This window comes from Cololabis saira, chromosome 12, assembly GCF_033807715.1.
Source record: "Cololabis saira isolate AMF1-May2022 chromosome 12, fColSai1.1, whole genome shotgun sequence".
NCBI classification, from domain to species: Eukaryota; Metazoa; Chordata; class Actinopteri; order Beloniformes; family Belonidae; genus Cololabis; species Cololabis saira.
The window spans coordinates 36,181,848-36,248,414 of record NC_084598.1 but is presented as its reverse complement, the minus strand read 5'-3'; the positions used below and the strand labels follow the sequence as shown (position 1 = coordinate 36,248,414).

The following is a 66,567-nucleotide window of genomic DNA, read 5'->3' as shown; positions in this document are numbered from 1 at the left end:
TAGTAAATTATATTAAGATAGCTGGTTCTTTCTCCTTCACATGTGTTAGTTAGGTTCATGTTTCTTTTTGGTCAGATTTCTTTCAGCCATATTTCTCAGTTCTATTTCGTCCGTACTGACCGCCAGGCGGTGCTGTAAGCACTGGATATCTCCCCTCGCGCATGCGCATGTCGAGTACAATACCAACAATGTCACGTCAACCGTGACCTTTGCATGATATAACTTCGTATAACGTATAACTTCCGGCGTCAGCATGGATCTTCCCCTTTTTCTTCTCGCTCCGCGTGTCAGAAGTACAGGACGGAAATAGAAGCTTGGTTAAGCTTCTTCCTTTTCTCCCTAAACCGCCGGCCCGGTGCAGCTTCGTGCCATTCAGGTAGGAGTAACGATTTTTTTCGTCCTCAAGGAGCTGTGGCCGGCGCGATATTTGATTGTGTTAGGTTGCGGCGGCATCTCCCCGCCCCGCCCCCCAGCCCAGCTGGCAGAAGGTAAGTTGTCAGCTACGCCTGACACCTGAACAATCTGTGCAGGGAGACAGCATTTCGCTCCCTCTCCCACTTTATTAATGTGACAACATTATTTTTTCCTTGCAGATTATTTCTTCTTTTGAAAAAAAAAAAAAAAAAGACAGAAAAGGATTATTTTTTTCTTTTGAAAAAAACAACAACACCTTTTTTGGTCTTTCTTACAGCCGTGGTGAAGGCAGCGTGTCCGCTCCCCTCTCCCACCGGCACATTCGTGGTGACGGCAGCGTTTCACTCCCTCTCCCACTTTGTTGTTGTGACATTATTTTTTCCTTGCAGTTATTTTTTCTCTTTGAAAAAAAAACAAAAACAGAAAAGGATTATTTTTGTTTTTTCTTTTTGAGGAAAGACACCTTTCTTGGCCTTTTCTTTATAGCCGTGGTGACGGCAGCGTGGCCGCTCCCCTCTCCCACTGACACATCCATGCTGACGGTAGCGTGGCCGCTCCCCTCTCCCGCCGGCATATTGGCGGTGACAGCAGCGTGCTCGCCGTGGTGACGGCAGCGTTTCCGCTCCCCTCTCCCACTGACACACCCGTGTTGACGGTAGCGTGGCCGCTCCCCTCTCCCGCCGGCATATTGGTGGTGACGGCAGCGTGCTTGCTGTGGTGACGGCAGCGTTTCCGCTCCCTTCTCCCACTGACACATCCGTGCTGACTGTAGCGTGGCCGCTCCCCTCTCCAGCCGGCATATTGGTGGTGACGGCAGCGTTTCCACTCCCCTCTCCCACTGACACATCCGTGCTGACGGTAGCGTGGCCGCTCCCCTCTCCCGCCGGCATATTGGTGGTGACGGCAGCGTGCTCGCTGTGGTGGCGGCAGCGTTTCCACTCCCCTTTCCCACCGACACCTACGTGGTGACGGCAGCTCGTCTGCTCCCCTCTCCCACCGGCACATCCGTGGTGACGGCAGCGTGTCCGCTCCTCTCTCCTGCCAGCACATCCGTGGCGACGGCTGTGATGGAGCGTTCATGCCCAGGGTGCATGGCCGCCCTGGATCCTGCGGATGACCAGGACCTCTGCGTGTTGTGCCTGGGCCCTGAGCAGCCGGAGCCGTCGGCCAGCCTCCCCTCATCCCAGCCGGGGCCTTCTCTGAAGCGATCGGCGAAGAGAGTGAGGGGTGCCCCTAAACGACGGCGGATGACGAGCCAGCTCTCCTCCAAGGTAGATCGCTTGGCCGCCGACATGGAGCAGATGAAGGCGCTCCTCCTCAATCTGCAGCCTGGTACTGGCCAGGTGGAACCTGCCATGCCAGAGTTTGCTCTGGGGTCGCCACCGCCGCTGCCAGAGGACGTCATCTCCATTGCAGCCTCTGCAAGCCGCTCCAACGTGTCATCAGGGGACCCGGCCTCACAGCGCTCGGGGTTCTCCTCGCACTCATCTGCCCAGGGCTCTCGGGAGGGGACGGCTTGTTCCTGCGTGGAGAGCGTTATCTGCACTGCCCTGGCGCACTTGCAGCTGGATACACCGCGTGCGGAGGTGGCCTCTAGCGCCTTCCACAGGCGCAATCCTTCTCCGGTGGAATTCACCATTCCGCCTTTGTCGGATTTTTGAGGGAGCTGCACTCATGCTGGAGAGATGTCACAGCCCTCTCCAGGCTGACAGCTGATGACCGCACTCTGACGGCGATGGAGGACGCGGCAGTGGCTGGTCTCCACCACATGCCCCCCATCGAGCCCTCCATTGCAGCGCTGATAGTGGCTCCTGATGAGGCTCTGAAGCCAGATCCCAAGTGCCCCTCTACCCAGTGTAGGGTTACTGATGGGCATATTTGTAAGGCTTATAACGCAGCGGCCCGCATTGGACGGCTGGGGAACACCCTTTCCCATCTTCTGCTGGCTCTCTCAACCTCCCTGCAGGATGCACAGGTGGAGAATTCCACACGGGACATGTGTGACATATCCCTACAGGCTTTTGCCTCCCAGACGAGGGAGCTGGGGTGGCTGATGTCCACCCTGGTGCACATGCGCCGTCATGTCTGGCTGGCGCAGTCACCCCTGACGGAGACTGCTCGTAGGGTTCTTGTCAGGCACCTGCGGAACCGGGGGAGCTGTTTGGGGCAACCGCCCTGGAAGCTATGAACGCACCGCCCTGCCTGGTGAGACCAGGCAGCGGCAGGTGTACCTTCACAGGAGGCTCAGGTGTTGCCCGCCCTACTGGCCAAGAGTGCCATCATGCCGGTGGACCCCCCGCCGCGGCCTGGGGGTTCTACTTGAGCTACTTTCTTGTCAGCAAGAGAGACGACGGACGTCGTCCCATCTTGGACCTGAGGGACCTCAACGAATACGTGAAGGTCCTGCCCTTCCGGAGGCTTGACCACAGCGGATGCTCTGCGTTGGTCAGGAGGAAGTGGTTTGCAACTGTGGACCTACAGGGTGCTTGTTTCACGTGCCGGTCGCGGCACGTCACCGGTAGTTCCGGGGGTTCGCCTACCGGGGCCACCGTTGTTGGTTCAGGGTGCTTCTGTGCGGGCTCTCCCTGTCACCGAGGATTTTTTCACCAGGTGCGTGGTGGCAACCCTTGCCCCTCTTATACCTTTGGGCCTGCTGTCACTACGCCCCCTGCAAATGTGGCTGGACAGCCGTCGCCTGGATGCCAAAAGGCACAGGCGCAGGCTTGTCAGGGTTTCACGGGTGTGTGTCTATACCCTTGCACCCTGGAAAGATGGGACATTCCGGCTGAGGGGTGTGCCCTTAGGCGCTGTCCCCTCCCTGCCGGGAGGCTGTCATCAGTGGTCCTCCCTGGTCCGCATGCGCCACATCAACGTGCTGGAGCTCTGGGCTCTGCACTTCACACTCGAACAGTTTTTGCAAATCCTGTGGGGGAGGCACGTGCCGGTTCGGTCAGACAGTGTGTCCACTTTCCCTTGATCGACCACCAGGGGGGGCACCGACTCTGCACTGCTGCTGCAGGTGTCCCGGGGCCTCCTAGCGTGGGCCGCTCCTCGCCTGCCCGGCCTTCGGGCGATGTTCCTGCCTGGAGACAGGAACCGGGTGACGGACTTCCTCTCCCGGCGCAAGCCGACTTTGCAGAGGGTCCTCCAGAGGGCTCACGGGCTCCTCTTGGTGGCCCCCTTCCGACCGGGGAAACATGGTTTCCACTGCTGCGGAGGCTCTGCTGCGACACAACATGACGCCCCCCTAGAGGGACCGTCTTTCCCAGATTCAGCTCTGTGTCTGGCCGCTGTGGGGCCCGACCCATTGTTGTCAAGCTGTCCTGAACCCGTCAGGGCTAGCATCTCGAATGCCCATGTGCCTCCCACCCGCCTCTGGTATGAGTGCGAGTGGGGGAGATTCTCTGCCTGGTGTGCAGACGGGGCAGAGGACCCTGTTCTTCGCCCCGTGGCCACGATTCTGGGGTTCCTTTCGGTCCCTCCTGGATGGTGGCCGTGCTCAGTCCACTCTAAGGGTGTACGTGGCAGTCATTTCATCGCAACATGCCCTGGTTGAGAATGCCACCGTGGGGTGCCACCGGCTGGTTTCTCTTTCTCAGGGGGGCTCTGAGGCTGCACCCCCCCCGAGGAGCCCAAAGGCCCCAGTGTGGGACCTGTCCATGGTGCTAGGTGCCCTCTCTTCTCCACCCTTGGGCCCTTGGCCCAGGTGGGCCTGAAGTGGCTCTCTATGGAGATAGCTTTTCTCCTCGCTATGACATCGGCAAAGCGAATCGGTGAGTTACATGCCCCGTCAGTCAGCGGGTCCTGCCTGGGGCGGGACCCAGATGGCTCAGGGGCTACGTTGTGGCCGAACGTGGCGTTCCTGCCCAAGGTCCTGCCACGCACTCGTACTAATCGGCCTATCCAGCTTGGCCGGTTCAACCCCGAGCCTGCAGAGAGTGGGCCGAGCCCTTTGTGCCCCGTACGGGCCCTCGCTGCTTATGCTACCGCGCCTGTGCGACGGTCGGAGCAGCTTGTTCTGTGCCATGGTGGCACCAACAGGGGGTGTGCTGTTTCTGGACAGCGCCGCCGCACTGGGTGGTGGACACCGTCGAGCACGCTTACAGGGCCAGTGGCCGCCCCTTACCAGTGGGGGTGAGGTGCCACTCGACCAGAAGCGTCGCAGCTTCTTTGGCTGCCCTGAAGGGGGTGCCTCTGGAGGACATCTGCACAGCGGCTTCGTGGACGTCGCCCAACACGTTCTCCAGATTTTACCGGATCAATGTCGCCATGGTGGTTCTACTCCCGGGTCCTTCTGCCCCTGGTCAGTGAGGTAAGTGACCGGGATCCTACGTGACATTGTTGGTATTCGTCATCCAGTGCTTACAGTTCTATGAGTCCCGGATGACCGCCAGGCCTGCAGGTCACTCCGAATCCTCGTGCTCTCGCAAGAAGATTCTAGGAGAAGATCCATGCTGACGCCGGAAGTTATACCCCTTCCGGGGGTCATGCAGGGGTCACGGGTGACGTGACATTGTTGGTATTGTACTCGACATGCACGAGGGGAGATATCCAGTGCTTACAGCACCGCCTGGCGGTCATCCGGGACTCGTAGAACCGTAGTTACAGGCGTAACTTTCTATCTATTTTTTTGAGTTCTCCACCTTAATATAACATGGGGTTTTCTTTCATTTGATATTTACCTAGATTTTTTATCTAGATCAGCAGGTTGGGAAGGAGAAGAGTATGATTAAAAGAGTGGGTTCAGGTATTGTGATGGAATATGAAATTTAAATTTGATTTCCACGTGTGTGCTGTCAGTATTAAATGGCAAAGCTTTTATTTGCCATTGGAGCAATCTGACAGAAAGTGGGGCTCCAGGCTCTGCCCAGTAGAGCCAGTCCCCCTTTTCTGCTCTGTACCCCCTTTATCCACAAAACATGTGAAGTATGAAGGTGTTTGCACTCTCAAGGTGAACCAAATAAACAGCACAATAATTAGGGCCCGAGCACTGACAGTGCGAAGGCCCTATTGTATCTGTAGGAATTTTTTAATTTATTTTTTCTCATTTTTCTTCCGACGAAATGAGAGCCTTTTTGCCCCACTAAACGTGCCCCAAAAGTCACCAAATTTTGCACGCAAGCCAGGCCTGGTGATAAATTAGATATTTCATGGTTTGCATTAATGGGCGTGGCCTAATGGCTCAACAGCGCCCCCTAGAAAACTTTGTGCCTCAAGCCCCACAATACAGTTTGACGTACATGCACGAAAATCGGTACACACCTGTATCATGTCGCAATTTAAAGAAAAGTCTCTTGTTGCCATGGCTGAAACTGAACAGGACGTCGGCCATTTTGAATTAATCGTGTAATTTTGGCGCAATTTATGCCATTTTCTTCATCCGTTAATGTGGCCCGAACCGTAATGTACACCCAGGTGTGTTATACATCAAAATGTGCATCTCGATCCTGCGACGATGCGCATTACTTTTCTCAGTTTTTTTTATACATTTATGGAATTACACTGTGTCTATTTGTATTGATTTATTCTATTACTTAATACATATAAAATAACTACAAATGCATATCAGAACAACATGATGGATTTCACTAGGTATTATCTTTCCCAACACTTGTACCCCCTCATATCTTGAAATGTGATGTCCCAGTGTCCCTGAAGACAGTGGTCGCTATCAATCTCGTTTTTAGCGCGCTCTGCAGTGTTACTAACTTACAAAAATGAAAAGGAAGCAGACAATCACGCAATTTAAAAAAAACATACCAAACTTAGTGTGGACACCGATAAGCATAGTCCACTGCAGCTCAGAGCTCCTGAGCTCAAACCATCCACCAGTCTCAACCTCCTGGTAACTTGGATTACAGGTGCGCGCCACCACACCCGGCAGGGACATCACACACTTATCTGTCTTTTAACTTTTAATAAGGAGTTTTTATGGTTTTTCCTCAGACTTAGAAGTTATCTGAAAATGTGATTCCAACATACACATCTACAAATGAATCCAGTGAAAAGCTTTGAAAAGGAGCAAATGAAAAAACAAAGGAGAATTAATTGGAAAGAAAAGCAGTTTTATTCCACCCGTCAGTGGTAGTGTGGCCGAGCGGTCTAAGGCGCTGGATTAAGGCTCCAGTCTCAGAAGAGGCGTGGGTTCAAATCCCACCACTGCCATCAACACATGTTTAGAAGCTGATGACTGCAGTTTACATCAAATGAACCTTGTTTGTGATGAGCCTTGTTACAGGGACTTTTGTGAACCAATGTTGCAGGAATCCTTCTAAAACTATGTAAACCCTGTAATATCTTAATGCTGTTAACTTACTCTTCAATTTATAATGTTTGCTGTGACTTGATTGTTATCCTCTGATGTGATGTGGGTCACTTTGGATAAGAAGTTCTTCTAAATGTTCTGTAATAATAAAATAAAACCTTAAAGCTTGAGGCTTCTCTTCCATGTACCATGTAAACACCTGAAAAAAAAAACAGAAGATCACATCACTGACGTCCCGTTTCGGATCTGAACCTGGTAATTAGGGCCCGAGCACTTGCAGTGCGAAGGCCCTATTGTAATTGCAGGAATTATTCTTCTTCTTCTTCTTATTGTTCTGACAAAAGGAAGGCCTTTTTGCCCCCCTAAACGTGCCCAAAAAGTCACCAAATTCTGCATGCAAGTCAGGCCTGGCGAAAAATTTGATATTTCATGGTTTGCATTAATGGGCGTGGTAAAATGGCTCAACAGCGCCCCCTTGAAAACTTTGTGCCTCAAGCCCCACAATGCGGTTTGTCGTACATGCACGAAAATCGGTACACACCTGTATCATGGGACAACTTAAAGAAAAGTCTCTGGGCGTCATGTCGAGAAACCAAACAGGAAGTCGGCCATTTTGAATTAATCGTGTCACTTTGGCGCAATTTATGCCATTCCTTCGGCAGTTAATACGGCCCGAACCATAACGTGCCCCCAAGTGTGTTATACATCAAAATGTGCGTCTTCATCCTGCGACAACACGCATTACTTTTCTCTTTCAAAAGCGTTACCGTGGCGACGCTAGACGCCAAAAAGCGCGCCCACCCTTCATCTGGTTGGTTCAGACCGAAAAAACTTTGCGCCTCAAGCCCCAGAATACGGTGTGACGTACATGAACGAAAATCGGTACACACCTGTATCATGTCGCAACTTAAAGAAAAGTCTCTTGGCGCCATGGCCGAAACCGTACAGTGATTCGGCCATTTTGAACATTCTGAATTAATCACGTAATTTTGGAGCAATATATGCCATTCCTTCGAGAATTAATACGGCCCGAACCGTATCGTGAACCCAGATGTGTTATACATCAAAATGTGCGTCTCCATCCTGCGACTACACGCATTACTTTTCTCTTTCAAAAGTGTTACCGTGGCGACGCTAGACGCCAAAAAGCACGCCCCCCCATCATCTGATTGGTCCATATTTGATAGTTCCCCAAAAGGCACCAAAATTGGCACGCAAGCCAGGCCTGGCGATAAATTTGATATTTCATGGTTTGCATTAATGGGCGTGGCAAAATGGCTCAACAGCGCCCCCCGGAAAACTTTGTGCCTCAAGCCCTACAATACGGTTTGACGTACATGCACGAAAATCGCTACACACCTGTATCATGGCACAACTTAAAGAAAAGTCTCTTGGAGCCATGGCCGAAACCGAACAGGAAGTCGGCCATTTTGAAATCTGATTGGTCCATATTTGATAGTTCTCCAAAAGTCACCAAATTTTGCATGCAAGCCAGGCCTGGTGATAAATTTGATATTTCATGGTTTGCATTAATGGGCGTGGCCTAACGGCTCAACAGCGCCCCCTAGAATACTTTTCTCTGCCATAACTTTTGAATGGTTTGACATAGGAAGTTGTGGGTGGTGTCATGGGACTCTGTATGGAGTCTTTGAGCTTCGTTGGCCTTAATTAGCCCCGCCCCTTCTTCTGATTGGTTGTCCCGATTTTCTGCTATAACTTTTGAATGGTTTGACATAGAGAGTCGTGTCTGGTGTCATCAGATTCTTTATGGAGTCCATGACCTTCATTGGCCTGAATTAGCCCCGCCTCTTCTTCTGATTGGTTGTCCCTTTTTTCTGTTATAACTTTTTAATGGTTTGACATAAGAAGTCGTGGGTGGTGTCATGGGACTCTGTAATGAATTCTTAAGCTTCGTTGGCCTTAATTAGCCCCGCCCCTTTTTCTGATTGGTTGTCCCGATTTTCTGCTATAACTTTGGAATGGTTTGACATAGAGAGTCGTGGGTGGTGTCATCAGATTCTGTATGGAGTCCTTGACATTCATTGGCCTGAATTAGCCCCGCCCCTTCTTCTGATTGGTTGTCCCTTTTTTCTGCTATAACTTTTGAATGGTTTGACATAGGAAGTCGTGGGTGGTGTCATGTCTGATATGCTTATGGGGGGCGGTGGCCGTGAGTGCGAGGGCCCGTTCATCGCTGCTTGCAGCTTTAATTGTAACTACATCCTTACATCTTAAAGGTCTATGAATTATGGCCTTTAAACATTTTGGTTTTATCATCATGTCTTGAAATTTTGAGGAGCAATAAATAGTTAGATGTTCAGATCCAACCCTATCTCCTATGTAGGACCAAAACTGATGTAATAAAAAAAGCAGAAATATATACAGTATATATATATTTGTTGTTTTTCCTTTTCTTCTATGTGCATTTTTTTGTGTTTACATTTCCTTGTCTCCTCTTTTTACGTTACCTTATGCATTTATGCCTCATTATGCAAAGGAGGAGGTCTGCCATTTTTGGACCAGCTGCTCTACTATTGGTCAATAAACAGCAAGGAGCAGGATCGGACAGAGATTAAGTCTATAGCACAACCAGCGGTGACACACTGCATAAACAAACATACCCCTCTCATTCGTTGAAGTGTAGAATAATGCTGCTGTCGTGTCTTTTTGTTTTCACAATCAGCCCTCACTGAAGACTGAAAATTGTTTAATGGATGAATTCCTAAAATGATCTATTATGTTATGTATCATATGGTGTGCGGATGGTAAAAGGGACATTATCAAATTTCAACGGGTTTATTTAATTAGTGAAATAAAAAGAAGCAACAAGCGTGTGGAGCAAAATGGTGAAATATGAGGTAAGTTTGTGAAGCTGCAGTGAGTGCTGTGATTAATCATTTTCTCCAGGTAGAGGCGCTGTAGGAGCAAGAAATTGTAGTTGTTTTGAATGCAACAGAAGAGAGAAAAGCAGCAACAAGATGTGAAGAGCTGATGTGGGAGCTGGTGTGTCGTGACGGTAGTTATTCTAAGAGTAGAGGGAGTGTAAAAAGACTGGGTCTCGCTGTATTACTCAGGCTGCACTTCAGCATCTATTCACAGGTGCGACCCCACTACTTAGCGGCACGGGGGATTTGACCTGCTCCGTTTCCGACCTGGGCCGATGCTCCCCTCCTTAGACGACCTGGTGGTCCCGGACTCCCCCAGGATCACCATATCCATACCAAACTTGGTGTGGACACCGATCAGCATAGTCCACTGTAGCTCAGAGCTCCTGAGCTCAAACCATCCACCAGCCTCAACCTCCTGGTAACTTGGATTACAGGTGCGCGCCACCGCACCCGGCAGGGACATCACAAACTTATCTGTCTTTTAACTTTTAATAAGGAATTTTTATGGTTTTTCCTCAGACTTAGAAGTTATCTGAAAATGTGATTCCAACATACACATCTACAAATGAATCCAGTGAAAAGCTTTGAAAAAGGGCAAATGAAAAAGGGAAATGAAGGAGAATTAACTGGAAAGAAAAGCAGCTTTCTTCCACCCGTCAGTGGTAGTGTGGCCGAGCGGTCTGAGGCGCTGGATTAAGGCTCCAGTCTTAAAAGAGGCGTGGGTTCAAATCCCACCACTGACATCAACACATGTTTAGAAGCTGATGACTGCAGTTTACATCAAATGCTAAACCTTGTTTGTGATGAGCCTTGTTACAGGGACTTTTGTGAACCAATGTTGCAGGAATCCTTCTAAAACTATATAAACCGTATATAAAAAATATCTGAATGCTGTTAACTTACTCTTCAATTTATAATGTTTGCTGTGACTTGATTGTTGTCCTCTGATGTGGGTCACTTTGGATAAGAAGTTCTTCTAAATGTTCTGTAATCTTAAAATAAAACCTAAAAACTTGAGGCTTCTATTCCATGTACCATGTAAACACCTGAAAAAAAAGCAGAAGATCACATCACTGACGTCCCGTTTCCGATCTGAACCTGGTCATTGCAACAACATCCTTACATCTTAAAGGTCTATGAATTATGGCCTTTAAACATTTTGGTTTTATTGTCATGTCTTGAAATTTTGAGGAGCAATAAATAGTTAGATGTTCAGATCCAACCCTATCTCCTATCTGGACCAAAACTGATGTAATAAAAAAAGCAGAAATATATACAGTATATATATATTTGTTGTTTTTCCTTTTCTTCTATGTGCATTTTTTTGTGTTTACATTTCCTTGTCTCCTCTTTTTACGTTACCTTATGCATTTATGCCTCATTATGCAAAGGAGGAGGTCTGCCATTTTTGGACCAGCTGCTCTACTATTGGTCAATAAACAGCAAGGAGCAGGATCGGACAGAGATTAAGTCTATAGCACAACCAGCGGTGACACACTGCATAAACAAACATACCCCTCTCATTCGTTGAAGTGTAGAATAATGCTGCTGTCGTGTCTTTTTGTTTTCACAATCAGCCCTCACTGAAGACTGAAAATTGTTTAATGGATGAATTTCTAAAATGATCTATTATGTTATGTATCATGTGGTGTGCAGATGGTCAAAGGGTCATTATCAAATTTCAACGGGTTTATTTAATTAGTGAAATAAAAAGAAGCAACAAGTGTGTGGAGCAAGATGGTGAAATGAATATATGAGGTAAGTTTGTTAAGCTGCAGTGAGTGCTGTGATTAATCATTTTCTCCAGGTGGAGGCGCTGTAGGAGCAAGAAATTGTAGTTGTTTTGAATGCAACAGAAGAGAGAAAAGCAGCAACAAGATGTGAAGAGCTGAGGGGTATTCCAGGAAGCAAGTTCAACAAATTCAGAGTTTAAACCTGAGCTCCGAGTTGACTTATCCTGAGAAAGGAAACTCTGAGTTTTCGGTTCCAGAACAGCTGATATGAATTAGTTCAATCAACTCTGAGTTTGTTCAGCTTGAGCTAAGCGCGTGCGTGAGGGATATAAAAAGCCATCATGTGTAGAGTGCTGAAACAAGGATTCACCATGGCAACCGGCGAAAACAAACGAGCGACCTACTTCACGCCAATGGAATCGGAAGTTCTAATCCGTGCATATGGCGAATATGAGAGCACATTCAGGAAAAAAGGTAACACAGCTGCAGCAGCAAAGGAGAGACAATTGGCATGAGAGAAAATTGCTGCCCGAGTCAATGCGTAAGTTTGAATGCAGTATTCATTTAACATTTAAGCACACTTTCTTATAATATTACAGATGAAAACAGTGTTGGAATGGTATTGAATGAATTTTCTTTGTCATTTAGATGCAACCCCACAGGCGCAAAGCGCACTTGGCAGCAGCTGAAGATCAAACATAAAAATATAATTCAGACAGGTAAGGCATAATTTGGTTGGGCCTATACCTCACTTCAGTTTTAATCATATTTGATATATTCAGCATACATACATATTCAGTGGCCATTTCAATGTATAGTGGCTTTATCCCGATTAACAGTTGTGCTCAGCCAACAGAAAGAAGGCAGAGGCCCGCAAAACGGGTGGAGGGCCACCGGCCCCACCACTGACGGTTGCTGAACAGCTGGCCCTGAGCCAGAACACTGGAAGACCAGCGGCTGAAGGCATTCCTGGAGGGAGCTCATCTGAGCCACTCAGACGGCATCTAATTAAAACTATGGCAAAAACGGACAATGAAATGGCAAAAATGGACATGGAAATGTCATATTTGAACCAGAATATCAGAAAAACTACTCTGGAAATAGAAATACTCGAACACAGATTAGAGGTGGGTGTATATATATACACAGGTGAAATATGTTGATTGTTGGAATAATATAGGCCTATGAATACTGACTACACAGTTGAAGCTTAATGTGAGAAATGGTTCTGGCAGATTATGTCCCGGACCGCTCTTCCATCCTGGACATCTGCAGGGTGGATGGGCTGGTCTTCCTTAGGGTCATCCATTTGTATGGCAGGGTGTTGCTCTCCTCTAATAAGGGCAATATTATGGAGAACAACACATGCCACTATAATGTCACAAGCCCGCTCTGGGGATACCCTGAGTCTACGCAGGCACTGGAACCGGGATTTTAAAATGCCTAATGTCATTTCTACCCGGGCTCTAGTCCTGCAGTGGGCCACATTGAACCGCTGTTGGGGGGCCCGGCTCAGGGTCAGGGTAAGGGGTCAAAAGAGAGGGCATGCATGGGTACCCTCTGTCCCCAAGCAGGTAGCCATCAAACTCTCCTGTAATTATATAGTGAATACCTTTTGAGTGTGTTAAAAGAGGGAATCAAGGGAATGATATTTGGACAAAGCTTTACTTACCATGTGCAAATCTGTTGTTCAGGGTACACTCACGGTATATGCGTGAGTCATGTACAGAGCCGGGCCACTTGGCTTCAACATTAGTGATCATGTGTGCAGCATCACACATGATCTTGGCAGTGCAGAGAATGAGACGTTAGTCGCAGTATATTGTGATGTATAGTCTGTTATTGTAAGACAGTAGTCAATGTACCTGCACATTAATGCTGTGGAAGGACTTCCTATTAACATAGTCTCCTTCATTTATGGAAGGAGCAGTGATGGGAATGTGTGTCCCATCAATGCAGCCTATCACATTTGGAGGTCCTGCAAAATAAAACCTAATTATTGATCCCAGTCAGAGGTAGCAGCAAAACAGAATATCATTTGAAATATCACCTTCAACATATTAATTTCTATATCACTCACCTGAAATCCTGTGGAATTCCTCTTTAATGGCCCTAAGAGGTTTGTGCCCAGGGAAAACTACAAATGTGTGTAGTAGGCGTTTCAGTGCTAGGCAAACTTTTCTCACTGCTCTACAGGCAGTTGCTTTGCCAATATGCTCTGCGTCGCCAATATTGTAGAGGAAACTTCCATTTGCAAAAAAACGAAGTGCAACACAAAGAATTTGCTCAGGACTGAGAGCACGTCCGCGGTTTGTGATGTTTGAAATTTGTGGCCGGAGAATGTTGGTCAGGTAAATAATAAAGGGTGATGAAAAACGGTAACGTTCTATGAGGTACTCATCGGGGAAAGACAAAATATCCAGTCTGGGTCTTAACATTCTCTCCCGTCGTAAGGCATTGCGAATACATTCTGATTCAGTTTCAATCGGAGTCCGGAGGAAAGGACCCTCCATGTCGGCTATCTGCTTCTGACTCAGCAGGAGGGAGGAGTCAGAGAGACACTCAGCTCAGGCTTTATTGAAGTAAACCTGGTACCGAGCAGGTTAGGTTCAGAGGCTCAGTTGCCGCAGTAACTGACTCAGAGTTTGAGTTAACTCGCTTTCTGGAACTGAAAACTCCGGATTTCCCTCATCTCAGGCTTAACAAGCTCAGGATTTTCACTAAACCCTCTTCCTGGAATACCCCTCTGATGTGGGAGGTGGTGTGTTGTGACGATAGTTATTCTAAGAGTAGAGGGAGTGTAAAAAGACTGGGTCTCGCTGTATTACTCAGGCTGCACTTCAGCATCTATTCACAGGTGCGACCCCACTACTGAGCGGTACGGGGGATTTGACCTGCTCCGTTTCCGACCTGGGCCGATGCTCCCCTCCTTAGACGACCTGGTGGTACCGGACTCCCCCAGGATCACCATATCCATACCAAACTTAGTGCGGACACCGATCAGCATAGTCCACTGTAGCTCAGAGCTCCTGAGCTCAAACCATCCACCAGCCTCAACCTCCTGGTAACTTGGATTACAGGTGCGCGCCACCGCACCCGGCAGGGACATCACACACTTATCTGTCTTTTAACTTTTAATAAGGAGTTTTTATGGTTTTTCCTCAGACTTAGAAGTTATCTGAAAATGTGATTCCAACATCTTATTTTTCTGCAGTATAGTGGGTAGAACAAACAAAAGCTACACAAGTAAAAGTATAGTCACTTAATAGTAATATTACCTCAAGAGAAGTAAAAAATACAAAAAAAATAGAAAATAACTACAGTACTTAAGCAAGAATAAAATAGTATCTCGTAAAAAAAAAAAAAACTCACTACATGATTATTGAAGCCAAAGTAATTCACAATGGCCGGGTGTCCCAGATCCGACCCCTCTTAAGGATTTAAGAGAGGTTCAAAGAAGGTTTCAACTAAGAAGGTACCCAAAGATACGGGTGTTTCCCAGATGACTTCTTAACACCGTCCTTTAGTTTCGCTCTTTCAGAAGCTCTTTGGAGGAGCTGTCCGGTTCTGAAACCAAATCAATCGATGCCAGGCAAATCGATCACTATCAGCGCATTTTCACACGCAGCACTGCTACCTAACGCACTAATTCCCTGCTGCCTGTGCGTTATAATGGAAAAATAAGATGATAAATATAATTCAATGACCCTTTTTCATGATGAAAACAAGACTGCAACTAAATAAGAAGTAGTCTTGGTAAGAGAATAATGAGGAAATGTATTGTCTTTATTAAATGTGAAAGATGGACGAAAGGAGAGATTAACTTAACGATCAATCAGCATAGGACCACTTTGTATCCTCCTGACTAGTAAAACAGAATCATTCACCTCAAAAAAATATTCTGACGTTTATTTAGCTGCTTGACCGTTTTCACTATTGTGTGGAAACACGCAGCGGGTGTGGAGACCAGTGTTGGGACTAACGTTATTTAGTAGCGGGTTACAGTAATGCCGTTAGTTTTGCGGTAACTAATACTCTAACGCGTTACTTTTTAAATCCAGTCACGCAATTACCGTTACCAAACGGTGCATTACTCCGTTATTTCTGGCTACAGTGACGCTTTTTTTCCCCACACGCGGAGACCGGAGGAAATGTAGTGTGTGTGCTTTCAAAAACATGACGTCATGGCGAGCCAAAAGAAGGCGAGTTTCGCAACTTGGAATTACAGCAATCCCTGGTTTTTCGCAGGAGTTATGTTCCAAAAAGAACCCAATAAGTGAAATTCTTTTTACAATTATAGAGGGCTTCAAATTGTGAAGATCAGCACCGCCTCGCACGTATTCCACTACTCTTCTGATGCTGCTGCATTCCGACCCTGTAGCGTCTTTTTCTCCTAAAGCTGCGGTGCAGGTGTGTTTTTTCAAGAGAAGAAAATAGTTATGTGTCGTTGTCTTCGCTCTTTTTTCTTCTGGGCAAAAAGATTCTTATAAACCGACATGCCACCATTGGTTATATTTGAGACTGTAATGAACTATTCATCAAAGGCTCCCGTTCTTGAGCTGCTGCTGAAGCTCATTGGCCGTTCTCAGCTTGTTGCTAAGCAACCAACATTATTGATACAGGAAGTGAAGAAGCGGGGAGACTGTTTAGCCAATCAGAATGCAGAACACGATGCACAATGTAAATCCATACAGTACCTGCTGAAATGAAGGCTAGAGGGGCATGAAATGGGAGCATTTACAATAATGTTTTTATTTAAAGTAACTAAAAAGTTACTTTTCATAGTAACGCATTACTTTTTGGTCTAAGTAGCTGAGTTACTGAGTTACTTTTTAATGAGGTAACTAATAACGGTAACTAGTTACTATTTTTCAGTAACTAGCACAACACTGGTGGAGACACGCAGCGCTGCTCCTCAATGCACTAATTCCCCGTCATCACACATATAGGTGCTTGGGCATAGGAGGATCGGTGTCACTGCTGCTTGGACAGCCCGGTCCGACAGCACGTCCAGGGGATTGAAGTGCTGACGCACGAATGCGTTCATATAAACAGTTCTGCTTCGCGCACGGCGACGCGGTTGATTTGCAGCGAGAACATGCTGTATAGCAGCCAAATTATCAAATAAATGACATTCATGATGATCGTTTTATTTGTGGGTAATGCATAAAGCATTTACAGGAACACACTTGTTATTCCTTATTTTTCTTTTTTTTCCCTTTACTATCACCAATGAATGCTAAACAATATAAATCTAAAGTATAAAATAGATCAAAATTTGTGCAGGGTGCATTGTTTTAATATCTCATTGCTTGGTGTGATATTGATTTGCCTGACGCAGCTGGATCTGTGAGTCTTTGTTCACTAAGATGGTTGTAAAGACTGGGTCAGCAGCATCTTTCTTTTCCTTCTTAATGAAAGAGATTCTTAAGATAGGAGTAACTCTGGGAAACGCGATTTTCTTTCACAGGCTCCTTAAGAAGGTTTGAAAGAAGTCTTTCGCTGTTAAGAGCTACTTAACTGATCTGGGAAACCGGGCCATTATTTGTAATAAAACAAAGCTTGTTTTAGGGCATGTACAGTTATCTGCTTTCAAAAGCTCAAGGCAGCACCAAGAGTGAGCCTGCATTCAAAAAGGTAGATTCTTAGGTTTTTGAGCTTTGTTCACTGATACACCTCTATGCTTGTCCATGTACTCCCACTCCCCTTCTCCCAGGCTCTGGAAAGATTGCTTTGGTACCTTCTTCATCTTCAACTTTGGCATCTCCCTGTACCTCCTCAGACTCCAGCTTCTCATCATCCTCAGAAGAAGAGGAGAATAAGAAAAAGAAGAAGACCAAGAAGTCCAAGAAACACGTTGCCAAGAAGTCCAAGAAACGCCATGATTCACATAGCCGTTCAAGAAGTAAGTTAGTTAATAATAATAATCAGAAGGGACCTAAAAATTGCTGTTATCTCCATGTCCCACACCGAATGTTATAATTTAGTATTCACTCTAAAAATCAATGGTTCAGATATCTACAGCCATATATAGCTTATATAGTCTTTTCTGGTTTTCTTAGATATTTAGCCTCTGTAGCGGATAAGAAAAATAGAGTATTTACTGTACCATGCTGGTTCACAGTGCATCCTCTACCCAAGCTGGTTATGTTAGGTATAGCTTCTGAGGCAGGTAAGAAAGGACATCACTTGATGTGCATCCTCCATCCGGGCTGGTGATGGCAGATTATGCTAGCCACAGAGGCAGATAGGGAAAGAGCTAAATCTCATAACCAACCTGGAAAAAGGATGTACAATAAACCAGCAGGGTAAATACGATCCTTTTTCGTATCTGCTAGTACTACAGTACCGATAGGGTACCAAATCAACAATGCCACTGCATGCCTAAAAAAAGATGACTTTGTTAACTTTTTAAGCCGCTACAAGAATGTCCTGCGCAATGTCCTGCGCATATTCAACAAGTCTGGATCCATGAAAAAGTCCTTTGCCAAAATTTATGTTGATCGCAACACAATCGCGAGAACAGCTGTAATTGCTGAGCTAGCGATCACATTTCCAGACACCTTCAATGACCTGCTCCCAGGAAACGAAGATAACGAGAAGATGTCCACGTTTGCAGAGCGGTGCAGGGGGGCTATAACAAAGGAGATGGCTGAAACAATCACAGCAACCCTTTTTTTTTAGCCTTTTTTTGGTAATGTAACCCCACCCCCTCCCCATAATACATAATGTGCATCCTGCAGTATACTGTATGTTGGAACCCTCTGTTTGAGGAGAAGTTATACCAGTAATGCAAGTTTGTGTTTTTCGCAAATTGTTTTCTGTTCAAATACAATAAAGTAAAAACTCTCTTAACTTCTACAAGAAGTAAAACTGTCTTGACTTGTCTATTGCTTTTGTTAAGGCATTTAAATCATTTGACAGTGTAATTACACTTAATGACATCTTAATGAAATGTTCAAATTGTTCCATTTTACTTGAAGTCAAGGAAAACATTTATGACACTGTTATAAACTGATATGACCGTGTAATTACACTTAATGACATATTAATGACATGTTCAAATTGTTTCACTTTACTTGAAGTCAATCATCAGTTTATTGGTGTCCCTTGAAGGGCAATTTGGTTGCATAAGTTTAACGAAATAGAACAAACACATTACAAAAGTACAAAAGTGAGCAGCAAGATGGGGATAAAGTGCACAACAGTGTAGAAGTGTAGAAGCTAAGCCAACGCTGTAAGCCACTGAGGTGTATCTCGACGGAAAAACTTTTTGACGCGCTTACTTTTTATATGCCAGGTGCATGATGAATGAATCTCCACTTAAACTGTCTTAAGATGCACAATATGCATTTATTTGTCACTCACATAATCCAGTTCTTGCATGTTACAGACATACACCAGCCCGGCATGACATTCCGTGCGTACGTGCCTGCGTGCGGTCAAAAACTGTTTCCTCCTGCCAGTCGGAAAAACACCTGGTGAGCCAACAAAGGTTCCTAGATTAAATAGGTTTCAGCATCACACTGAAACCAATCAGCACCTTGTAATCTGCATTTACACACCAACCCCTAATTGGCATGGCCGGCAGACATGACAATTCAACAAAGACAATAATAAGAGCAAGCCGGAATTAGCCGGAAGACACCATCGTCACCACCATATTGCCGTTGTGTTTACTAGCAACGCACATCCTATTAGTGCAGCTGTAATGCACATTGTTTGAACTTAGTTCTTATTGATGCTACAAAAGCAGTTCTGGAGGTTGTTAACTTTTTTGCACTTCTGCAGCAGCTGTATAACTTTGTGTCTGGCTCTTATGTGCATCTGAAGTGGCTTGCGATTCAGAAAGAACTGTATCCATTGCAGCAGCCCAGGCAACTACAGACACTTAAAGACACAAGGTGGGCATGTAGATACACAGCATGCCGTAATCTGAGAAACAGACTTCCAGCAGTTCTGAGACTGTTGCAGGATCTTGCACTTGAAAGATGTGGTGAAAGATCAGTGGAGGCGAGGGGTCTTCTTTCTCAGATAGATTTACAGTACATAGGGCTTTTGGTTGCCTTTTGTAAAGTGCTTGGTGATGCCAAATGTCTGACACTTTCCAGGACTACAAAAATGATAATTACTTTGGTGAACTATGGAAAGAGGTTGAGGAGCTTGCTGAGCAGTGCAAAATTGGTGTACAAACACACTATAAAAGACATCCTAGAATAAGCTCAAGATTTCTTGACTCACTGATGATGAGCACTGTAGGACAGAGAAATTGTGATGATGAGGGCTTCCCCCGGATCACTCTTTTATCAGGTGATTGACTGTCTCATAACTGAGCTGAAGAGCCGTTTTTCAAAGAAAAGTTGTGAGATCATGCAAGGTGTGCCGTCTCTGAACCCAAAGAGTGCACCTTTCTTAAATGAGGAGCTTCTGTTTGCCTTTGCACAGACCTTTAAGTCAAATTTAGGTGACCTCCAACAAGAGGTTCAACAAACCAAGCGACTTCTTGACAGGAGAGTAAAAAGTGGATTAGACAGACCATCTACTTTGCTTAATTTTATTGTGTTTCTTGAACTTTACAAAGAAGTTTTCCGTGAGATGTTCAGACTTTGCAAGATTGCTGTTGTTACTCCAGTCAGCACTGCTTCCTGTGAGAGAAGCTTCTCTGCTTTAAAAATGATTAAAACTCAAGACAACAATGGCTGATGACAGGTTAAGTCACCTTGGAACGCTCAGTATCGAGTCAAGAAGGGCACGTGCCCTCAACATGCAACATTTGTGCAACATTTTGCAACTTCTCACCACAACCGAAGGATTAGGCTTTTCTGAACCTGCATAAGGTAGTTTGGCACTTTGTGTCTCTGGTCATGACTAAAATCTTCACTATGTTCTACTTAGATCAAGGATAGTTTGCCAGTCAGACAATCCCCCGGTCACCTGCACGATGTTCAAATGTTCAAAAGTGGTGTCAAATTGTTTGTTGATACATTGATGCCTTTTTTTGAGTGAGTGAGCAACTGTGTGTGTGTGTGCGCGAGTAACTGTGAATGAGTGAGTGAGTGAGCGAGCGAGTAACTTTGTGAGTGAGTACTGTGAATACAGTAAGTGTGTGTGTGTGTGTGTGTGTGTGTGTGTGTGTGTGTGTGTGTGAGAGAGAGAGTGCGTGCGTGCGAATAACTGAAATGTGTAGGTGTGTGTGTGCATTAACCATTTTTGTTAAAGAATTGTTGCAAAGTTGTTGTTTTTTTGTGAATAAACTTAAATTCATATATAAACAAATCTCATCTCCCGTGTTTGATATGTACATTTCAACATTTGGAGACTCAGATTGCAATTTATTGTTTGAGAAACTAATTCATTGTCATAGTCTGTGGACCCCCTGAAATAGCCTTGGTCACCCTCTGGCCACCCCAAGGTTAACAGTCTAGCTCCACCACTGAATGCGAATGAGAGAGATGTTCTTTTAAGATTGAAGGAATTCAAAAGGGGTGCACTATAACCGGCGTTCTGATGAGGTTTTTACTCTCATTCAGAGTGTGGAGCAGCTGTTCCATGTGAGGACAGGGGATTCCCTCATGGAGTCCACCAATGCCATGGCAATGCTCGAACAAGAAGCCATGGAAATTGATAGCAACTTTCCTTCACACCATGAGCTGAAGAAAAACATTCTCACCAGATACATCCGGCTGTGATTGAGGATTTCATCCAAGTGCATCTGAGCTGCGAAGAAGGACAAAAAAGGGAAAGGTAGTTTGGCAGCAAGATTCAGAGTAAAAGTGAAAAAAAAAAAAAACCTCTGCACCAAAGCTCACAACATCTAGACCCCTGCCAAACACCTTACTTGTTGCCATGGATGTATTTGGACTTTCCACCCCTTGTCCACCCCCAGCAGCCTCCAGTGATCCCTTATCCCAGCAGCTGCAGCCAGCAGCAGCCGTAGCTGCCAGCCACCACCAGCTGCATCCGCCACCAGCAGGAGCCACCATCACCTGCTCTTGGGAGCCAACACTACCAGCCAACACCAGCAGCAGTCGTCACAGGCAGCAGCAGCCAAATTCTGCCAAAAACATTATTCATGTTAGTTGTGTTAGTGGAGCAGGAAAATAAATTATATTTCCATTTCCAGATCAAGGATGACGGGGAGCAGGATCCTCGTCAACCCCAGCAGTATCTGCGGAAACTGACATTTAAATAATCTGTTGATTTTTGTCTGTTCAAATAAATTGAATTGAATTGAAATGACTGGAAATCTTGGGCCGGGGAACCTGGGACCTGTGAGGGAGACACACACATTCAAATACATCCACTGCACTGATGACATATGCTTTTAAATCAAAAATTGACTCAGCAAAGGCTGGTCACTTTGTTCCCATTCCTGGAGGTGGAAAAGGCATAGCTTTAGGAACAGCAAACCCTGCAAGAAGAAATCATGACTCACATACACAACTAAGAAAAGGAACAGCCACAAAATTATTTTGCTGCTCATGTAATTTATAGCTACCCCACTTGTGGAGTCTTTTGACAGCAGAAACTTCACAAGGCTCTTTCAGGATTACTTTTAAAATAATTAAACTCAACATCCCATATAAACATGTAATATATTTTTTTTAAATCAGATGTAAACAATATAATCAATTCAGTGGTAACAGGTGATCTACTCCCGCAGTGTTTAAACCACTGTGCAATGTTTTGGTCTATTAAATGTATGAATTTAAAAATTGAAAAAAATCATATCTAACATAAAAAGGGCCTCTGGTATATTAAAAACACATAATGACTTAAAATTGGTCAATTTTTCATTGCCATACCTCAGGAGTTTCTCAACGTGCGGCCACTGAAAACAAAGGGATCCAACGGGATCAACGCCACTTGTGGAACTATTGAGGGCTCCATAACCAGGAAGTGCTGTCCGCCCTGTTTTGCAACGGAGTCCTCTGGTTCCCGCGCTTCAACCCGCCCAGACACAAACTTGTAGTCAGAAAATCGGACAGACAGAAAATTGCAAAGAAAAAAAAAGAAAATGAAAAGATTTCTTTGCCCGCATGGCCCTGCTAGGACATCTCCAAGAGAAATGGAGAAACAGACACCAAAAAGGCAGAGAAAATACACCGAAAGTTTCCTTCAGTGAACGGGCACTGAAAGCATCTTTTGAGGTGAGCTATCTCGTAGCAAAGGCTATGAAGCCACATACCATTGCTGAGACATTAATATTGCCAGCTGCCATCGAAATGGTAAAAACGATGTGTGGGAAGGGAGAAGCTCAAAACCTGAAGACAATACCATTGTCTGATAACACAGTGAAAAGGAGGATCGATGCAATCTCTGATGACCAAGAGAGAACACTGACAAAGACTGCAAAATTCCCAAGCTTATGCTCTACAAATGGATGTTAGTAAAGAAGGAAAAAATGCCCAAGCTTTGACATTTGTTCATTACATGCAGGAGAATGCAATTCACGAGGATATTCTGTACTGTCTCCCTCTTCCAGAACATGAGACTGCAAAAGCAATGTATGATGTCCTTCACAATTATATGTAGAAAAGCAACATTCCGTGGGAGCCTACGGGCCCTAGAGGGATTTTGCACAGACGAGGCTCCGTCTATGGCGGGACGGCGAGCTTGCCTGCGGACACTGATCACGCAGCGGGCCTCATCTCCAATATGGAATCATTGCATGATTCACCATGAGCAGCTGGCATCTAAGGAACTGTGCCGTTGATGGTGGAAAGCTCACCACCAAACCTCCAAATGGAGTTGATTGACCTCCAATGCAATGATGCACTAAGGGCAAATACAGTATGTGGCAGTGGGTGCTGCAGAGTTTGCCCGTGTTCCAAACAATGCCCGAACTGCGCATCCAGGCTGCTCAAATGTTGTCTATGTTTGGCAGCACATAGCTGTGTGAAAAACTATTTTCTTAAGCCTTTCTTTTTTAAGCTGAACAAAACATCACACAGAAGTCGCCTTACTCCTGAACACCTTCACTCAATTGCTCAGAGCCTGATCCCGAATATTGATGAACTTGTAGAAAAGATGAGACACCACCAAGTATCCGCCTCAAACAAGTGAACATCACTGTGCAATCACATATTTAGAGTTTTTACTCAGTTCAAGTTTAAAAGTTGAATATTCGTTTTCAGTGCACGTTACTTCTCCTTGAAGAATGTGTTTTTGGTTAATAGATTTTTGCACCTTATTTTATTGTATTTCAATCCAAATATGTTTTAAAAATATTTTGGTTGAGTGAATGATAGAAAATTGTAAAAAGTCAATTTTGCCTACTTTTGCTAAAAGAGAAAATATAGGCTACTGATGGTGCCTTGAATAATACCGGCTTCTTTCATTTATGTTCATGTTATGGGGATTTTAATATAAAGGAAATTTGTCTTTTGTGCCGATTGAAAACTAAAGATTACTGACAGACCCATAAGAAAATATTGTTTTATTTATCTGATCATATTGGAATATATTTGTTTATAATAGGTTTTCAGTACACAAGTATATATAGTGTATACAGAGAACACACAAACCCACTGTTTATAAAATCACACACACTGAAATATATGGATCTGGTTAAAAACAAAACAGCGTAAACAATGTTCAAAGCAAGGAATAATCTACTACCAAAAAATATCAGAGGAATGTTCACAGAGAGAGAAAGGGGCTATAATCTAAGGGGAGAACTAAATTTTAGAAAACATACGACTGATGATGACTCATGATGACGTACTTCCGCTAGATTCTCAAACAGCGTAGCAACATCCGGTCACTCGTTTGCCTAGTAGTCAGCAGCACAGCAGCCATGGCGTTCTTCACTCGCTCGCTCCAGGATCTCCCCAAATTGACAATTAACGACGTAAATCGTTTCATTCAAGCATCGACTAAAGCGTCCTCAAGTAAAAAAAGCAAGGGATTCCAACTCTACGTTACCAGCTACATTCACAACTACGAAGGTAAGATCCGAGATTGTGTTATTAGCATTAGCATACGTTAGCATACGTCGGAGATATCACGTTTGAGTTGAAATTCAAGTTTTTATAGCTTATGGACATTGGATGCATTTTTAACATGATGTGCCTGTCATTGCTGTTTATAGCTTATGAACATCAGATGCATTTTTAACATGATGTGCCTGTCATTGTTATTCAAACATTATTTCCATTGTCAGTGTCAAACAAAGATCCTGATACAGGAGAGATAACTGTTAGGGCTGCATGCTACAGATCAATGAGGAAAAGCCAGAAGCCCCACACTTTGAGTGTAAGGAAAGGTTATCCTGCAAGTTCCAGGCAGGCTTGTTGTTCATGCATGAGACAGTTCTTGTCTGGGAAATCAAGTTTTGTAAGTAAACTGTATCCTGCAAGTTCCATGCAGGCTGGTCATGTACTGCACTCATGTAAAAAAGTAAATTAGTTTGACGTTTTAAAACAGTGGTTTTTGAAGTGGGATTCAGGGAGTTTTAAAACTTGTCTTAAAATTGTTAAAATGTATATATTGTAACATATGTGTCTATTTTCAGCATGTGCTGAGGGATTGCTGTCCTGTGCAGCTACCATGGTACAAGTGTTCCTGCACAGCAGGTGACGCTATGTCAAGTGATGCCATGTGCAACCATGTGGCAGCCCTTCTGTACCAGACTGCACACTATTGTCAACAGAATATCACTGCTGTTCCTCCAACTCACAGCTGCACAGAAACTGAACAGAAATGGCACAAACCAAGAACCATGGTAACTTAACCAGACTGCACACTATGTTTTTCATCTAATATTGTATTAATTCCATCTGTCACTTTATTTTTTCCACAGAATAAGGCCTTTCTACTACTACTGCTGTGTACTATTCCGAATTCTTTTTTTTTCTTTTTTTAAATCTGTGGTTCATTCTAACTTTTCTTTTTCATAGGAGCAACTTGTACAGGGGAGTCAGCTCACCTCTACCTGAGCTTTCCACACTCCGAGTAGATGAGGTCTACCACGATCTGCCCAGTGATATAGCGCCGTTGATAACAACTATGCCAATATCTAATGATGTACCTCTGGTTGACTCTCTGTTCGGGAAAGTGCAAGAAGGAAGTGTACTGTCCTATCACATGCCAGCAAAGAAAGTGCCAAAAACTTGTCCACACACAAATGCCCCTTCTCCTCCACAGCTGCCTCTTGCTAGTTATAGACTGGCACCCTCTCAGGTAGAGGCCTCTTTTGTCTTCACAGAGCATCAGAAATTGCACATGAGCACCTTGCAAACAAGCACACACCATAGAGAATTCAACAAAACAGCAGAGTTCCTGCCATGAGTGGCACGAACTGAGGCGGCCCCGTGTCACTTCCACCAAATTTAGAGAGGTCTGTCATTACAGGGGAGAGACATCTGCCAAAAATTTAGCCAAAAGGCTTCTAGGACCTTCTCATCAGACTGAAGACATGAAGCGGGGGCTGGACAAGGAACCAGTTGCAGTGGAGGAGTACTGCAGACTAATGGAGGTTAACCACTATCCATGTGGTTTCCTTATCCATCCCGATGCACCATGGATGGGCTCTTCACCTGATGGCATTGTGTATGATCCACGGGGGCAGCCAGTGTTTGGTCTTGTTGAGGTTAAATGCCCAAATGTAATGAGCTATGTAGATTGCCCATACATTAAGATCAGTGAAGGCACAGAAACTCTAAGAAAATCTCACCCATACTATTGGCAGATCCAGGGCCAGATGTTGATTTCTGGACTTGACTGGTGTGACTTTGTGGTCTATGTGCTGGAGGACCTGTTCGTTCAGAGGATTCCCAGAGATAAGCAGGTCACAGAAAAAATTAAAGAAAAAGTTGACCATTTCTTTTTCAACTTTTACCTCCCTGCTTTCCTAGAAAGACAGGGCTAGAGTTCCTCTGCAAACAAAAACACCCAACTCTCCTGCCAAACCTTCCAGAGTGATCCCATGGTTACAACCATATAGCACTTTCATTGTTTCCAATACATTTACGCCTCTATCAGTAATATTTCAAAAGTGAAAAAAATTATTTTATTATTAATTAATTACGACTTCATCAGGTTCTGTTAAATTATATTGTAGCTGTTTTATTTCACAAATTCTGTGCCTGTGAAATGTTACAATTTTATTGCACTGTGCACTTTTTTGTTTTGATGCACTTTCAGATTGGATTAAATGTTTTATATTTCAAAAGAATTGTCCTTCCATTATACTTACCGGCTGCTGAACATTTCTGGTCCTGCCTATGTTCTTAGTTTTGAAATGTGGCCCAAATTAATTTTGTAATTGAATAGCCTTGGCCTATCGTAATCTATTTGTACATACAGGTGAAACTCAGAAAATCGTGAAAAAATTCATTTATTTCAGTAATTCAACTTAAAAAGTGTAACTAATATATTATATAGACTCATTTACCGGTACATGGAATGCAAGATATTTCAAGCCTTTATTTGTTATAATTTCGATGATTTTTTGATTTCATGTAATAGTCTAATATTCTGAGATTTTTAATTGGGGTTTTCATAAGCTTTAAGCCATAACCACCAAAATTATAACAAATAAGGCTTGAAATATCTTAATTGGCATGTTATGAGATATAATGTATTCGCTTCACCTTTAAGTTGAATTACTAAAACCAATGAACTTTTGCATGATATTCTAATTTTACGAGTTTCACCTGTATCTAATGAGCTGATGCTGTTTTCCCTTATAAGTGTTGTATATAAGTTTTAGTACAATGTTAAGCTCAGTTTGCATGTTTAAGAGTGGCTTGAATCTCCAAATCTATTTTGATGTTACATGAAATAAAACAAAGCACTATCAATTCATTTTGAAGTAACAGATGATCATTGCTCCTGAATTGAATATAAGGTGTATGTGTGGGTATAGGCCTAATAAGTGACACAGGCTGTAAAAATCTTTTCAAAAATCTTACCTCAGTTAAACGTCAAAATAATACAGATGAATAATTAGCATATGAGTGTCACTGCTTTGTTAACTCAGATAAGTGTTACAGATAGGTGAGGGGGACAAAAAACATAGTGCAAGTCAGGTTGATCAGAGGAAATGTATTTCAATAAAGCAATATTCAATAAGTTGGAATTTTGAGGGTGCAGATCATTGTAATTTACAAGATTCATGTTTGCAAGACACAAAATTAACTATGTACAAACTATGTACAAAATAAGATCATTTTCATTTGAAACGAAACAGGTATAATAATGAGTTACAATCATGAGTAATACAGAAGTTATCTCATTGGTCATTTACAGCCAGCAAACGTACTGTCAGTTATTCATTAATTCATTCAGCAATTACTGGAATAAATAGACAATGTGATTCAAAAAACAAAACTTAAAATACATTAACATCTTAGTGCTTTCCAGCCACCTAACATCAGAGCTGGGTAGTAACTACACTGCTACTGTAACTGTGTCTATGGCTTCTTTGCCGAAGCCTTTACAAGAGGCCCATTTTCATAGTTGGTAAGGAGACAAGCTACAGTATACAGCTGATTGATGTTGCCAAATAGCCGAAGAGGAATCTCTGTGTCGAAGAGCTTGTGTTCCTTCACTCTGCGTATGAAGCGCTCCACATGCACCCTAAGGTGTGCGATTTCCTGTGTTTCCCTGACCTCAGGAGCAGACATCTGGGATCTGCCAAAAAGAAAGGGTGGCCTGTAGATCTTACACGGCACAAACTCATCAACAAGAAAACCTCGGTCAACCATGATGGCCATTCCGGGTCTCAACAGTAGATGATTCCAGACTCTCGCATGATCTGCTTGTCACTGATTGATCCTGCATACAGTGGAGAGATGAATGTGGTCGGCCCATGTGGAGCGATACCTATCAGCCCTTTGAGAGTGCAGTGCGACTTGTATGCAGAGAACACTTCACTCTGGAGGAGAGGAGATGTTGGGCACTGGCACCTCAACTCAGTGCAGTCCAGGATGACAGTAGTGTCTGCATAGTCTTTCTTAAACTCTGCTGGCATGTGCTCCTGTATTTTCTCTGCAGGGATCCATATCCTGATTGCGCCAAGGACAGTGTAGAGGAAGTTGCTCCAGGTTGTGATGATTCGGCTGACCGTGGACTGGTGAACTCCATAACGATCGGCTAGGTCACGTTGTTTGCAACCCAGGGCCAGGAAGTTGAGGAAGAGAAACAGCTCATTTATGGGTTGCAGGGATCGTGCCTGTTCAAAAGAAATTCAAAGTTACATGAAGTTTCTCCCAAAAAAGAAAGTGATTATGGAGATGAAAATCTAAGTCTTAACCGAGAGCTAACTGCAATTCATCTATCACCATAACACACATCTGCTAGGAAAATGTAGTAACACAGTTGGATTCCTGATCACTCATGTGCTCAGGCTGCTATTTGCTGTTATATTCTTATATGTAGCTGTAGTGATACTTTTTATATTGACCCTAGACTTTACTGAAGATGTTTGTCCTTCTCTGTAGTATTGCCACAGCCTGGTGGATGCATTTCTTTATCTTTATACAAGTGTGCAAGAAGTAAACAAATATAATGACATTTTAATCTATTTCTTAATTCCATTCATCCTGATCTTCATAATTTGTGTTATATAAATCATCATGGAAATTGTCATTTTTTGTAAATTGTGCTTACTGCTGTGGAGCTGGGCTCTGGGAAGGTTCCTTGGTGTGCATGTCTCACATGGACCATGGATGGCAACGCAGGCTCTATCAAGGCCCAGAAGCGCACGAGGCAGGAGTAAGATGCAAACCTTAAAAGTAAACATTTCATAACATTAGCATTTAAACTTATATTGATGTTGATTATACACTTAGAGGTATGTTAATCACACACACACCCGCTCAGCTACTACTACTGACGTCAATCAACAATCACGGTTACATATTTATAATATATTTATAATATAAATAATAATGACAATGAAAGTAACGTTGCAAGGATCATCACTACTTTAATGCTGTAGCTGCAGCAGGCTTAACATGTTTTAAATGAGTCTAGCTTGAAGATAGATTATTTACCTGGTGAAAAACCGAATGTCTCGGTCTGAGTGGGCAAAACGGTGGATGCCAAACCGCTGCCTCAATGACATCCTCTCCATCTCTTCCCTTAAGTGCTTGACCTCCTCTCTGAGTGATTGGTTTTCCTCAAGAGCACGGTCAACAACTGCAGGGAGGGAGGCATAGTCATGATCACTGGCAGGGTTTACGCTAACAGCAGCCGCCTCCTGTGGATCCTCCGGCTGCAAGTCCGCCGCTACCGCTGGTCGCTCTCTCCTTTGCCAAACCCCCGGTCTTTGTGGTGGAAGGGAAAATTAGTTCCATTCAAATAGTGAGGGCACGACTCCCTTCTTCAGTAGCCGCCGTCCTGCTGTTTCACGAAAATCTTCAGCGGTAAAATGCCGACTGCAAACCCGAGTGCGGTTGGTCATGGTGAAGCAGTCCCGGCGAATAGCCACTTTCCATTTTCTCGTAGTTTCAGGATCATCAGCCACAGAGTGAAAACTAATCACAGAGTTGTATCTGCTCGACGCCTGACACAGCGGAACACAGCAATGATCCGCTGTAGTACTACTAACCACTCGCTGCAGTTTGAATTTTTCCGGCTGAGCCATTTGCAAGATTCGTTCTTTAACTCACTGTAAAATATTCTGCGCGTTGTTACCGGAAGTAGTAACCGGATGTTGCTGCGCTGTTTGAGAATCTAGCGGAAATACGTCATCATGAGTCTGGCATATACCCTATTTATCCCTCTGTCCCAATGTCTGTCCCAGGTTGTCAAGGAGCTGTGCCTGTACTGCCAGCATCATGTACCCTTGCAATATTTGGACGTCCACTTGCTGTCATGTCAACATAGGTACTTGTAAACAGTTATTTATGTAATGTGCATTAATTTGTGCCATCAGTTGAATGTCTGTAAAAGTGGATAATCTTTCTTTTGTGTGTACAGCTCACTTGCACGCACAGCTGATTGTGAGGAGGTTCAAGAGACATCCTCTGCTGGCCTATCTCTGTAAGTATAGACTTAATGCAGTATGTGGTTGCATCCTAGCTTGAATCAAGTCTTCAGTCTCTAGACCAGTGGACCCCAACCATGGTCCTCAGTGAACCCCCGGTCTTGCATGTTTTAGATGTTTCCTTCCTCCAACACACCTGATTCAAATGATCAGCTCGTCATCGAGCTCTGCAGAACCCTGATAACGACCCTAATTTGAAACAGGTGTGTTGGAAGAAGGAAACATCTACAAAATGCAGGGTAGGGGATCCCTGAGGACCAGAGTTGAGAAACACTGCTTTAGATGCACTTGTGAAGGATGACCAGTGGCCATCCTGATAAAATGGACAAGTATGTCTTTCAACTTCACTGTTGTTTTTAGACTAACAATTACTAAATTGATGTTAACTTTTTGCCTTGAATGTTGTTGTTACCCAAGTCAAATGGTGATGAGGTTGGATAACTGAACCGAAGTAGTTGATGGTGCAAGTGATTTTTTTCTCTGGCAGACAAAAAATGTGGTGTTTTTGAACTATCCAATTAACTTGGAGTAAATTGAAAAGTCTGTCCAACATTTAGAACTATCATTTCTTGAATCTCAGCTTTGTTCTTCATTGTGGTAATTTTTCTGCAATTAGTGTTAGTGTAGTTAGTGCAAGAAAGTAAGTGGTTCTATGGCATATGGTTGTTTATTTATCACAATAACCATTATGTTTTAACAGCAACAAAGTCACACTTCGAGTGGGACTTATCTTGGACCCAGGGCTAAAGACGTACTCACATCGGCATGGTATTTTAATCTCTTTAAACCCCAATACCTCAAATAAATTCACTTTACACTAAAAAATAGACAGATCTATGATTTGACATGGAATTGATATACATTGTGATTATTGTTGTTTCGAAACAACTTTCAGCCTTGAGAGTCCAGAAAATAATGGTGAAGCTCAATCGAGATGAGACTGCACTCATCTCAGAGCTAAGAAGAGCTTTTCCCATCATCCAAGACAAGCCATTTAACCTGTGCACTGTTGATGGACACAAGAATATACATCTCATCCATCAGAAACCGTGGACATCACAAACCCTGTGGATGATTGACAAACGGTCAGCTGTGTATATTCAACCCAAGGTGCAGTATGTTAGATTCAAGCAATACGATTGTCGATTACAGGCTACAGTTGCCTCAATAATTTCACTTGAATGACAAGATAAAGTTGAGGTTTGTCCTTGTGTTCCACAGGAAAAAATAAGTAACCCAGATGAGTTGCAGGAATCTGAGGACACAAAGACAAGTTAAGTTTTAAGTGTCCAAACCAATTCATATGATGAGGGGTTGGAATATGAAGACGAAAGTGGGGCAATCTCAGTACACTCTGATTTGGTAAGATCTCCAAAACAACTGCAGCTTCTGTGTTTCACAGATGACTCATATTAGGTACAACTACACCTCAAGTTCTCCAGATCATTACATCTGCATGTCATTGATGCTGCATATTAAATCATTGCCTTGACTGTCTTGCTATTCTATTGAGTTTGACACAATCTGTGTGTGTGGAATTTGTAGGAGTCAGATGACAATGATCACGATGTTGACATGGATAGTTTGCCTGCTCCTGACCTCTTGGTAAGAGTTGAGTCTATACAGTTAGGCAATGGACATAATCTACAAGTGTTTCACTGAATACCAACATTGTGTTACTGGACATAACAGTAGACAGACATGACTATCATTACATTTGCATGTCAGTCTTACCGTATTATAACACATTTTTCTGAATTTCCTGCTATTTTATTCTAATACTGAATCTGTATGTTTTTGTAGGACATCACTGAGAGAGAGACAGACTGATAGAGATAATGACAGACGCCATACTGGAGGCCAAACGGTGACTATTTCATGCATTTTATGGGATTATGTCACAAAAGTTATCTCTTCCGCTCACCTTTTTATTATTGTAACTTCTTTTTGGTAACTGAACCTTTTTGTAACTACATTCATCTGGATGGTTATTTAATAATTTCAACACATGGTGGCACTGTTTGGATAAATGCTATGATTGTATGAAAGCATATTTAATCATGTCATATAACTTAACTTACGGTGTCTTATTGATTCTCTGATTTCAGGAAAGTCTAGAAGAGCGCCGAAACGTCATTGCAGAACAAGACGCAGAATACCACAGAAGCTTGGCGGTTGACAGAGAAAGGGTATTGGAACTCAAATTTTAAGAGTGTGTGTGTGTGTACATATATGAAATATGTTAATTAACTTATTTGCTGTGCCTGTAGACTCGTCTTCAGGAAGAGGCTCTCCGAAATGCCAGAATTGCAGAGGAGATAGAGAGAAGGCGTCTGGATGTAAGTGTAATGTCTAAAGCACTCCGATAATTTAAGAGCCATGAAGATGTTTTGTAACATCATAATTATATATTAACCCACCATTAATGTACTAATTTCATCACGGGATATCCATTTTGGATATGAGTATAAATCCCCAACATTCTTAAATGTCTTTGTCAGCTTCTGTATTGATAGAAATTCAAATATGTCCCAAACTTTATAGATTGTGGGGCAGAGAATAGCTGAGGCAGAAATGGCGACCCCATCCACTGACGGTACACTATTCCAGTTTCGCTATGCAGATGGCAGCCTTCGTAGAAGGGCATTTAGGCTTGATAGCCCTACCCAGGTAAGTCAAATGTGCTGTAAACAACATGACTGTACTGTGACTGTGGTAAAAGGAGCAGAAAATATCATGACATCTATTTGTATAAGATGTTTTACTCGACCTCACGTTTATTGACCTGCACCGAGTTCTCAGAAGCAATAAGCTTGTCTATTTAGTCATGTTCATTGGCCAACCTGTTGTTACAGGCCTCAGCATGAGTTACCTCTTTGAAGAAGATGTCCTGTTTTATACAGGGAAAAAGTGATTCGTTAGTTGTGTTCGTCCAAGCAGGCTGTTCCCTGACTAACAGAAGCCTGGCACATCCTAGTGCTCATTTATAGGAATCTCCCTCTTGTGGTGAAGTTAGAGAATCGCACCTTACCAAAAGCCATAATGAAAACACTCTTAAATCTGTTTTCCATTGGAAAAATGATTAAACACATCAAGTCCAGTGTTTCCTCTAGGAATTTTTTCAGCAGTAGGGGCATGCTTCCCAGGGGGGTGGCGGCGGCGGCGTAAATGTACGGCGTACACAAATGACCACGTGACAGCAAATGTAACTTTCAAAACCTATTTATTGGCTTTTATCCCTGAACAATAAATAAATGTTACTTCAACTTCAACTCTAACCAGTTGAAAATGTAAAAAATAAATAAAAACAATAACATTAAATAAATAACATGTAAACATCAGCTAGATGAGGCTGTGTAGACTCAATGACAAAGTTTGCACCCAGGCTCAGAGCACTTAATTTTCCTTGGCTTTTTAAAGAAGAGCTCTAAGGCTCTGTTGTAGGGAAATTCTCCCAGAGGTGGCCCATTGATGCTTAGCAGCATACATGCTGCAAGATGATCCCCCTGCAGCCTGTTTCTCAAGTCAGTCTTCACCTACAAATAGAAACAATAATGAGATTGTTTCTCTCAATTTCCTACACCCTAATCATATTAAATTAAATTAAATTAAAATACAATTTTTTTTTTAAAAATCCCAATATATATGTACCGTTTCTGATTGGGTGGGCACTGCGCATCATTTTTAGACACAACAAAGAACGCATACAGCAAAAGTTGTGTCTCGGCGGAGGGACCCGGCGTCCCAGCAAAATGAGAAGAGAAAAAAGAGAAGTGTTCCGAACAGCAGACAGCGCACACACTAAAGGCTGATTTATGGTTCCGCGTTACACCAACGCAGAGCCTACGGCGTAGGGTACGCCGTAAGGCTGATTTATGGTTCCGCGTTACACCAACGCAGAGCCTACGGCGTAGGGTACGCCATAAGGCTGATTTATGGTTCCGCGTTACACCAACGCAGAGCCTACGGCGTAGGGTATGCCGTAAGGCTGATTTATGGTTCCGCGTTACAACAACGCAGAGCCTATGGCGCAGGGTACGCGGCGACCCGCACCGTACGTGGAAATGCGGTCTTTTTTTTTGCTATTAAAACATGATTTGTAATGTGAATTTGCAACACTTAAACTACAAATAATAGTTTTTTGACGTGACATCAGAGATTGCGCATGCTCTCTGCGAAAGGATGAGGCAAATCGGGTCGTAGCTGCTTCAACTGTGCGATTCCTTCACGAGGAGAGACCAGGATTTCAAACACGCTTGATTTTCTTTCGACCTCACGATTTGTGATCGGGAGCTTGTCGTGAGCTGTTACCCCACGTAACAGCTCTCGTCGTTACCCCACGTACACTGCACGAGGCACGAGCAACGATTGGGTCAAAATTGGGCCCGATCAAAAAAAAGTCACACGACTGGAAAATCGGCTCAAAACGAGCCGATAATAGCACAGTATATGCCCGGCTTTAATGTTATCAATTCGTTTACCCACATTAGCGTCACTGAGTTGGCTAATAAGTCTACCTTTTCTTTTTTTTTTTTTTTTAAACATTTGTTTATTGGATTTTCACAGAAGTATACAAAGCAGAGGTAGTTTTGTAGTTACATGCAAACTTCCAGTACAACCCAGTAAATAGAAACTTTATAAAAGAAAAGACTGTGTTTTTCTTTTTCACCCCAAAAATAAAAAAAAAACAATACAAAAAAAAAAAACATCATCAGAGACCAAAACAAAAACATAACATATAGGACATACTGCAAGCCAAATTAAAAAAATAATAGTAATAACAAATAAAAAAGCAAACATCAAACAAACATAAAACATCAGTCCAGAAGTATTACATATAAGATTTACCGTGACCCGCGCCGCAGCGCCCCACCCCTAGTACAAGTTTATAAAGCCACTATTCCACCGGACCTCACCTGTCCGCCACTAGAGTAGGATCCAGACTTCGTACAAAGGTGAAGAATGGACCCCAGGCCCTCCGAAATTTGTCCACAGAGCCATTAAGGGAGAATCTGATCTTCTCCAGTTTAAGATTATACAAAATATCCCTTATCCAGTGGGTGTAGGAGGGGGGGAGCGACTCTTCCAATTTATCACTATCAACCTCCTAGCCAATAACGTAACAAAAGCCAAAACATCCCTCTCCGATTTGGAAAGAGAGGGCAATGAGGGGAAAACCCCAAACAAGGCTCCTAGAGGAGTAGGTTCCACTCTCTGCCCCACTATCTTTGATAGAGAGCGGAAAATCTCTGTCCAAAAGTTGTTTAATGAGGGGCAAAGCCAAAAGGTATGCATGAGGTCTGCTGGAGTTTGTCGGCATCTATAACAGTCAGGCGATACAGTATCGTATATTTTAGACAACCTTTCTTTGGTGTAATAGATGCGATGTAAAAGTTTGCATTGGATGAGAGCATGTCTCGCACATATAGAGGATTTGTGTACCCGACGCAGAATCTCGTTCCAAACCTCTCCAGCCAATTCTTCACCTATATCCCCCTCCCAACGGGTTTTCATAGCTTGAAGCGATTCAGGACGTAGACCACAGATCTGATTATATATAACCGAAATTGCCCCCTTAAAGGTAGGCAATGGACGTAGAAAGGTATCTATAGCAGACTCATTTGGGGAATTAGGGAAAGTGGGAAAAGTTTTCTGTAAAAAACTACGCACCTGTAGATATCTAAAAAAATGTTGTTTGGGAATTGTGTATTTATCTGAAAGCAGTTGAAATGAAGCACAAACATTATCGACATATAGATCATTGAAGGAATGAATACCATGTTTTGACCAAGTTGAGAAGGCACTATCTATTAGAGAGGGATGAAAAACGTGGTTCGATGCCAATGGCGCATGAATAGAAAAACATTGTAAACCAAAATGGCGTCTAAATTGGATCCAAATTCTAAGGGAGGTCTTGACCGTAATGTTTTTAGTGTATGGGGCGGTAGATGACTTAATGGGGGAGTGTGCTAAAGCAGCCAACGTCACCGGCCGTGTGGAACTCGCCTCCATAGCCAACCACGTTGGTGGAGGGTCAAAAGTTTCATATAGCAGCCAGTATTTCAGAATCCTGATATTGGCAGACCAGTAGTAAAACCTAAAGTTAGGCATTGCCATCCCTCCAAGAGACTTGGGTCTCTGTAAGCATTGCTTGCGTATCCTAGGTACTTTTTTATTCCATATAAAGTCGGTGATCATGCTGTCTAGTTTCCTAAAGAAAGTCTGAGGAAGAAAGAGGGGGATACATTGAAATAAATATGTAAACCGAGGAAGAATATTCATCTTAACAGTATTGATGCGAGCAGCTAGAGAAAGATTGAGTATAGACCAACGTTCAAAGTCCTCTTTAAGTTTTTTCATTAAGGGGGCAAAGTTAGTTTTGTTTAAATCCTCATATTTACGTGCAACATAAACTCCAAGGTATGTAAAACCCTCCATAGCAACCTTAAAGGGTAGATTACGCAGGGGATACTTCCTAGCTGCTTCATTAACAGGAAAAATTTCGCTTTTGCTTAAGTTAAGTTTGTAACCAGATATCCGACCAAACGAGTCAAGGGTATCCAGAGCGGCCAGAACTGAGACAGGTAAATTGGAAACGTACAAGAGCAGATCATCTGCATAGAGAGAGACTTTCAACTCGACCCCATGCCTAGAAATGCCAGTAATACGTGGATTTGTTCTGAGTGCCACAGACAGTGGCTCTATGGCTAATGCGAACAACAGTGGACTCAAAGGACAGCCCTGTCTGGTAGAGCGGTATAGACGAAAATAGTCTGATTGATCATTATTGGTCCTAACGGAGGCCAGCGGGGATGAATAGAGCAGCTTAATCCATGAGATAAAATTTTCTCCAAAACCAAACCGCCCCAGGGTGTAGAACAAATAGTTCCACTCCACCCTATCAAAGGCCTTCTCAGCATCCAATGATATTAAGGCCTCATGGGTGGAAGGGAAGGGGGAGGGGTTATAGATGGCACCGAACAACTGTCTAAGATTGGAGAATGATTGCCTCCCACAAATGAACCCTGTTTGTTCTGGAGAAATAATAGACGGCAAGCGAGACTCCAGGCGTGAAGCCAGCAACTTTGACAATAACTTAAAGTCCACATTTAATAAGCTAATTGGGCGATAGGATGTACAGTCAAGGGGATCCTTCCCTTTCTTAAGAAGAAGGGAAATGGAGGCCTGAGTAAGAGTCTGCGGGAGACACCCCGATCCGAATGCTTCATTGAACATGTCCAGGAGTATTGGACCTAGTTTATGAAAAAACTTCTTATAAAAGTCGGATGGAAAACCATCTGGTCCCGGACATTTCCCGCTTTGCAAGTTTGAAGCAGCCGCCCTAAGTTCTTCCAAGGTGATTGGTTTCTCCAACTCCTCAATTACAGGTTGCTCAATGGAGGGAATGTCTAGATCATCGAAGAAAGTGTCGAAGGCCGAGTCAGAGACCTGGTCTGAGGAGTACAGTTTGGAATAGAACTGTTTGAAGGTATTATTAATCTCACAGGGAATAGTTGTAATACCGGAGTCCGACCGAATCTGTGGAATGAGGTTGGAAGTAGACCTTTGCCGTAGTTGATGTGCCAATAATTTACCTGCCTTATCGCCTTGTTCAAAAAAGTTGGATCTTGTCTGAAGTAACAGTTCTGTGGCATGATTCGTTGTGAGAACGTTATATTCTGATTGAAGAGTAAGACGCTCTTTATAAAGTTCTGAAGACGGGGAGTCAGCGTATGTGGCATCAATTTGGGCAATACGTTGAGATAAGTTAGCCAGTTTATTTTTCCTACACTTATCCTCAAATCGTGAATAAGAAATTATCTCCCCTCTAATGTATGCCTTAAGGCTCTCCCACAGCAATGCGGCCGACACATCTGGGGTCTTGTTGAAACTTAAAAAATAATCTATTTGTTTAGAGACAAAATCAACAAAGCCCTCGTTAGTAAGCAGACAAGTATTAAGACGCCATGGTGCTCTCATAATTGTAAAGTTCCTAAAGGAAACCTTCATTGATATGGGAGCATGATCCGATATGACAATGGTATCATATCTACAAGCAGACACACTAGAGAGTAGCTTACTATCTACCAAGAAGAGATCAATACGGGTAAAGGTATGATGGACCGGAGAGAAAAATGAGTACTCTCTTTTAGACGGGTTAAAAAAACGCCAGGCGTCAGTTACAGCAAACTCAGACATAAAGGATTGTATTACCTTAGAGGATTTCGAGGGGGCACAGACCTTAGTAGATGAGCGGTCTAGATGAGGACAAAGCCAGCAGTTAAAGTCTCCTCCCAGTATCAGATGGTGTGAGGATATATCTGGGAGTGTGCTAAAAAGGCGTCTAAAGAAGGCATCGTCATCCCAGTTCGGAGCATACACATTTGCCAGGGCAACACGAGTACCATGAATCTGTCCGGTGATGATAATAAATCTACCATTAGGGTCAGAGGTAACGTTCGAGAGCTAAAAAAGGGACTGACTTATGAATCAGAATAGCTGTACCCCTTGATTTCCCCGCAAAAGAAGAGTGATAGATCTGCCCCACCCAACTCTTTTTAAGTTTCAAATGATCAGAGGCTTTTAGGTGGGTTTCTTGTAAAAAAATGATATGTGCTCCCAGCTGTTGAACATGATGCAACACTTTACTGCGTTTTATAGGGTTGTTAAGTCCTTTACAATTGAAACTAGTGAACTGAATTTCACCCCCACCCAACCTATTCGTCAAATTAGCTTGGGCCATAAATATATTCAGATACCATTATATGCACCAAGGCGGGCGCCGTCCCACAGCAGATCACAAGACCAGTATTAGACTGATGAAAACAAAAAAAACAACAGGCAAAAAACAAAAAACGAAATACACAAACCTCACCCCATCCCACCAACACACAAGCAGAAGCAACCCCCCGCAGGAGATGCGCGCAACCCACCCCTAGTAATACAAAACCCCTATCACGCCACATAGTAGCACACCTACAAAGCTACTAGGGCAAAAAAAAACCTCCCAGGTGAATGTGACCACAAATTAAAAATTAAAAAGGATCCCAAAAATGCACATTAGTACAATTACCCGGCTGTTAGAAACAAGCAAAAATCCAGGTAGAAAAACAAACTACTAAAGGCCAATGGGGAAAAAGGAGTACCCATGGGTATAAAATAGGGTGAAAAACAAATATAGAAAAACTGCACCATCAACCTACTGCATACAATAAAAGGAGAAACCTTATCAGATGTGAGGGAAAAAAAAGAGGGGAAAAAAAAACAAAAAAGGAAACAAAAATGTTAGGTGCATCCCTCAATAAACTTCGGGTACACATATATATGTATATATACACATACACATATATATATATATACATACACATATATACACACATACACATATATAAATATAAACAACCTAAGATGAGCAGTGCAAGGCTGCTGTCAATAATATGTGTTATCCTCCTCACAAATAAAAATAAAAAGGTAAAAAATGACGAAACAAGATGTGAGCAAATATGCTAAAGTAAACGGCATGACTGTATACCCCATAAAATGTATGTGTAAAAATAAATAATAATCCTCTCATAAAAAAAGTATTTAAATAAATTACGTATTCTCAGTCATTATCAAGTATCATTGCCTAAATATAAAACAACAACAAAAACAAAGATTATCTTGAGAAAAAAATCTAAACCAACCTTCAAGTTGTAACCCAAAATCAACCCCCCCCCCCCCCCCCTACAAAATCTGTGGAATATATATTAAAAGAAGAAAAGAACAACAAACCTCATTGCACTGAAAAATAAGTGTGCAAAAACTGCAGAGAATGAGGGAGAGGGACCAAATAAAGCATTAAAGCGGAACTCCACACAACCTGGCAACCTGGCATCAAAGATAACTCACAGTCAGTGATAAACAAGGCTCAGCCGTCCAGGCTGCAGCACCCGATATGCATGGGAAACGTAGTCAGTATAGATCTTACGGCCGCGGTGGCCAAGGCACTCGGTAAATGTAGTTCTTACCGCCAATGAAAACGCAGTCCAGCCGCGCGGTCCCGGCACCCGGGGCACGCGGGAGTTGTAGTCCAAAACAAACGAGACGGCTCAGCCATCAGCCAGCCCAGCCAGTTAGCTTAGCTTAGCTTAGCTGAAGCTAAGCTACCTCATCCGGAACAACCACTTTTTTAAGGTTCTTCACAACAAAGTCCATCGCCCGAACCGGATCTTCAAACCTACGTGTTTGGCCGTCTGCTGGTGTGATGCGCAAAACCGCAGGGAACATTAATCCGAATTTCACGCCAGGGCAAGAGTGTAGCTCCCTCTTCACGGCTGCAAACGCGGTCCTCCTCTTTGCCACGGCCTGGGTGAAGTCAGCGAAGATAGACAGCCTCTTACCCTGGTAGTTGAGAGGGGAGCATTCCCCGGCTCGGCGTAGTATCAGGTTACGGACCTGAAACAGGTTCACTCGCATGATGAGAGGACGCGGAGGTTCCCCTTCCCTGGGTCGGGCTCGCAGGCTACGATGACACCGGTCCAAGACTGGCGGTTCGTCCAGGGAAAGCAGGTCCTTCAGCAGCTTCGCCACGGATTCAGTGGGTCGCGGACCCTCCACGCCCTCGGGTAAGCCGACCAGTCTTATATTATTTAACCTCTGGCGAGATCCCAAATCTTCACACTTGTCTGAGAGGGATTTGACCAGGCCGGACAACGTGCTAACCGTAGCATGTAGCTCAGTAACTTCGGTAGCCTGGTCACTCGCCGAGCGTTCCAGCTCCACAATAGATCGGCCCTGAGCTTCCATTTTAATCTCCATCGGCTTCAGCGCCCCGGTCATCTCCCTCTTAACTGTATCAGCCACAATTGCATTAAATCTGGAGAGAATGTCAGAACGTAGGTCGTCCATCATCACTTTGATGCTCTGCAGCAAGGCCTCGTTGGCATCGGGCCTCGGCTCGGCCTCTGCACTTCCCACAACGGGATCTGACGTCTTGGCTGGCGCACGCTGGCGTCGGTCTTGTTGTTGTTGTCTTGTTGTTGACATTGCAGTTCGTTCTTCGGACAAAAAGTACACCCAAAGGGAGAAAAAGTACTATCAAAGCGTAATATCACTCCCGAATATAAAATAGTGCAAAAATAATAAGTTTTAAGTCACATTCCGGCGGAGCTGTAGCAACACACGTCTCACATGCTTCCCTGCCAACAGCGCCCCCCAATAAGTCTACCTTTTCCTCCGGTAATTCGCTGCCTTATTTCTTACGGCGACTTCTCCTTTTTTTTTTTCTTACGACGACTCTGACCCAACAGGATGCCCCAAACACCCCACTCCCTCCCTCCCCCCGCCGTTGCGCTCATCATCACACAGGCTGTGCTGTGAAGGTGGAGAGATGCGGCGATGGTGCATTTGCGACAAAAAAAAATTACAATAAAAAAAATTTTCAGGCGTGGTGGCTATGATTTAGCAGTGGCGGGCCGCCACTGCTGAATGAATGTAGAGGAAACACTGCATTAGCTGAAGAAATTGTCACTCATCAGAAATACATATGCAACCTCAATTAAACTCTTGACATGGTACAAGAATGTATAAAGGCTTGATCATTTGTAAACACACACAATAAATGTCACTTCTTCACATTTTTCCTTGAAACGTGATGTTTATAATATTCTAACGCCCTCTACTGGTCAACCACCACTTATATGCTCTATAATCAGCTACACCTTATGACATCAGTCAATTTATTATTCAAAATATTGACTATTGATGTAGATTAACTAGTTATTATTGTGGCATTGCATAGGAAAGGATACAATGATTTGAATACAATATGTCTATGAGGTGATCTATGTGATGTTTGTTCTCATGTAAGAAATTAATAATAGAATCACCTAGTAAATAATACATTTTATCCTGTTTATCAACAAGATCCAGGACATCTAGAGACAATCTTTAAAATTGTTGATATGTGTGTTAGGTGTGCAATATATGGATCCTACAATCAATTTTCTTTTCTAAGATTGCACTTCAACATCTACATTTCAGTATTACTCCCATGAATCTTAACATCAACTTCAAATCTCTATTGAATTCATGATCATTTTCAACATAGAGAGAGAAAGACTCCACCACTTCTACATCCCTCTACTGTTTGTTTAATTAGTTAATGGATTCCTTCATTAACCCACGCTTCAATGAAAGCAATTTAAAAACACTGATTGGCAAATATTGCAAGTTGCAGACGCATATGCTGGCTGAGGTCATGTGAAAAACTCCATATCAAAGATGTTTTAGCTGGCTCCATTTTGAAAAGTTTAGACTTTTGCACTGCATGCTGACATTACGTGAGTAGCGCATACAATACTCACAAAGCACACATTGAATTAGAATAGAATAAATTTGTTCTTATGGATCAGACCATTGTTACCAAACCCTGATGGAGAGTTTTTTTCAATATCAATGTTGTTACAAATACCAAATATCGGATCAGTGCATCCCTAATAGTGATATTTACTTTTCCATGTAAAATTACAATTTGTTCTATGAATTTCTTTTATAATCCTTGGTGGTATTGCAAGAAAGTATGCTGTCTAGATTAACCTGGATAATGATTGAATTTTAGTAAACAATCTTCTAACAATTGTTTTTTATTGACATAGATTAATATATGAACACACACGCACATCTATACAGGGGTTATTTATTCAATTCAATTTTATTTGTATAGCGTCTAATACAACAGATGTTGTTTCTAGATGCTTTCACCAAATTCGACAACATAGACGACAACGATGTCCAAAAAATGAGGTCAAATCTCCAAATTTTGGCTGTAAGTTTTACATTCCAAATTCATCATACTCAATACTTCACATACTCTCCAATCATAATGTTGTACTGATACAAATAATCTGCTTGTGTCATCTATTATAGTATTCTTGTTGTGATGAACAAGTTACAAATCAACAACGATACAAGGAATGCTGCGAGGTTGGGTCAAGAACAACCAACTTCTTGGTTTCAATGACCAGAAAAATACGAGCATTGAAACAACAAAATGACTACTTGCAAACCCAGCTGAACAATTACATACAACAATCCAAAGACCTGAGGGATAAAATGGCAGAATTGGAAAAAAAACTTCTGGTGTTCGAATGGTAAATCACTATTGACATTGCATTATGCCTTAAATCATAAACTCAAATATATATGATGAATATTACATTTTACATTTTCTTTGCAGAAATCAACGACACGGATATGACGAACATAAATGAAGAGGCAGCAGGGTGCAATACACAAGAAGAGAGACCAGGGGCCTGTACTACGAAGCAAGTTCAACATACCCAGGATATCTTTTCCTTATCCAGATTCACTAACCCGGACAATTGCAATCACGCTAAGCGGTCACACGACGGTGGTTATCAACTCGGTATATCAACCCATGCACATAAAAGGGGCGGTGTTTTCAGCGCATGACCAATCGCAAGCATGGAGAAGTCCGCTGTCAGAGCCGCTTAATTCAGTAGCGAAGAGCAAACTATACTTTTACGGAAATATGATGAGTATAGGCATCTAATACAGGCAAAAAGCAACACAGTTGCAGCTGCAAAATGCAGGAAAGACAGCTGGCAAAAGATCGCTGACTGTATAAATGCGTAAGTTCATAGGGATATAAACATCACTGCCCCATCATTAGGGCATAAGTAGATCTGACTATAATTACAGTTGTCTATTCTGTTAAATGCATGTGTTGCTTAGATGTATTCGTATGGCGTGTATGACAATTGTAGCCTCATTCCTTCAGCTGCAACCCCAGCGGAGTGAAACGCACATGGGAGCAAATAAAAAATAAATATAAAAACATAATTCAAAGCGGTAAGTAGGCTCACTTTCATATCTTAGAAGTACAACAAGTACAAGGCTTTAGTGTTTCTATCACTCTCTGTTTTAGGATGATATCAGTATACAAAAGCACAATGAAATAGCATTGACATTACTTGCAGCAAACAGAAAAAAAAAATGACAAGAAGAAGACAGGAGGGGGCCCTCCTACGCAGGAGTACACTCCTGCTGAGGAGCTGGCCCTCTCCAACAATGAAGGTCGCCCCTTAATGGATGGAGTAGAAGGGGGTGTTTCTTCAGACCCTGGTGGCAGTGGCAGCTGCTCCCAACAGGCCACATTTGTACAGGGTAAGTGTCAATGTTAAAAGACTGAGTTGCTAATAAAACAAAATTATATACAAATTATTGTGGGAGTAAGTAACATCGTTTTACTTTCTCTACAGTTGATGGGGAGACATTGGTGCTGCTGCCACCACCCACATACACTCTGTCCCATACAGAGGTAACAGTGGAAACAACCTGTCATATACACTGCCATGTCATCTGTGGTTGCTGATCATGGATTAAATAGACCATTTACATGTCCTGTGTTTTCAGGTGGAGGATGATGAGACAGTGTCTGTTTGTTCAGAGAGAGCTTTGGCGGTACACTTAAGTCTTTTTTTAATCAATTTTATTCAGTTGTCAATTTGCCCATCTTAAAACAGGTGGTGAGAGTGTGGACACTTGGCTGTAATTGATTTCCCTTTAATTTCTTGCTAATGGTGGTGGTCTGCACATGGGAGTAAAAACTGCTCCAAGTGCTCTCTATCCTAATATGAATCAATTGCTTCCATTGCTATGATCCTAATTTTGCAGGAAGAAGGAAATCTTCCTCCCCCTGAGCCTATGGCCTCCACATCTAGGCCAAGGGGATCACAAGTGGTAATGAATTAACCTTCATTTAAATAGGGTAGTCAAGAGTAACATTTGCACCTTTCTTCAAGTTACCATAGCAAAGTGACAATGCTTAAATGTCACAGCTACTGTATTATGTGTTTGATTTGTTTCAGGTTGGAGCAGACAATGTGAGAGCTCTTTATAAAAGGACACTGGAGCTAGAGATAGAGTACAAGAAATACAAAATAAAGAAAGTTAAATTGGAGGTGGAGAAACTGGAGTATGAAAAGAAGGTAATTCAGTAACGTAATTCATTTCCTGGCATGGGAAACAAACTAAAATGTTTCTTCCTTTATTCCAGGAAACAAACTAAAATGTTTCTTCCTTTATTCCAGGAAACAAACTAAAATGTTTCTTCCTTTTTTCCCTCAGGAAAGGGAGAACAGAAGATAGAATGGAAGGAAAAAAAATTAATAAAGAATAACTGAAATACAAGGCCTGTTATTTCTTTGTTCAGGCAAAAAATTGGTCTGTGATGGCCTCTCTCACAGCCCTGCCAGTAGGGTAGTCGAGGGTGATGGGGTCCACCACATCAGGGGGTTGTTGGTCAACAGGAGGGGCCCTCTCCCTCCGTATGGTGGCGACATTGTGGAGCACAACACATGCTGCAACAATCCTGCTAGCTCGGTCTGGGGCCACTCTGAGCCCACGAAGGCAGGTGAAGCGGGCCTTCAGGATGCCAAATGTCATTTCTATCCTGACCCTGGTTCTGGAAAGGGCCACGTTGAATCTAGTTTGTGGCCCTGCATCAGGGTCAGGATAGGGGGTCATCAAGAAGGGCTGGCAGGCATATCCCCTGTCACCGACAAGCACTCCACTGAACAGCCCTGACGATAAAAAGGAATGATGCCATGATCAGTATCACAGAATGCAGTTTAAAGAACATAAGACATATATGCAGAGTAAAGTTGCCATACCTTGCTCGAGTCTGTGGCACAGTGTGGACTCCCTGAAGATCCGGGAGTCATGGACCGACCCAGGCCACTTGACGTCGATGCTCGTGACCATGCAATTATGGTCACATGTCATCTGCAAAAGCATTTGTGGTTAACAATCCACAAGATAATAGCATTGAAGTCATTGTAGCATCAATGTGCATTTGACAGGACCTGTGCTGTGTCATTTTGTCCTTATGTGCATATATTTCCAAATGTGCTAAAAGGGAATGACTTAATTATCCAGGCTACTGCATTTCCTGCAATGTGCCAGTATGACCAAACAATTAGTACCCTTATTAGATAACTTTATTTATTCCCAAGGGGAATGTTTAGTGTTACAGCAGCTATCACATAAATGACAGACTTACACAAGACACACGTAGCTTAAAACAAACACAATGAGGTGTGTGGATTACCATATAGGAGATATACACATACTCATACTCCAGTTTCTCCACCTCAAGTTTTACTTTCTTTATCTTGTACTCTATGTCAAGCTTTTTGTATTCTATATATATATATATATATACACACACACACACACACACACACACATGGACAGTACTATACTAGATGAAAATAAGTGGAGAACTAACAAACGGTTACAAGTTCTAACTTAAGGCAACATATTGCTATTAAGTGCCAAATTGAATGTACAATGTGTATTGCAAATTACCATTGCAAACTTTACCTGAACGTTGAGGCTGCGGAATGACTTGCGGTTGACATAGTCCGCTTCATTCTCACCCAGACGTGCGGAGATGGGAATGTGCGTACAATCTATGGCACGATCACTCTGGGGAACCCTATGACAGGAGTACGCTGCATTTAATATACAATAGTATACGTCATAGGGTGTACATTATTTATAGATGAAGTAGTTAAATAGGTTGATGTATTTAACCTGCTATGGCATAAAACCCCTTAGGTCTCAGGTCCCTGCTTAGATTTTCAGCATCACCCACAGCATACAGGTAGGTACCCATGGCGAAGTACCGCAGGGCAATGCAGATGGTTTGGGGCACTGTGAGCGCACGACTCCGACGTGTGGCACGAGCAGCTGACACAAATATGCCATGCCCTCCGCCGAGAATCTGGATCGTTCATACAGGTACTCATCAGGGAAAGCAAAGGGGTTTTGGCGGTCCCTGAATACGCGTTCTCTTCGGAGGGATCCTCTCACGATCCGCGCACCGAGCTCCACTGGATTCTCTTCGAAAGGGCATGCCATTTTCCAAGAGAGCTGATTGGTCAGTGGGCGGTGCTTTTATACCCGGCGATCTGTATCTCGAACATAACCTGCTCCGGAGCAGGTTAGCTGTTCAGCATAAGTTACCAGGGCGATGTACCCCGGTAAGAAGTGAACCACCGTCGTAGTCCTGAAAACCCAGGGTTAAACCTGAAGTTACCTCGCTAACCCCAAATCCTGCTTCGTAGTACAGGCCCCAGAAGAACCGCATTTACAGCTGCTACAAAAACAGAAGATGACAACAACTTCAAAACTACCAAACAAAACCCAAAAAAGAAAAAATGCTGCTAAAACTAAAAAACAAAAGCATTGACAGTTTTGAACAGTTCATTTGTACATCATTTTAGTTTAGATACAGTGTGTGTGTGTGTGTGTGTGTGTGTGTGTGTGTGTGTGTGTGTGTGTGTGTGTGTGTGTGTATGTTATTGTTCTTATTTTTTTAAATAAACATTTTTACAAAAACATATATTTTGATTTACAAATTAGTTTTAACCTATATACAAACAATTCTGATTACCCAAAACTCTCATTTCCCAAACCCAAAATTGTCACTACATGGTTCTAAGAACAGTCTTTATACAAATGTGCTATTACATATGATACCATTTACATGTCAATTAAGGAACAATGTCTCAATATAATATGTCATATTTCATGCATACTAATATTTTTCTAAACACTAAGATTTCATTTCAATTTAACCTGAAAACAATATAACAGCAAAAATGTGATTGGAAATCAGCATCCATATACAGAGATTACATATTTTATGGACTACAGGCATGGTTCAACAAGACTGGGCTCCATAGCGCCACCTACTTAATGTGTTTCAGAAAACACCATAATATGCTTTGACCTGCAGCAATGACCTTTATGTATCTATTATATCAGACAAAGCCCTACAAAAAAGTCTCTTGGACCCATGCTCTAAGTTACACAAGAAATCCAGCATTTTGAACAAAAAATGTAATTTTTCAGGAATTCTGGTCATATGCAGGGACACGTACTTTAACGAAATCCTCCTAGAGATTTTATCAGATTGGATCACAACTTCATTTATACAATCTAAACACATGGCCATCACTAAATTACAAAGCTTTTACGTTTTTACCAGAGGACATGACCGTAGTGACACAGCAAAGATTAAGGTCATTTTTAAAGCTCACCATCAAACATCAATTGGCTGTAATTATTAGGGGTGTAACGGTACACAAAAATCTCGGTTCGGTACGTACCTCGGTTTGGAGGTCATGGTTCGGTTCATTTTCGGTACAGTACGAAAACAAAATGCAAAATATAAACGTGCTAGTTGTTTATTACACACACACAAAATAACATTGGCTCTACGTGTGCCGGCGCTAGGACCCCGCGGACGCCTGGTGTGTCGTCGGGCTGTTTTTTTCCTTCATGCTTCCCTGCAGCGTCTCATGCAAACACAAACACACGTACCTGGCAGAAACATTTCTTTATATAATGTTGTCTGTCGCCCGCGATATTTTTTCCTTTTTTGGCCGGCGCCATAGTTGGCTGGCTACAAACTCTATACATCCCATAATGTATAATAATATGCCCGCGCTCTCAGCAGCGGTACTCGCATCGTTAAGGCTGTTTTATGGTTCCGCGTTACACCAACGCAGAGCCTACGGCGTAGGGTACGCAGCGAGCTACGTCGATTTAACGCCGAACCATAATTCAGGCTTTACTAGGCAACGAAGCAAGTTGACTCACGTTGCAGAACAGCGCTGCAGAGGCGCTCATAAACGTAAATGATCATTGTTTTTTTTTTTTTAGGCCTGGCCAGGCCCCGCCAGGCCTAAACAATGGTAGGGGAAACACTGGACTTGTCACAATTATGTGCTTAGCTCTTTAGTTCTTCATTAGTTAGTGCTTTTTTCTTTAATCTTAATAATTTCTCGGTGTGAGCGCAACTGCAGCAGTGCTCTGCTCCACAATGTGCGGCCCTCTACTTAATATGTCCGTGTGGAAACTTGTTCGGTACGCCTCCGTTCCGAACCGAACACGCTATACCGAACGGTTCAATACAAATACATGTACCGTTACACCCCTAGTAAATATTGTATATTGTATTGATCTCAATATCTCTTCACATAATAGTTAACACATTGGCGATGACAAACAGTGAGAACTGTAACTTTTTATCAAAAGGCCTCCCGTTTAGAGGTAGTCCAATGTCGATGTCTCGCCATGAACATAAAAGCCAACTGGCGATGCTGTTGCTTAAATTGACCAAAAGGTGGCTCTCTAACATCACAGTTTGTATACTGTGCGTGACTCTGACGGTGTTCATTGCTGATTAGTAATTAACGAGTTAAAACCAGGGGTAAAAGTAAATTAAAGTTCTTGCTGGTAGTACAACCGCAACTTTCATGGCTTGTTTGCCTTCCACGACCAGCTTCTTCATCCATGAACACGCATTAATTTTCTAACGCCTATACGGTCCGGACCTACGGGAACTGCTACGGCGTAGATGAGCGTCGATGTAATGCAGAACACTAATTAAAGCTTTCTGTCACTATCACAAGAGTGCCCATATAGCTCAAGAAATGAATACATTTAATACTTCATGCTTTGCATTAATGGACGTGGCCTAATGGCTCAACAGCGCCCCCTAGAATAATTTTCTCTGCCATAACTTTTGAATGGTTTGACATAGTTGTGTGTGATGTCACTTTCAATATTGAGTCCTTGAGTTTCATTGGCCTGAATTAGCCCCGCCCCTTGTTCTGATTGGTTCTCCCTTTCTTTCAGTTATAACATTTGAATGGTTTGACATAGAGAGTCGTGGGTGTTGTCATTGGACGCTGTATTGAGTCCTTGACCTTCTTTGGCCTGAATTAGCCCCGCCCATTGCTCTGATTGGTTGTCCCTATTTTCTACTATAACTTTTGAATCGTTTGACATAGAGAGTCGTGGGTGGTGTCATCAGACTCAATTTTGAGTCCTTGACCATAATTACTGCAAATTAGCCCCGCCCCTTCTTCTAATTGCTTGTCCCTATTTTCTGCCACAACTTTTGGATGGATCTTTCTGTGTGGAGTTTGTATGTTCTCCCCGTGTTCCCCCCTTTGTGAGCTACCCTCACAAAAACATGCACACAGTCCTGGGCTATACATGCCCCCTCTGGCCAACCGGGGCGCCAGATGGGGTGGGGAGGATCCGGCCGGAATAACGTGATCCTTCCACGCGCTACGTCCGGCCGGAGAAACCCCACCCTGTCTGGTGAAAAGATGCGGCCTGCTCACTCCTCAGGTTAAGGACCTGAGACCTGAGCTCAGTGCAGGGCCCTCCCGGGGTTGGTAGAGGATGGCAATGCCCAGGACTGTCAGTAGGTAGGAGCACGGGGTGGTAAAAATGGGAAAAAAACCGGGATAAAAATATTTGAAAAAAAAAAAAAAAAAAAAAAAGACAATGAGAGTCGTGGCTGGTCTCATTTCTCATATGCTTATGGGGGACGATGGCCGTGAGTGTGAGGGCCCGTTCATCGCTGCTTGCAGCTTTAATTTTAGATTGCACCCCTGATCTGAGTCATAAGGAACAGCTCTCTGTCATAGTCAGAATAGTGTCACAAGTTAAAGAGCATTTTTTAGGCTTTCTTGTTGCAGAGGATTCAACAGGAGAACATTTATCATCTCTAATCCTAAAAAGGCTAGATGAACTTAACATCCCATTTGAGGGGAGGCCAGTCCTATGACAACGGTGCCAACATGAAGGGAAAAAATAAAGGCGTTCAGGCAAGGTTGCTTCAGCTGAACCCAAGAGCTTTTTTTGTCCCGTGTGGTACCCACACTTTAAACCTGGTAGTAGCTGATGCTGCAAAAAGCTCACCAGATGCTCTTGGCTACTTTGGGCATTTAATAAAGTTATTCAAGCTCTTCTCAGCCTCCACCCATAGGTGGGATGTCCTCCTGAAATATGTCAGAATCAGTCTGAAATCATGGGCTGAGACCAGATGGGAAAGCAGGATAAAAAGCATTGAGGCAGTAAGGTTTCAGGCTGGGCAAGTCAGAGAAGCTCTTCTGGAGGTGAGGGAAACGACTGCAGACCCTGTGGTGAGAGTTGAAGCCCAGTCTTTGGTTGAGGAAATTGGATTCTATCGCTTCTGCATTTGTACAGCCATATGGTATGACATTCTCAGCAAGATCCAGTATGTCAGTAAACTGATGCAGTCACCCTCCATGCAGCTTGATGTGGCTGTCGACCTGCTGAAGAAAACCAGAGATTCCCTCACCAGTTACAGAAACACTGGATTCTCTGATGCACAGACAACGGCAAAGAAGATGTGTGACGAGATGAATGTGGATGCTGAACTCAAACAAAAGCGGTTGAGAACCACAAAAGGCACTTTGGCTATGAGTCTCCAGATGAGCCGATACAAAATGCACTGGGAAAAATGGAAACCACATTTTTTAATTTGTGGTTGTGGATACTGCCATCTCTTTACTTGATGAGAGATTTCAGAATCTTGGAGAGGTGAATAAGTTTGGTGTACTCCTCAATTTCCCCAACTTGGAAGAAGAAGACCTGCTACAGCAGTGTCAAACCCTTAGTATTGCTCTGACCTATGACAGCCAGCCGGACATTGATGCCACAGAACTTGCAAAGTTAAACTTACTTGAGATCTACTATGATGCAAGAACGTCTCAGTGGACTTGCCATTATAAGCATAAACCATGTGGTCTCAAATTAATTGTCATATGATGATGTTGTAGATGACTTTGCTGCAAGAAAGACCAGGGGCCTCATGTACAAAGGGTGCGTACCCACAAAAACGTGGCGTACGCCCTTTTCCACGCAAAGGTTCAGATGGATCTAGAGTGAAAGGACCGTGGAAATGCGCGGTGCCTGACGCCAACTTCATGGCTGGCGTACGCACGTTTCCACAGCTATTGGTCCGTTGGCGACACTTAGAGGTGTTGCTGGGAAACTGTTAATAATGTGAAAACAATAAGCCCTCAGAGTGATGTGCACATCAGAGACACACTGATGAACATTTAACACATTCACCTGTCGGCAATTACACGGGTGGATATAAAAGCATGCGCAAAGTGGTGCAGACAATACCGTTAACAACAATGGCAGCCTTAGCACTGTTAGAAGACATCGCAAATGGCTTAATAAGAAGAGAAAGAATATTCAGAGAGCGAGAGGATCTACTGGCAAACGATGACGACTGGCTCATCAGCCGCTTCAGGTTCCTGAGAGCGATCCTCTTGGAACTGTGCGTGGAGCTGCGGCCGGTCTTGGAGCGCGGCACGGCGAGGAGCCATGCATTGTCGGTACCCACACAGGTGCTGACCACACTGGGGTTCCTAGCAACAGGGACATTCCAGAGGGAGCTGGCCGACCGATCGGGACTGTGCCAGTCGACCCTGAGCCGAGACATGCCAGCTGTGTGGGACAGAATTATCTGCATGTCATCCAGGTACATAAAATTCCCATACAATGCAGTTGAACAGGCCAACATTAAAGCGCAATTTGCAGCGAGAGCCGGTTTTCCTAATGTAATCGGAGCTATCGACTGCACACACATTGCTATAAAAGCACAATCACTGGATGAATATGTGTAGGTGAACAGGAAGCATTTTCATTCCATGAATGTACAGATAATATGTGATGCGCAAATGCAATTATTAAACATTGTGGCGAGGTGGCCTGGTTCAACACACGATTCATTCATTTTAACTAACAGCATGGTTGGGAACAGACTACAAGCTGGCACCGTGCGCGATGGGTGGCTTCTTGGTGAGTAAATAATTCATCCGTTTAATTGTCCTAATAATAATCCCCCAGATGCGCATTGAGCATGTGCGCCCCCAAATATCATCCTGTCTTCACAGCATCATTACTAGTTAGTGGTTCAAGTTAGTGACTTGCTGTGATTTGCTGGTTAAACTACAGCTTCGGAGATTCCTAACAAGCCCCTGATTGTATCTGTGTGTAAAGTACTTATGTCAATAAACACATGCGTAAAGTTCGAGACACATGCGTAAAGTTTGAAATGACTATCAGCCTCGCCTTTTCCCCGGCGCGCTTCTGCATTAATTTACAGCAATAGTGTGTGATCCATGTAAGTGGTGTATAAAATTAACAAATGGAAACTGTACATATATTCTGCACATAATTTACCTACTTGTCGAGTAACATTGTCTGCTTTCAACTGACCCCAGGTGACCGTGGCTACCCACTGAAAACTTGGCTGATGACCCCTCTCACCAACCCCCAGACTGACCAAGAGCGGAGGTACAATGACCTCCATTCTCGTACTTGGTCAGTCGTTGAGAGGACAATCGGCCTGCTGAAGGGACGGTGGCGCTGCCTGGACAGGACTGGGGGAGTGCTGCTATATCGACCTGAGAAGGTGTGGCGCATTGTGATGGCATGCGGCGTCCTCCACAATGTGGCACACCGGCACGCAATACCACTGCCAGAGCAGCATATCCCCCCACCAGACGAACCAGACGCTGGACCCTTTAATGTACATCCTACCCGGGACGCCATTCGGGCCCGGCAACATGTGCTTTCAACCATATAAAGAGGCAAGGACACAGAATTCACTTATTGACCAACCACTTTTTTTTTAGTTCTGCGTGTGTCCGCTGCTCCGACCCCACAGCATTGACCGCCTCACACATACTGTCCCACTCACTACTGTTGCATTTCCTTGTTATGCCCGAGGACAGCGAGCCAAAAAGGACTCTCTTCCTCGCCTCTACCTCACTGAGGAGCGTCTCCACCTCACATTCCGTGAAATTTCTTTTCTTCCCGGTCTTACCCATCGTTTTTGTCTTATCTGGTCACGCAGAAAGGGAAATCTCACCTGCGGGGCCTATTTACATGAATTGGCATATTTAAATAGAGGCGTGGACAGGGAGGAGTCTGGTACTACACGTGCGCTCAATTCCACGTTGATTGGGATGTTCAGAGGAAATGTGCTTGGATTCATGCCTACGCACAGTTTCATACAACTGGATTTATTTGTGCGTAGGACGTTTTCTGGATTTAAGCGTACGCCATGTTTCAGTGGGAAATTCACGCAAGTCTTTGTACATGAGGTCCCTGGAGAGTAAGGCTGTAGCAGGTGATGTGAGGTTGAGGAGGTGGTGGTGTAGTCATTCAAGTTAATGCAGTACCAAAAAGCCCCACAAGAGGTCTTTCTAAGATCCCCTTTTTTTTCCCTTTTTATTTAAATACTTGTCATTTTTTGACAATACTGGTTTCTTTAATATCTTTTTGTGTGCAGTGCCTTATTTATTTATTATATTTATTGTATTTATAATTTATTTTATGTCACTTGTTTACACTTTATTTTGTGGGTATTTAAATCTTATACTTTATGTAAGCTATTTATATTGTATTTTTCATATATTCATTTAATATTTTTTTGTATTTCTTTCTAACTCTAAAAGTATTTTGATTGAGCAATTACTTTCTTTAAATAAAAGAATGTCCAAGATAAAGCTATTCAGTTTCTTGTGAGTATATACACCAGCAGTGGAATTTACTGCGATGCAAGAGGGGCGCCACCTAAAATCTTGCCTAGGGCGCCAAATTGGTTAGGGCCGGGTCTGCCTGAGCCAACCATGCAGTGGGCCGTCGGACCCAGAACCTCCCTCCTTAACCTAATAAGAACTGGAACCTAGCCTCACAAAACAAAACCTGAGGAAAGAAAATCAAACTGACCGACCCCCTCCTCAAAGCAACACAAACAAAAGAAAAAAGAATCACACAGGAATAACCCTGTCACCAAGATGAGGCTGCCTGGTCTGAGAGAGAGCGCCTGCTCCTCCCATCCCTCTTAAATACTCTTAAATACAGGCGGGGCCAGACAATCACCTGATGCGGAGCACCTGAAGGAAGACAAAAAGGAACAAAGGGGGGGGAGGGAGTGCATAACAATGTCCTTGAGCCGAAGATCCTGTCCCTGCGAAACAAGCTTATTCATCGATTTCATGTGACGTCACACAGTACTCGCAGCGCCATCTTTAGGACCGACATTCAGCATGCCGTCTATCTGTTGTGCCGTGGGATGCGACAATAATAAGTCTAAAAAAACGGGATTGACCTTTTATCAGTGCTTTAAGTGGGCCGTGGGATATTGTGATGTTTAAATGTTCTTTTATTTTCTTCCTTTCACTCGTGTTGAAAGCCGGTTGAAAGCGCTGTAGGAAACAGTCGTGATGAGGAACGGCTGATCCAGTTAGTTGAAATGAGAAGTTATCTATGATTCCTCCTCATTTCACCACAAAAACCACAATAAAGTGGCAGAAATAAATAATATCCTATTATTATATAGGTCCCAGAACATCGGACGGGAGGGAGAGAAAAGGTCCTGTAAGTGGGGGGGGGGGGAAACAATTAATAACTGCGTGTGGTGACGCAATCAAACAGCGAACAGCGTGGAATGAGCGGCGTGTTCGTGGTGTTAAATGCAGCAAACATGTCAGCATGTCAGATCATTACTGAGATGTGGGAAAAAAGCAGAGGACACGAGATCCAGGCTGAGTTGGATTTGGGAGAGCCGCTTGGTGATGGAGACGTCACGGGACGCACCGCGCAGGAGATCGGGAGCGCAAGATGAACATTTGCATTAATAATATAATAAATCATATTTTATATTTTATGTTTTAATAAAGTTTTATGGTGACATGATGATATGCTTTTACTTTCTAGAGTAGTAACGTTACTGAAAAAGTGAACTGCCTTCTTACTTTTCATTACATAAACGTATCCTGTGCAGGCAATTCAATGCTGATGCTATTCATCACCAGACTGTCACTTACCTTTCCTGTTACCACCAACATTTTTTTGGCCTCCACATGATGAAGTTTGGCATCTTTAACCCATCATGATGTGAAGTAGCGGTAAGCTTTGGTACTTTAAAAGCTTTGAGAGCTTTGCCGGTGTATGGAGAAGGATTGTGGACCAGGTAGATATATATGTCCGCAAACGACAAATCTGGCAGGTTTTTGGCAGACTGGAGTGGAGTCAGTAATTGATTAGATACGGATCGAAACCTAAAGTGTCAATTTTCTGTAGATACCGTTGCTGTTCTTCGGGAGTTAAGTGAGTTATTAGGTGAGACGTCATATTGGCTGCGCGACGGAAAGGTCCTCGGTCGGTCCTCAAGATGGCGCTGACAACAAAAAATGTCACGTGACTGAAACCCATGAATAGCTTGAGTGCACGTTTGAGCCAAGAGTTGATCTTCAAAGGGGCACTAAAATAAAAAAAAAAACGGCACATTTGTTTATGTGGTCATTTGTTTATGTTATGGTTTTAATTGTAATTTATATTGTTGTTTATATATGCCTGTTTTATTGTCTTTATGCGTGCTGTCTCCTGGTCAAGGAAGGAAGGAGAAAATAATGATTTACAAGATTAACCAGAGGTTCTCAACTGGTGGGATGTTGGGCCATTTTCTAAGGGTCACAGATGTGAGTACTGTCTTGATGTCGGCAAACCTTTTAGAAAATATTTAATTTAATTTATTTTTTTTAATAAAAAGGTGTTGAATTTAACAATTGCCTCATTTAAAAAAAATGTTTCAATACACAAAAACATTGAGAACACAGTTAGGCAATCTAAACTACAGAAAATTATGTAAAATGTTGTTTAAATGTTACTTACATATAGTCTATAAATAAAAGTTGAAAAAGGTATTTAAAATAACCTTGAAAAGCCATTGATTTTAAGTGAGATTTTTCAGTTTGAAGCTGCCAGAGTTTGAGTAAAATTTACAAAAGGACAGAGTAAAATTCCATTTCCATATAAATAATAATCAGTAAATTACCTTAGGTTTGCTAGTAAAAGTAAATTATATTCTAAGTAAGATTTACTTAATTATCATCCTTGTAGAATTTACACATAGCCTATTTACACACATTTTTTTCAGTGTACAGACAAACAACCATGCATACTCACACTCACGCTATGTAAAATGTGAATTAACTTTTATTAGTAACTTTGGTAAGTTTAAGATTTCAATTCATAAATAACATTGATGGAGGGGGGCCCAAAAATCAGAGTCTGCCTAGTGTAGTCCATTTATTTAATCCGGCTCTGCTCACACCTACAAGCAATTTAGAATCATCAATTATTAACCTACTATGCATGTTTTTAGACTGTGGGAGGAAACCGGAGTACCCGGAGGGAACCCACGCAAGCAGGGGGAGAACATGCAAACTCCACACAAACCTTCTGACTGTTAGGCAACAGTGATAACCATATATTAGCGCTGTCAGGCGATTAAAAAAAATATTCTAATTAATTACAGGATTTATGGACACATTTTAATCTCATATCTGTTATAGGTCCCCAGTGCATGACTAATCAATTCAATACACCAGTGCTCCTCAAAGTGTGGGCGCGCCCCACTGGTGGGGAACGGAGACATGACAGGTGGGGTGCGACAAACGGAGGACATTTTCAATTTCATGCCTATCTTACTATAAATGCTATTGACAATAAAGATAATTCCCTCTAGACAACACACACACACACACACACACAGTAATAATTAATAGCTAAAATTATTAAAAAGCATTAGGAGACCGGAGAAAAATGTACCCTGGAACTAAAGTGCAAAAACAATGATTGACGTCGGACTGTTGATTGCATCGGGCCAATATTTGCAGCAGTACAACAAGGCAGCAGGTAACTGTGAGCAACATGTATAAATTTGTGACACGGACCACAAAGAGCCAGCACCATCACACACACAAGACAAGAAAGAGGAGCCAAATCAACCAAAAATCCAACTGAAAGAAAATATGACGAAAGCTATCTTGGTCTCGGATTTATGGTTTCAGTGATCGGTGCAGAAGAGAGACCAATGTGTGTTCTGTGTCTGAAGCCGTTAGCAGCAGACAGCATGAGACCAAACAAATTAAGAAGACACCTGGGGCCTCATTTATCAACCGTTCGTAGAAAAAGTTCTAAATTCTTAGTGAGGGAAATTAAGTCAGGTTTTTAGGAGAATCGTTCACTTTGTGAGACAAGCACCAAATTTTGCATGAACATTGCCGAGTACCTACTTATGCAGAAAAGCCCCTTAGCCACCTGAAAATCCAAAATGGCAGCCGTTTTTCAAGATGGCTGTCTTATGAAAGCTAAAACAAGGTTGTCCGTGTAGAATTTGAATTGCTGAACATATTTTATCCATCCATCCATCCATCGTCCGCTGCTTATCCGTTCCCGGGTCGCGAGGGCAGCAGTCTCAACAGAGATGCCCAGACTTCCTTCATCCCAGACACCTCCTCCAGCTCTTTCGAGGGGAGTCCGAGGCGTTCCCAGGCCAGCCGAGAGACATAGTCTCTCCAGCGTGTCCTGGGTCTTCCCCGGGGTCTCCTCCCGGAGGGACATGCCTGGAACACCTCCCTAGGGAGGAGGGACATGCCTGGAACAGCTCCCTGGGGAGGCGTCCAGGAGGATCCGGTACAGATGCCCAAGCCACCTCAGCTGACTCCTCTCAATGTGAAGGAGCAGCGGCTCGACTCTGAGCTCCTCCCGGGTGACCGAACTCCTCACCCTATCTCTAAAGGGAGCGTCCAGCCACCTTGCGGAGGAAACTCATCTCGGCCGCTTGTATCCGCGATCTTGTCCTTTCAGCTATACCACCAATTATGTTTGGGAATCCGGCGATGCCGTGGAATCCTCGTTTGATCTCGACTTGTTGCTGATGTGTGTATGGGAACTGGATGTAAGTTGGGGCCAGAGAAATTATTGCATCCAACACTGCCGGCATGATTCTGCTAAGTGCGGCTGCGTCTCCAATCTCTCTCTGAAATGTTCTGGTGGCCAAGAATCCCAGGGTGGACAGGAGCTGGATGTGCACTGGGATGGCTTTGCTTCGTTTTGTCTCTCGCTCCAACATTGGTTGTAATTCGCGGCATAGATCCATCAAAATCTTTCTTGGGAAGCGGTACCTGCTGAGAAGCCACTCCGTGCTCTCACTGAACAGATCAGCACGCTCTTTGAAAACGCGCTCTCTGCGGAGCGCACGGTCCTCCAAATCCTCCAACAGTGCGAGATAAGCCATGGTACTTGTATTTTCTTTTCAGGTCGTCCTGACACAGCTGTCTTTTATAGCTGTCACACCAATTATTCAAAATGTCTGCTAATTTACTTATTGAGTATCTTTATTAATTAGAGGAAACGGGGAACATGTGTGAAGTTTGAGATCGCTGAACACTGTGACTCTTTTAATGGGTTCTATTTGTAGTTTCACTGTTCTACCACTAGATATTGTGTGTACGCATGGTCGGAGTTGTGCTTAAATTTACACGTGTTCCTGCGCACAAGTGCATGTTGATAAATTCCATACTTTGCGTGGGAATGTTCTTACGCACACACTACACGCACACATCTGTGCGTACGCACGGTTGATAAATGACGCCCTTGGAGACAACACACCCCAGTCACGCTACCAAACAACTGGATTTCTTTAAAAGAAAACTGGCAGAATATCGACAGCAGGAGCAACACATGGTAAAGGCTGCGTCAGTTAACTGTCAAGCACAAATGGCCTCATACAATTGCTGAGAAGCTGATTTTGCCCGCTGCTCTTGACATGGTGACAGCAATGATGGATGAGAAAAGCGCAGCCAAATTGACAACTATCCCTCTTTCAAATTACACAATTGCGAGGCATATATGTGACATGTCAGATGATCTTGAAGATCAACTCATACAAAAAAATAAAAGAGACTCGTTTTGCATTGCAAGTGGATGAGGCTACCGACAGCAATGAAGACAGTTTGTTTATTTCATACGTCCGCTTTGTGCACAGCGAGTCAATGTGTGAGGATTTGCTGTTTTGCAAATACATAAAAAAGAGAGCCACGGCTGATGAGCTATTTAAGATCATGGACAGTTACTTCAAAGAACACGGTCTAAAATGGGAAAATTGTGTGGGCTTTTGCTCTAATGGCGCACAGACCATGGCAGGGAAAAGAAACGGGCTGCAGGCACTTATCAAGAAGGTTGCTCCAGATGCGCACTGGACGCACTTTGTCATTCACAGGGAAGCGCTCGCGTCAACACATTGTAAATGGGCATTGTAAATTTCATCAAAACCCGACCCCTGAAAGCACGACTGCTCTCTACACTTTGCGAGAAGATGGGAGATGATCACACATCTGTGCTGTTTCACAGCGAAGCAAGGTGGCTCTCCAGGGACAAAGTGTTGTCGCACGTCTTTGAGCTGAGAGGGGAGATTTGGCTTTTTTTGGAGGAGGAGCGTATGTACGAGGCTGCAAGCAAATTCAGAGATGAACAATTTCTGTTGAAGCTGGCCTATCTCAGCGATGTGTTTGGCAAGCTGAATGAGTTAAATCTTCAGCTACAAGGCAAAGACAAGCACCTACCTCACCTGGCAGACAAGATCACTGCATTCTCCCGAAAACTCGAGGCATGGGGCAGACGCCTCGATCAACAAAATGTCTTTGAGAATCTGAGTGAAGTTGCTGAAACCATTCACACTGGAGCCACCACAGTGATCCCGTGCCAATGGTTGTTTTTCTTCCAATGTTAAGATGTCATGTGGAGTCCCTCAGGGATCAATACTAGGACCCCTTTTATTTCTCATTTATGTAAATGACCTGGCTACTGTATCTTCATCCTTTACACCAATCTTATTTGCTGATGATACCAATTTGATACTAACTCACAGAAATTTTGATTCACTTATTGAGCAAGCTAATTCTGGTATAGCAATGCTTTCAAAATGGTTCCTTGCAAATAAGTTGTCGTTAAATGTTAACAAATCTAATTTTATTGTATTTGCAAGTAAAAACAAAAAAATATTGTCCGCAAAAAGCTAAGATTTCTATTGGTGGTATTACAATCAATCAGGTTTCATCCACCAAATTTCTAGGTGTCTTTGTGGATGAGAATTTGTCCTGGAAAGAGCATATACATTCTGTAACTAACAAAATCTCTAGATCCCTTGGTATCATCAGAAGAATCAGAGGTTTGGTCCATCAGGCTTGTCTCGTTACTCTTTATTACAGTTTAATTTATCCTTATCTCATTTATGGCAACATTGTTTGGGCAAGTACATATTCATCAAATTTACACAAATTACTCATTACTCAAAAGAAGTTTGTAAGAATAGCTACTTCTGCCTCCTATTTGGCCCCATCTGCCCCTTTGTTTAAAAAATGTAATTTATTATCCATCTATGATATTAACATACTCCAATCATGTGCTTTCATTTACAAATGCACTTATCTTGCAAATATGCTTCCAAGTACTTTCAAAGATTTTTTTAAGACCAATTCACAAATTCATAACTATAATACCAGACAATTTGAGGATCTCCATTCTTCATTCAGTCGTACCAATAGCAGTCAGTTCTCCATCAAAGACAGAGGTGCCTCACTCTGGAATTCTCATATACGTATTGCAAAATCTTCACTGTCTATTAGTAGTTTTAAACAGAGATTGAAGACCAGCCTTATTGATCAAGCGTCTAGAAGTGCTTCCACTTAATGTGGACTCACTTCTGCACGTGCACATACACACGCACACACACACACACACAAACACACATGTGCATGCTCACATGCAAGCACACGCACTCACTCAACCGAGAAATTGTCTGTTTATATCCATCTTTTTGGAACGCTGTTTTTTTGTTTTTTTGTTTTTGCTATTATTTCAATACAATGTATTTTCTTGGTGAGAGCTTTGAATAAGCCCATTTAGGGCTTCCTTTCTCACCTGCACATATTTTCATGCTTTTATGTTCATTTCAACTTTTGTACCGTTTTTTTATGTTGTGCAAATAAACAAATCAAAAAAATCAAAAGTGTATAAAGCAGCACATCTCTTCTCTGAGAGAAATGTTTCAGAAATACACACTGCTGCCACTAATGCAGGTAAAGTTCTCTTGTTTATGTTTTTTGCAAGTAAAGTTATGATGGTACAACTGCACTTTTATTTTCTCTTTTTGAACTTTGTGTTATTTGTTGATTTTGATTCATTATCAAATATAACTGATATACAGATGGAACCAATTCCATGTGACGCCACTCACACATTAATCTCACGAGATATCTCGCGAGAATCCCGTCTCTTGGTCGAGGGGGGAGGAGGGGGTGGTCATCAGAGGCTGCAGTGTAGCCAAACAACCACCAGGGGGCATCTGTGAGCAGGAGGACACCGCTCAGCCCCCAGCAGCAGAGAGCCAAATTATTAAGGAGGACAAAATAATCTCAGGCTTTCAGTTGACGCATATTATTATTATTATAATTATTTTTTTGTTTAATGTACTGTAGGACACATGTAAACAATATTGAAAAAAACGACCAAAATAAATACAGTCATTCATTCATTTATTCCACTGCTGTTCTGAGCTGTTGCATCCTGACTCTGTAGCGTCTTTTTCTCCTAAAGCCGCAGTGCGGGGTGTTTTTTCCAGAGATGAGCGGCAGGTTTCTCTGTGGGCTGTAGGCTGTGGATAAACTGAGCCCAGGTTGGGGATTTTAAAGGTTACTTTTAAGCCATAACTCATGACTTATCTTCTTTTAAAATCTCAGGCAGCTGTTTCAGATGTGGTTGCATCACATCACCAGCGCAGGGACATCGTCGACCATTTGGAAGGCCAGTTTACGGAGAAAGAAACCCAGGTCACAAGCCTGAAAGCTGACCTGGCAGCCATGAGAGCGGAAAACCTAAAGCTCAATCGACTCGTCGTCCACTCTGAGAGCCAGAGAAGGGAGCTACAGGAGGCTCTTATGGGAGAGGTGAGAGCTGGATTAGGAAACCTGGGAGGGGAGGCTGAGAGCCAGAGAAGGGAGCTACACGTTTTTATGGGAGAGGTGAGAGCTGGATTAGGAAACCTGGGAGAGGCTTTGGAGGCTTTACGAGAAGAGAGAATGCATGTCCACAGTACACCTGTGAGATGCACCCCCACTTGCACCTCAACTCCTGTCGCATCGTGCTCAGCAGCCCAGATGTCTCCACTTGCCCTGTCCTTCACCGACGACAGCCTCCACCCCCCCCCCCTCGTCAGCACCCCGACGTAAGCTTGCGTGCAGTTGGACCAGAGGACCATGCTAAAATCCACCAGCAAAGCTTCGGCCAAGTGGGCCGTTATGGATGTCTGCTGTTCAGGAAGGCCATTTCAGAGCAGAATTACCAGGCCTGGAAGAAGACCACGAACTGGGATGGTTCAAGGGGCAAACAAGCACTGCCGCAAAATGTAAAAAGTTTTGTTTTCGACTGCATTAAGGAAAGATTTCCTGGGGTGGAGAACAAGGACTTTAAAATGTGTATTGATAAAATCAATGAATGCCTGCACACCGCGGCAACATCTGTAAATAAATATGTCTTCTTTTTGACAAATAAAAGCTTTTTCTTTTTCTGATAAGGGGAGTACCGGCACCTATTTTTGTCATTTTATCAATGAATGTGGTTTTACTGCTATTTCAACTTAGAGTCATCACCAGAAAAATAACACCAGAAAAATAACTTATTTGACAATTTTTACCTGTTTCAAGTACATTTTCAATTGAAATAAGTAGAAAAATCTGCCAGTGGAACAAGATTTATCTTCTTCTTCCAAGCAAAAAAATCTTGTTCTTGCAGATTTTTCTACTTATCTTAAGTAACGCGGAACCATAAATCAGTTTACGGAGGTCCTGGAGTCGAGAGGAGGAGAAGTTTGGGGAATAAAAGGAGCTGTGGGGATCCCGGACACGAGAAAGTCTGAAGCCTCTGGATTCTTATAAACCAACATGCCACGCATGCCATGCAGTAGCTTTAGCAAAGGTTCTAAGGATACAGACCTTTTGTGGTCGCAGGCTCGAAATCCCGACCTGGGCGCTGTGACTCTGTAAATAGATACGTAACCTTTTGGATCAATAATTGGGTTTGACAAAAGAGAAGAGGATGCTGCTGCGTTTTACCCTTGCACTGATTTGCTTGGCATTTGCACATAAATCAAACTTAAAATGTTATTCTAAATTTTACAGTATATACCTGGTTTACCTTTTCAAAAGGCTGTCGTTTCATTTTTATAAATGCAGGCTGCGTTTTATTTCACTGTTTGTTGCCCATATAAGGAGCACGTTATTCACGTCCCAGTTTGTTGTTGTTTTTTCGTATCTTCAAAATAAAAATCACATCAAAAATCTGATTTCTTTATTACGGGAACTCTACGGGAATGCTGCAGGTTTTATTCATAAGGCCTTCATAAGTCATATTTCTTCAAATTTCTCTACCTGGGCCAAGTGCCCTAGATTTCAAGTGCCCTAAAATCTAAAATCTAAAATCTGAAGGGGAATTGAGATTGGGCCATTGTCAAGCAATTAGGAAGGAATGCTTGTGTCAATAGGCTTTTGTCTGAAATGACAACGACTTATCGCCGATAAGGTGTGGACGGCTCCCTGATACCGTCTCCGGGAGGGGGGGAAACTAAAGTCATATTTGGAGTGTTATACGTAGATTTATTGGGCTACATAGCTCTAAGGGAAATTGCATAAAAAAACATCAAAAGCAACTCTTGTATAAATTCATTGTTAAACAAATAACAATAATAGGTTTTATTACAAAATGCACCATGTTATTACATTTCGTAGAAAATAAAAAAAGTTGCAAGTGCATTTTGTAATAATCTTCTCAAAATGCAATAACTTATTACATGATGTGGCAAAATCTATTACAAAATGGGGCAGTTTATTACAAAATGCAAAATGAAAAAGTTATTACATTTTGGACATTTATTACAAAATGCAACGAGGAATCCTCAAGCCTCCTGACGTCCCCGCCCCCCCAGCGTCCCCCGACCAATCAGTGGTGGAGGGTGATGACGTCAGATGCAGCGCGACTGCCCCGCCTCCGTAAAAACAGAACTCATATCAAGTCGTAGTTTCTGCCTCCACCTAGCGGCTAAGACTGAAAAGTGCAGTTCAAACGAATGCCTGAATCTTGTATCCCGCGAGTGAAACAGCCATGTTAATTTGGGACCATCTGTACTTGTATGTATTGTATGTATGTATTTAAATGTAATTTCAATACATTTAAAATAATTTCAAGTAATTTATTTTTTCAAGATTCTTGTTGGGGCGACGGGGGCAAGTGGGGCTTAAAAATCCCCACTTTGAACAAATGACGAAAAAAGTTTGAAAACCACTTAGCCAGGCACATTAGTAAAACGATCATTCACTTTGTGAGACAAGCGCCAAATTTTGCACAAAGTATGTTCTAGGTCTACTTTTTCAAAAAAGCCCGTTAGCCACGCAAAAAAAACAATATGGCTGCCGTTTTCCAAAATGGCTGTCACAAAAGCCGTTTATGTGTTTTTTGACCTGGAATGTGATTGGAAAATCCAATTCTGATTATTCTGACATCCGACTATAATCTTGGGACCCCCCACCCTCCACCCTCCACCCTCCCCACCCACTCCCCTATTAGCCATGCAAATAAAACAAAAATATGGCTGCCATTTTCCAAAATGGGTGCAGGCAAAAGACAGTTTATATGGTTTTTGTCCTGGATTGTGATATAGCCAGAAGTTTACCATCATTAAGGTTACGAGCACACTGATTAAGGCTGTCATTCAGTTGCATAGTCATTGCCTGACGTAGTTCAGGGACAGGTTCCATATTTTCACACAAGAAACACCGCTGCACTTCAAGTGATGTCCTGTGCAATTTTGTGTAGCCCTCAACAGGGTCTTTCTGGATGTCAGTTTCCCTTTTTCTAGCACGCTCAAGCTTGCTGTTACTGAACATCAGACGACAGCTTTGGTGATATTTTGCTATTTTGGTACATTTGTGGCAATCATAAAATAACCATCATTTTCAGGACTACATGCATAATGAGTTGAGGAGATTTTAACACTTCCTTTTTATCAGTCTGACAGAGACAACACTTTCTCCAGTCAGTTTTAACTGTAGAACTTAGTGGATTAGAAGTGGACATTTTTAATACATTTAGGACGTTTATGCTGAGAGAGGGGGAATCCTTTACCAACTTGATAAAAGGACTCAAAAGACACTCAACAGGTTTTAATGGTGGGGGAAAGGGAATGGAGCAGGCAAAAATCTTAACCGTGGACAAGCAAAGGGTCAATGAACAAAGGCAAAGGTACAGTCAAAGGGCTGGGCAAAATCTAAAAAACAGTGCAAATGCAAGGGTCAATATGAATTCAAAAAGTTGGCTGAAATAACACTGGAGAGCTTGGAGTACACACACAAGGCAATCTGGCAAAGACTGGTGTGAGACTGGGGCTTAAATACTGCTGGCATGATTGCCAGTGATTGTATGCAGGTGTTCACACTTTACAGGCAGGGAGCA

General features: G+C 43.1%; 1 long non-coding RNA gene, 2 other non-coding genes and 1 pseudogene across 3 annotated transcripts; 3 read left to right on the top strand and 1 right to left on the bottom strand.

The window, feature by feature from the left end:
* The first annotated feature begins 6,497 nt into the window (after positions 1-6,497).
* trnal-aag (transfer RNA leucine (anticodon AAG)) lies at positions 6,498-6,579 on the top strand. The gene has a single exon. It is a non-coding gene; the product is annotated as a tRNA-Leu (tRNA).
* A 3,643-nt stretch (positions 6,580-10,222) lies between these two features.
* Positions 10,223-10,310, top strand: trnal-aag (transfer RNA leucine (anticodon AAG)). The gene has a single exon. It is a non-coding gene; the product is annotated as a tRNA-Leu (tRNA).
* A 1,459-nt stretch (positions 10,311-11,769) lies between these two features.
* Positions 11,770-12,338, top strand: LOC133456569 (uncharacterized). The gene is made up of 3 exons (XR_009783802.1): positions 11,770-11,841; positions 11,949-12,019; positions 12,150-12,338. It is a non-coding gene; the product is annotated as an uncharacterized LOC133456569 (long non-coding RNA).
* A 33,172-nt stretch (positions 12,339-45,510) lies between these two features.
* Positions 45,511-47,324, bottom strand: LOC133456410 (putative nuclease HARBI1; annotated as a pseudogene).
* Between the last annotated feature and the right edge of the window lie 19,243 nt (positions 47,325-66,567).